Source organism: Dreissena polymorpha, chromosome 10 (genome assembly GCF_020536995.1).
Source record: "Dreissena polymorpha isolate Duluth1 chromosome 10, UMN_Dpol_1.0, whole genome shotgun sequence".
NCBI classification, from domain to species: domain Eukaryota; kingdom Metazoa; phylum Mollusca; class Bivalvia; order Myida; family Dreissenidae; genus Dreissena; species Dreissena polymorpha.
In genome coordinates this window covers 64599446-64671534 of record NC_068364.1, presented here as the reverse complement: position 1 = coordinate 64671534, position 72089 = coordinate 64599446, and the positions used below count along the sequence as shown (strand labels likewise).

Below are 72089 nucleotides of genomic sequence, written 5' to 3'. Positions count from 1 at the left end.
ACTTAATCTACCGAATGTTATTCGACCACCTGCCAGTTGAATAAACGAACGTCGGAAATTGTTAAACAATATAACTTCGGTATTACAATAGTTTGTTGTGCCATAAGTTCAAGCACTTACAATGTGTCAAGAAGGTAAACATCTCCAATTGTAACAGTACTACAATCGGTGTATAGTATATCCGACGTGAGTCAATTCATGTACATTGTTCAATCGGCAACTTTATTGTCGCTGGTCTTTATAATTATAATTGAACATTATTTTTTGGAATAATCAAATATCAGAGAAATACTTAACACCGATGTAACCGCAAAACACGGATTCAATCGCAAGATCAGATAGTCAGGTTCGCTCCGAGGCCAACACAACCACTCGATGAATATAATTAGCGTCAAGGATCGTTGTATAAAGCTCCGTAATATACCACAATAAAACATGATCTAATTACATCCATTTAAATGAAAATACATTGTGTTAAATGCTGAAAATTTCTTTACACTTTTGTTAGTCCATACACTTTTATCTACCTTTATTACATTCGTTTAATTCTTAAATGACGCTCACTTTCCAGCCATATCAGTAAGTGATAATCGTTTATTGCGTATTAAAATTCGCTTCATATCTAGACTTCACTCGCTGCGAATTTTGTTCGTGGAGCAGTAATAAGGTCACCACGCTGAGAAATTTATCTTGCATTTTTTTAAAGCCGAGTGGTCGCCATCTTGACTATTACGTCACTACGCCCTCTGCACTTAGCAGTGTCCACTGTTTAACTATTTTTCTCTGTTGACAATTTTAAGAAGCAAACCCCTACTTATCGTTTACCTTAAAAGTGACTTTTTATCGGATATGGGCATTTTACGTGTATCAGTAAATGCTTAAAATACTATATTTTAACCACAGAGCAGTAGATCTCATTTACTGTGCCAATAAATAATCAGAAAGAACAAGAAACAACCAAGTTCGTACCCAGCGGGCTCAAACCTATTTCCTTTTTATTAAAACGCGTGTGTATTGACCACTCGACTGTAAATAATGTAAAGTGGTAAATTTGAAAGTTATTTCACGCTTCATCTAAGTGATCCACGTGTTATAACGGCAACCTGTGAACAAGTCCCTTTAATATTGAAACATTAAGTGAAAAAACTGTTTATTTCCATTAACATTCCAACACAAATCATCTATGTAGGACGGTCGTACTTTTTCACTATCTCATACGACGAAACATGATTTATTTTTAATCCAAGAAGAAACTTCAACGGCATACGTGTTCCAAATCCTTCAGCAAACTTTTTTTCTTATTTATGAACAATGATAATAAATCGAATATGATAAACATGAACGAAAGCTCAAAGTAAACGTTAAAGGTCGAGAGGAAAACTCAAACTGTAATACAAAATAAACGTTAAGGATTGGGAAAGAAGATTCGGGTCTTTCAAGTTAGTGAAAACGAACAACTTTTTTACAACTAAGTATAGTGAATACAAATGTTTAAAAAATATTTACGACAGCAAGTACGTCGGGTTCGTCTCCACATAGACTCTTAATACGTTCCTACTACGACGGAAGCTGAAGGTAACGTATATTCAATCCTATATCATTAATATTTTATATTGTAAACATAATTTTGGAATGTTCTACCTTTACATTAGTGTGTGCAATTAGTTCTAGTTAACCAGCTATCACAGAACAAGTGTGATTTGTTGAACGGACCGCCGATAAATGACCGAAATATTATTGTAACTGCTTAATAGACGGAGCAGTGGTATAATGGTAGGACGCTTGCTTTGAGATCGAGAGGTCCCTGGTTCGAATCCCGCCCAGACCACTGGAAATTTCCTGAGCAAGATATTTATCCCACATTTGCTACTCTCCACCCAGGTGTATAAATGGGTACCTGTGAGGGAAATAGGCCAATGTGCCGTTGCTGCATACTGCGCCGAATGTTAACAGACGACTTATGACCCAGTGATCATTAGGTAAATGTGAAGTCGATTGCAGATGTGTAATCAGACTATAAACACACCTTTACTTTTTCTTCACTTTAATACGGTTATAAATCAAACTAAACAAACACAAATAGTCATTATCAGCATTTTTTAAATATAATAATACCAAAATGTATCATCCTTGTAAAAACCTAATTGTGTAAACAATTTACAAAACTCCGCAAAATGTGTTCATTAAATTCTCAAAATAAACATATAATTACCTGCATGTGTTCCTCTAGAGTTTAAGCCGATGCCTACTAATATTATAACTAACTGTGCATTATAGAACACTTTCCTCCGCATGTTGTTAGTTGGCCACATTAACTTCACACTGTACAATATATGTCTATCAATGATAATAATATTGTCATGTTAATCAAATGATAGAAGAACACTTAAATCCATTAAAGATTTTCGCATACTCAATTTTCCGAGAAATAAACAGATACATTTTCCGAAATATTTTGACATGTGTCAGAATTATTTGAATTTGTTTCAGACATTTATTTGTCAATGTCGATGTATGAGCACATACGTCAACGTATTTACCATGTATAGAAAGGAATAATTCAGTAATGAAACGTCATTTGAATAGATCAATAATCTCAAAAGTTTATCAGTCGATGTTTTGATCGCCTGGTAAACGTTGTTGTTAAACTACGACTATATTTGCAACTGATGTATTCGTTGATAATAGACTAATGAAATAGTTGTTTCCATGTATAATTTACAGTTATAACAATTATTAAGACTGCACTGATCATTCACTAATATTCAACGCGGATGTGCGACTATTCCTTCGTGTTGATGATTAACGACGTATGAAAATGTGATGCAAATAATGACCATGACATTTTCTTGTCAATAGTAGTAATCAAGGTATTGCAATTACTGATTTGCTGATGCATTGTGAATATATGATTGATCGAACGGTGTTATTGAAAAACAGCTAATGAGCTTTACGTTTGTCAATGTATAACAATTCCAACTGTGATATTCTGAAACAATATTATGCATGCATTGTAGTTGAAATACGGTAATCACCAAACCAATGCTAGACTTCAGAGTAGAGACTGACTAAGACCACAGAAAACATACTTCAGAGTAGAGACTGATTAGACCCAAGAAAACATACTTCAGAGTAGAGACTGACTAAGACCCAAGAAAACATACTTCAGAGTAGAGACTGACTAAGACCCAAGAAAACATACTTCAGAGTAGAGACTGACTAAGACCCAAGAAAACATACTTCAGAGTAGAGACTGATTAAGACCCAAGAAAACATACTTCAGAGTAGAGACTGACTAAGACCCAAGAAAACATACTTCAGAGTAGAGACTGACTAAGACCCAAGAAAACATACTTCAGAGTAGAGACTGACTAAGACCCAAGAAAACATACTTCAGAGTAGAGACTGATTAAGACCCAAGAAAACATACTTCAGAGTAGAGACTGATTAAGACCCAAGAAAACATACTTCAGATTAGAGACTGACTAAGACCCAAGAAAACATACTTCAGAGCAGAGACTGACTAAGACCCAAGAAAACATACTTCAGAGTAGAGACTGATTAAGACCCAAGAAAACATACTTCAGAGTAGAGACTGATTAAGACCCAAGAAAACATACTTCAGAGCAGAGACTGACTAAGACCCAAGAAAACATACTTCAGAGCAGAGACTGACTAAGACCCAAGAAAACATACTTCAGAGTAGAGACTGATTAAGACCCAAGAAAACATACGTCAGAGTAGAGACTTATTAAGACCCAAGAAAACATACTTTAGTGTAGAGACTGATTAAGACCCAAGAAAACATACTTCAGATTAGAGACTGATTAAGACCCAAGAAAACATACTTCAGAGCAGAGACTGACTAAGACCCAAGAAAACATACTTCAGAGTAGAGACTGATTAAGACCCAAGAAAACATACTTCAGAGTAGAGACTGATTAAGACCCAAGAAAACATACTTCAGTGTAGAGACTGATTAAGACCCAAGAAAACAGAATGTGCTTATATAAATGCTCTTCATATTGTGATTTTTGTCTAGATAATAAATTGTTAAAAATGAAGAATTATTTAATTAGATATGATAATTTGCAATTAAGCACAAAAATAAGGTATTGATCTGACTATAACTGATTCTTTATGTTCAAACTTTAGACTAAAATTCTGATGGTGAATATAGACCAATCAGACTTAGTGATCGATCATTTTTGCTACACTCGATAATTTCGCGAGAGCTTTGCTCTGGAAGAGTCCCCTCGTTGATTACCCGTTTTATATTTAAATGTGAAATAAGTAGCATATCGTAAACGAAACAACGTAAAACAAAGTTAATAAAAGCCAACATACATACCCGTCTTTAGAATATCAGTGGCAACAAAACAGCACTCGATCGCATATTGCCAAAGGCATTGACCTCACACTACTTTGAACTTTAATTGCAGTGTACTCAAGTTCTTCTGAATGGAACATTTAATGAAATAATCGCCACTTCAAATAATCTTTTGTAATACTTGCAACCAAAATTAGAATACTGACCGTTTAAAAACAGTGTAACAATAGTTTAAAATCAACAGGTTGTCGTCGTGTTCAAACTGTGTCCGGTTAACGCACGGTGAAAATATCACAACACAGCGAAAGTGTTGATGGGCAGGGCTATATGGTAAAATACAATTATTTAAACATATATTTTGTTAATGAAAAGGTATCATGTTTGAAGGGTGTGCTGTTTTACAGATTTATACCTGTGCACAAGAAGGTATAAACGAACACGATATCATTTTAATTTAAACACGTTTTTTTTGCAATTGTGTGAGGGTATTAATTAATCGAGTTTTATTCAATATAAATCATAGCACGACCAATGCAAATCTCAGTCGTTAGAAAGGAATAATAATTAGTTATTAATTATTATTATACATTTCGTTTAATGTACCCATTCTATAGCTTTGCAATTGTTTTGTCAGTGCAAAACCTAATCACGATCTCTACAACCGTATTTATTATTATTTGATAGAGGTTTAATTGCACACAATCCTTGGAGGGCTAAACTACAGTGCAAAATTAAAGGAGTTCTTTGTTAAATTAATGGCAAATGCATTTGCACTGAATTACTGATTCGTAAGGAAAAGGTAGACGCAAACATGTCATCGAAACGCAAAGCGCTTAGAGTAAAATGGTTAACTTAACAAAGTGCTATGATCTCCACGATAGTTGCATGGGGCCACGTTTATGTGAACTGATCACTCATTAAGACCTTATCCGACATGGATATGTTTTTTTTTTAAATATACAATTGCGAATGCTCGTATTGAGCTAGTGTGAAATCACACTTGAAACCTGTCACTTGGATTTTTTTTTCCGGTTTACAACGAGTCAACCATTGTTGTGCAGGACCAATCTCTTGCACGACGGTTACATTACATTCACCTCTGTGTTGGGCTCAGAACGGACTATTGTTATGAAAGCGTCTCATTTATGTCATGATCATTCCCAATCTGAACGCATCGGACAGTGGGCTACACCACACCGTCTCTCTGATGTACGTAGGCGGCCGGCATATTGGATTTGGAACTACTTTAGAAAACAAGATGGCGGCCTCCTCGTAAAGAGGAAAAATTAAAATGTGTCTTTTAGCTCGTCTTTTTCTAGATAACATTCTTTAAGTAATAATTTAATGTAGATCTGTGAATTCCCACAACGTACTTAAAAACTTGTTAAAATTTAAAGATGCCATTACTGACATACTGAAACGAGTACTTATAGTATTGACATCGATGATCGAGTAAATTTAAAATTAAATCGACTGTTATCGTTATATTTTGAATTTTTGTGAGATACGAGGATTGCTTACATAAACTTGATAAAGTATGAAACACATCACTCATTGTATGAGTATGGATGGCCGAGTGGTCTAAACGGTAGACTTTTACTCCATGGGGTCAATGGTTCAAGCCCATTTGAGGGTTACTTTTATATTTTTATTCAATTTTATTATTGTTTTTTTATTGCAGCTTTTTAGATCCAATGTTTGCATTTATAATTATAGTTCTAGCTTCCATAACTTTAAATGTCGCTTTTTTTATGATTTTTGACTGGCGCGACTTTATACAGGTCTGTCAATACTATGTAAACTGTATGCTGAAGTTTCTTTAGCTATTATCAATATAGCATAGAGTCTATAATGAAAAAAATAATTTGGGGAGTTCTTATGTTATAGTTAGATTTTGTGACTTATCAATTTAAAGTATTTAATAACAAACTTCAATACTTGTCTCATCTGTGAAAAAGTCCCTTTGAAATTGCTAGTTTTCCTCTTACATGCCCTTGTATTTTAAGACAGAATACTTTCCTCTCCAGAGGAAAGAGGTATGGGTTTGAATCCCATCGGGGGCTTCAGAGGATGATCCATTTTGAGACAAATGTTAATATTTGCTTTAGTGTATCCCAAAATTAACCTAATATTAAATATATAACTGTGAAAGATAATTCAAAATAATGTTTGTTTCTATATACATTGTGATCCATGGAAATGAACATTCAATTATGCAAGAAACATGTATGATTTAAGGAAAAATACGACAGCAAACTTAGAATGGACATTCATTTTAGATTGTTAAGTAACTAAAACTATAAATGTTGTAAAGCTTGTGTATGCCGTCCTTGCTTCTGGACAGCAGAACAGTTAAGGCATAAATGATTACTCTTTTTCTTTAGAATCAACATTGATGCATTATTACTTAAGCAAAGTTGAACTTTTTAAAAACTCTATGAATTGGGAACTGAATGTTTCATGTTCGTTGCTTGCAATTTACCGGTACTGAACATAATGTTACTGGTGAACAAATGCCATCTCTCTTTACACTTTACAAGGAGATGGTGTTTTTCATAAATATCCAGGTTAATTTGTATAAATACCGGGTAAGACCTCGTAACATATTTATATACATGTAAGCAATACATTTATGATGATGACATTGTGTTTCGCTGTAAATTTACAGAGAAAATATACTACAGCCGCATGTCACCAGAGTTGTTAAAAGGGCATTTAGACAGTATTGTCCCTGACTTTTGCCCATTTTGACATATTCTTATAAACAAGAGGGCCACGGTGGCCCTTTATCGCTCCACTGCTAAGAAAAGGCCGAAACAAATATTCTCAGCATGTGCAAATACTTAAATATAGGCCCTATTTAAGCAAATGAACAATTTTGTGACCCCCTGGGCTGGGTAAAATTTAACCAAAGGGGCATAATTTGAGCAAACTTTGTAGAGGACAACTATACCTCACTACTTACAAAATGTGGTAGCCCTTGGTCCTAGAGTTAAGGATAAGAATATGTTAACAGTTTTCACAAAATAAGCAAGATATAAGAGTATATAATGTTCAATTTTGTGACCCGCGGGTCAGGGTCAAAGTTGACCCAAAGGTCATATTTGAACAACCTTTGTAGAGGACTATAAGATGTTGCTGCATACCAAATTTGGAAGCTGTAGTCCGAATGGTTTCGACAAGAAGATTTTTAAAGATTTCACAAAATAGGCGCTTCATAAGCGTTTATTCAATTTTGTGACCCCCGGGGCAGGTTCAAAGTTCACCCCAGAGGCATTATTTGAACAAATTTGGTAGAGGTTTATTAGATGCCACTATATACCAAATTTGGTAGCCCTAGGCCCAATGGTTATGAACACAAAGATTTTTAAAGTTTTCACAAAATAGGCCCCATATAAGTGTATGTTCAGTTTTGTGACCCCCGGGCAGGGTCAAATTTGACCCAAGGGGCATTATTTGAACAAACTTGGTAGAAAACTATTAGATGTCACTACATAACAAATTTGGTAGCTGTATGCCTTATGGTTAAGGACAAGAAGATATTTAAAGTGTTCACAAAATAGGCACTATATAAGCATATAATTGATTTGTGGCCCCCAGGGCAGGGTCAAATTTGACCCCAGGGGCATAATTTGAAAATACTAAGTAGAGGACTATACAATATCACTACTGGGTACATACCAAATTGTGTAGCCTTAGGCCTAATGGTTATGGACAAGATTTTTTTTTAAAGTTTTCACAAAATAGGCATTATATGAGCATATGTTCAATTTTGTGACCCCCGGGGCAGGGTCAAATTTGACCCCAGGGGCATAATTTGAACAAACTTGGTAAAGGACTATAAGATGTCACTAAATACCAAATTTGGTAGCCCTAGGCCCAATGGTTATGGACAAGAAGGTTTTTAAGTTTTCACAAAAAATAGCCCTTTATAAGCATATATTCAATTTTGTGACCCCCGGAGCAGTTTCAAATTTGACCCCAGGGTCATAATTTGCACAAACTAAGAAGAGAACTATAACATGTCACTACATACCAAATTTGGTAGCCCTATGCCATACAGTTATGGACAAGAAGTTTTTAAAGTTTTCACAAAATAGGCCTTATATAAGCATATGTTCAATGTTGTGATCCTCAGCGCAGGGTCAAACTTGACTCAAGGGGCATAATTTGAACAAACTTGGTAGAGGACTATAAGATGTCATTACATACCAAATTTGGTAGCCCTAGGTCCAATGGCTATGGACAAGAATATATTTGAAGTTTTCACAAAATAAGCACTTTATAAGCATATATTCAATTTTGTGACCTCCGGGGCAGTTTCAAATTTGACCCCATGGGCATTATTTTAACAAACTAAGAAGAGAACTATTACATGTCACTTCATACTAAATTTGGTAGCCATATGCCATACAGTTATGGCCATGAAGTTTTTTAAAGTTTTTACAAAATAGGCCTTATATAAGCATATGTTCAATGTTGTGACCCTGGGGGCAGGGTCAAACTTGACCCCAGGGGCATAATTTGAACAAACATGGTAGAGGAATATAAGATGCCATTACATACCAAATTTAGTAGCCCTAGGCCCAATGGTTATGGACAAGATTTGTAAAGTTTTCACAAAAAAGACCCTATATACGCATATGTTCAATTTTGTGACCCCCGGGGCAGTGTCAAATTTGACCCCAGGGGCATAATTTGAACAAATTTGGTAGAGGACTTTTATATGTCTTTTCATACCAAATTTGATAGCCCTAGGCCCAATGGTTATCAACGAGATTTTGAAAGTTTTCACAAAATAGGCCTTAAAGAAGCAATTTTCAATTTTGTGACCCCCGGGGCAGGGTCATATTTGACCCCAGGGGCATAATTTGAACAAATTTGGTAGAGGACTATTAGATGTCTCTACATACCAAATTTGGTAGCCCTAGGCCCAATGGTTATCAACGAGGAGATTTTGAAAGTTTTCACAAAATAGGCCTTAAATAAGCAATTTTCAATTTTGTGACCCCCGGGGCAGGGTCAAATTTGACCCAGGGGCAAAATTTAAACAAATTTGGCCAGTGGAGCTAAAAACTGATTCTTTGTTTAGCGTGCAAAGGGGATGGAGGAACATTTGTTGGTGCCTTTTAAAAAAGTTTTTTCATTGTGTGGAAAATTGAGTTAAAAAATGTATACACAATGCCTAATATGTGGCAAATTCCAACAATGTCTGTGGTTTTTCATGTAAAAACAAGAGATGTGTTTGTCAGAAACATAATGCCCCTTATTGCGCCGCTTTGAAGCCGTATATTTGACCTTTAAGGATGACCTTGACCTTTCAGTACTCAAAATGTGCAGCTCCATGAGATACACATGTATGCCAAATATCAAGTTGCTATCTTCAATATTGCAAAGGTTATAGGAAATGTTTAGGTTTTCGGACAGACAGTTAGCACATATAAGTTGGTTTTACAAATTCACTGAGTGTAAACATTGGGCACTTATATAGCTCAAAGTGACCGGGAAACAAATTCTTGTGTTCTGATTTACATGCATGTATTTACACTTGCAAAATTCAAAGTAAAGAATGGTAATTGTTCTCTTATTGCCAACAACTGCATAAATCTTAACATTGTAAATTGGTTGTTTTGTCTTTATTACTACTTTTGTACATTCTTTTGTATTGCCCTCTTTATATTAACTTTCAACATTTATATTATATCCAGTAATTGTAGATATCAGATGTTTTGTGATGTAAATGTGTAGGGTTCTTGTTACTTGTCACACCCATTTCCATTTCATAATGCCTTAACACTGATATAGGATATTAATAGTGATTTTTGATTATTGTATTTATGTAAACTTATTCTTTATGCTGATGAAAGTGTCACCCTTTATTTTCAAAAAGATCCTAGTATCATCAGTAGTGTTTTTTGTAAAGAACTTGAAAATTGTATTAAATGGTTAGTGGATAACAAACTATCTGTACGCCTGTGAAAAACTGAATGTTTAGTGTTTGGTTCCAAAAGGAAATTATCTTAACTTCATTATTTTAATGTAATATGTAACGATCACACTATTGTTTCTCAATCATCTGTTGAACACCTTGGTTCAATATTCGAAACTGATATTCCTGCTACATCTATTGTTAATAATATTATTAAAAAGGTGAACTGAAGAAAAAGATTCTTCAGGGGCTTAGCTAGCATTTTTTGAGCCCGAATATGTTATATATATATATATATATATCCGGTATATATATTACTGTTGTTCAAATAAGTCATCAATAAAGTATTTGTACGTACATTTAAATGTGGTGACAAGATAGAAGTAAACATTGTGTAACTAATGCTCTCTAATAATATATGCTAATTACTATTTGATCTCAAGACTATAGTCTCAAGTTTAAATTAACAATATTTTTATGCATATTAATGCCACCATTTTTGTACATTTTCCACCCATCTATAGGGCTCTATTGGAAATAAGTTGCAAACCTTTCATGGGACATCCTGTGGTATATATATCATGTCTTGATTTCAACATCTTGTAACTACTTGTTATTTCAGATCTCTGCCAAATACACTGACTATTTACTTGTAACTGAATTTAAATGATTAACTTTGACTGTGATATTCAAAATGTGATATATCAATGCATTGTGATCCAAAACCTGTGATAATTGTTTTCCAATTGCTAAATGTTGTAAATTGACTGTATTTTATGATCTGTACTTGTATGACATATATATACATATGCATGAATAAATCAATATTAAGAAAAGTGTGACTGACACTGTTTCCAGACATATTACAGTTAAATTACTTCATGTCAGTAATGGCAGTCAGGGATGGAAAATATCTTTTTACAATTGTTGCCTGCACTGTCGACCATATTTAGTGCTTTTGTTTCCCATCTAAAGAGTAAAGACCCAAAACCATGGGCATGCCTGTGATATGTATCTTAAAGTTTCTTAAAGGATAAATAATATAAATTTTAGCAACACCACTGCTCAGTTTTAACATTTCCAATACAGTATGTCTTATTTTGAGAGGCCATTCTGAATTGAGTTCATTTCCAAGGGCAAATAATATTACCAAACTGAACATTGTTACACTGTCCCTAATTTTAATGGCACTGGATTGTTTAAGGCTTTGTAAAGCTAGTTGCCTGGTCGGGATAACAACATCTGGACTTAAAATGCCTAGGATAAAATATAAACAATATCTGCCAGAAGTACTGTATGGTTGCCATCATCAAATGTACAGAAAGAATCGTTTTTCAAATTCAATCAAGCCCCACTCATTCCATTCCATGAAACCTTTCAGGTGTCTCAATACTGATAATAGCCCCACTGAGGGCCTTATGGCTATGGTCCATATACAGTTTGTGACTGCCTGGCTGGTCACTATAATGCCATTGGGACCAACGTGGAGTTTACTATTTCATATATTACACCGAAGAGTTTTCTCTGTACCACTGTACAGTGTTGTACGATTGTTTATGGTATAGAACATAAACATATTGATTAAATCTCAAAGTTTGTCGCCTGCAGCCGAACATCAGCAATGTTGCAATGAATATAATTTAAGAAATACTGATTCTTTTAAGTTTGAATAATGTTGTTGTTTTCACTTCAATAAACAACTATTTGGCTTTCTTAACATTTTATTAAAATTTGAATATTTTGCATGCAATAATATCTAATTTTAAACAATAACATTAATGAATATTCTATTATATTACTCCTTAAAGATATTGGTCCTTATATATCTGTATTATCGGTTGATTTAGTGCAAATTTATTGGTGTGTAACCCGAACTATATTTTCGGTGTAATATCTTCCGCCTAGAGGCGTTAGACATATCCTTCCACCAAATACACCCGAGAGACGATCGCCGATATGGCGGAATTGTCCGAGGTGTCCCGATTGGATCATTCCAGGCGTTCATCATTGAGGTTACAGAATACTAAACAATCTCTTGCACGACGGTTACATTGCATTCACTGCATTAAAGAAAACCATCTCATACCATGATATCTTATCTTCAGTCTTAATTCATTATTATAAAATTGATATGGTTTTTTATGTTAAGAAACCAACAAACATACACACGTCGAAGCAATTCCTAACGTCGCTCAAAAAAAATATGTTCAATTGTTTACATTTGTGAAGTGCGTGGAATGATTCCATCTGCGTAAATGGGCAATAAATTAGTTCCAAAGAGTTGCATTAAAACTCGCAAGTTTTTGCACGATTTATCGTACATTTAAAAGTCATATTTCTTAATTTAATGCATGCGATCTTAAATATCCAATCAAATATACATTGAATGCGTTTGTTCGGTTTTACCTATAATATAGACAAAATGGCAAGCTGAGCATTTCGCAGAGTTGTATGTGAGAGCAAGGAACGACAACTCTGCGTGGAGATTGGTGCAGGACATGACTTCGGCAAAGTTTTGCAGTTGCGCATGTGAAGACTTGTTACCTGCGCATGCGTACATAAAAAACACGTATATTTCAGACGTCATATTCGTGCCATGTACGCAAACACATCAAACGACATATAAGTGTATGTGTATATGTAATCATGAAATAGATGAATGAAACTCGGTCACAGCGTCAAATAATCGTATTTACAAATATTCAAACTATTGAAACATTAAAAGTGCGTTTCATTGCGAACGTTGAATTGCGAAAATAATTCATTCTAAGCGTGAGTTATTCTGACAATCTCAGTTTACGAAGGCATTGTATAAAGGCACTCATATAAAATAAGAAATGATTCACACTTAGATTTAGCTCCCGTGTTTTATGTATAGGGTGAGGGTGAATGAAGCTTGACCATGTAAGTCCACAACGAAATGTTAAAAAGCCAAAGTCAAGAATTGGATTTATTTACATTATTTACATAGTATACAAACAAAATCGTGATATTTTAATGGTACAAATATTTTACATACAACACAAAACGCGATGGGCGGGGTTGAAATTCTGTTCTTTAGACATGAACGTTCCGCCATACAGAATAACGGAGCAATCACCCGGCGTCAATGGGCGGACCGAGCAAACACGTAGCGCTGAAAGGTAGGCGTGGTCGTACGTGCCAACGCGAAATAACACTTAATATACATCTTGCGTAATAAAAATGCTTTAATAATATACGCATACGTCTGATAAATAATTAAACTTTTCTTAATAAGCCGCGCATTAAGCTACATAATAAATATACAACGTGTTAGTATTTGTGAAAAGTTATTCAGTGTGTAGGTTTAAACAGAAAATAGGGAAATTAGAGTAGTATTTTACAAACGAGTACAAAATATTATCATCAAATTAGCTTTTTGAAAGGTTGTTCCAAAGAACAATTCAATCATTGTCAAACGCAGACTGACCCTGAAACACTTTCAAACGTAGACATGACAACCCAAACATTGTCCTACGTATAAATAATGTCACAAACACTATCCTGCATGGACAGAATCCATAGAACAGTGTCCTAAATATGTTACGTCTAAATTACTGTCCTATGTAGAAATCATATTTCAAACGCTATCTTAAGTGGAAATAACGACTAAATTATGTACTACATAATTAAAACAATCAGACACTGTCATTCTTGAAAAAAAATCAAAGTCTGTATGACTTGAAAAATCCAAAACTGTCGTACATAGAAAGAACGTATCGAATACATATGTACACCTTCTATCCAAAACACTGCCCTATACTGCCCTTATATATACATAGCGAATAAAACACAATCCTATATCGACGAAATGCCACATATATTTGTATACGTAGAAGAAACGTCTGAAACACTGGCCTTCTTAGACATATTGTTTAAAACATTTTTCTTTCATAACATTGCGTCTCAAACATGTCAAGGGAGATATGGCGTCTCTTTCACTTCCCGAAAAAGACATATATATATATTACACTTTCCTTTGTAGAAATGGCACACCTATCACTGCCTAAGTAGCAGCACTATTCTAGACATATCGTATACATGCGTAGACACACGTAGACGTACAAACATATGCATAGCGTCTCAGACACTGCCCCATGTAGACATGGCGTCTCATCAAACACTGTTCTTTGTAGACATATCGATAAATAAATATCCTACATAGACATAACGTCTTAAAACCTTTCCTGAGGACATAAAATAAAACATTGACCTACATAGAAATAGCTTTTCAGACACGGTGCTAGATATCGTCTCAATACTGCCCAACTAGACATAACGTCTCAAACAATGTCCTAGGAAGACTTCATGGGTCGAAATCTGTCTGACGAATCCAACTATATCTTACGTACACATAACGTCAACAACACTCTCATATGTAAACATGGCGTCTCATATATTGTTATTCTTAAACATAGCGTCAAGAACACAGTCCTACAAAGACATAGCAATGAAAACACTGTCCTCTATGAACATTACGTTTAAAACAGTGTTATGACTAAGGAAAAACCCTTTATATGCATGGCTTTAAAACACTTTCTTACGTAGAAATAACATTAACAGTGTCATTCATGGACACACCATTTCCTGCGTAGACGTGACGTGTAAATCGATGCCTTAATAGTTAATACATATACATCGCGTCTCAAACACCCTCCGATGTATACAGTTAGCCGCAAATGCTTGCGTGCGTTCACATGATGTTTCAAACAGTGTCCTAAATAGATGTAGCGACCTTAGCAACACTGAACTTGTTAGATATAACGACTCAAACACTGTCCTTCATAGACATATCGTCTCAAACCCCCTTCAGTCATTACACATAGACGTGACGACTCTAATAATACTGTCCTTTGTAGTCACAACGACTCGTAAACCGCCCTGCGTAGATCTAACAACTCAAACCATGTTCTTTAAAAACATTACTACTCAATCGATGTTTTAGGTATAAACAAGGCCTAAAAGAGAATCTCATGCAGAAATAACGTTTAAAACGATGTCCTGTCTAGAAGTAAAGTTCAGAGTTACTAGGATATAATGTAGCAATAACATCGGACGACATAAAGGCACTATTTTTTTCCGATATTTACGCCATGTCCTCCCAAAAAGGCCATTATATGTTATACTGTCAAGGACTTTATCTACGTAAATGCACTTCTTTCAGATCGCGTATACTGCATTGAACAATGTTTTCCATGTTATGCATCAAAACAAATTCTGATGTGATTAAGAAAACGTTTTATTACGCGCGGACAAATGTATCGAATGGTCCGAAACAGTTTGAAAAACTTATAGGTCCTTAATATGTCTAACGAATTATTTTCGACCACCTGGCGATTCAATAAACAAACTTCTGAAAATGTAAATAATGACTCCCATCTGACAATAGTTGCATTTGTTATACTGTACGTTTTAAGCACTTCCACTTTGCCAACATGTGTTCAAGAGGTAAACATCGCCATTTGTAACAGTACGACAGTCGGTGTATAGTGTCTCCGATGCGAAAGCCAATTCGTATAAGATGTTTAATCGGCAACATAATTGTCGTAGGTCTTTATGTTAATTATTGTCCATTATTTCGGCAATATAATAACTATAAGAAATACTTCATTGCACTGCATAGCACGACTTCAATCGCCAGATCAGATAGACCGGTCCGCTCCAAGGCATATAGCCGTACCAAAAAAAAAAACGTTCAATTAATATACATTAACAATAAACTTGATCTTTTGTAAGTGTCAAAACATCTCTCAACAAAAAACTTTCTAACTTGCTTCTATTTAAATGACAACAATGTTTTGTTTAGTGCAAAACGTTTCTTTACATTTTTGTTCACTTTAATCTTGGCTTCAATAGGCGAAGTTAATGAGGTCCTTCGGCGCCTAAGACTGTACTATGTGAGAACTCAGAGTGTGCGCCGGCACTCCCACCTAATAAACTATTTGATTCTTAATGGTTTGGGCGAATTTTGAATTACAACTTAGTGCGATTTACTGTAAGATATTTTTAATTTTGATGTGAACGTGTGGTGTGGTGGATGGCCGGAGTAGCCCTATCTGTCCGGCTAGGTCACCACCTACCAAGCTCAAATGTTTTAACGGGATTTAACCGTGGCGCCGTGGCGCCTAGGGGAGACAACCGTGGCGCCTAGGGGAGACGCAAGTGAACAAACCACTGAGCTAACCGGACAGCCAAGACAGGATAAACATACATTTTAAAATGTCCAATCATTGTATACATAATAAAAGTGATCCAGGAGATGTAACATAGTTTTACGAAAACAACAGAATAATTCCAAATAGTTCACTCGTTTCTTGCTTGTAACGCTCGAAAATTGTATCTATACCAAATGTCAAATTGTATTTTTTAACATTATACTACGTCATTAGTGGTTTTGTTCTATAGTGCTATTTTGTGTTTTTTTACCTGTGACAAAATATACAATTGTAACTTCAAAAATCTGTGAATAAAATACTCAAGAATTTAGCGAACTTACTTGGTTGAATATGACTAACATCCAACAAAAAATGACTTGGAAGTAGGCCAAACTTATTTTATTTGCTTGTTTGACGATACATGAGATGTTTCCTACTTCAATAAGTTTTTTCATAAATGTTCCAAAATCATCGAGCAACCTTCTTTCTTTTTATCAACAAATATATTTAAGCAAATATGATAATCATAGCAAACCTGAACGTAGACAGGAATGGTTAGAAGGAAATATTAGAGTTAGCCGATATTGTGAAAATAAACAACTTTTGACAGCTATCTATAGTGTATTAAAATGTCATCAACGATTTTAACGACGGCAAACATGGTATTCTCGTCCCTATCTATATCTCGTTTGAACATTAAGACAAATATATACGGAATATTACGCTAGTCAATTATTCCAAGAGTTTGTATCACTCGAGTGGCTTGTGTGATGACGCATCACACGAGGGGCGGAGCCTCGAGTGTGATGCGAAATAGCACAAGCCACGAGAGTGATACACACTCTTGGAACAATTGACTAGCGTAATATTCCTTTTATTATATACAACAACTAACGAAAACAGTTAACAATTGTATTTTTTACTTTAACAAAACTGACAAAACAATGACTCAAAACGGTACGCCATAGTTTATTTAAGACGCGTGTGAAAACAGTTTATGTAAATTTACGTGTAAACATTCGAACCGGAAAAACACAGATTTCCGACACACTAACCTTAATGCCATCGTTAATCCAATGTTTATAACAATTAAGTTGACAGTTTTAATCCGATGTTTATAACAAGAACGTTGAAACGATATGCACGTCCACTTCTATCTTCCATGTCTTTATCAAAACTTAGTTTATACCATACTATTTTATTGCGTTCCTATCGAAATATACATTTATGCATGATAAATACACACTCCAAAATACGTTTCGAATTCGTTCGATGTTTTTAACAAATAGTTTACTGTTTAAAAACACCACGTCCGACATGTCCTTAAATCCCAGAGTTTAGATAAAACTATTGTGTTTCGTCACAGAAATGACGTCACACGATGTACTACGTAATATATTTCGTAATATAAAATATTTATATTTTCGGTGCGCGTAATGTGACGTCATTAAATGGGTCGAAGTAGTCCGGCTAGTATGGTAATACGGAATTGGAAACAGCGAGTAGCGTAATACAGGATTTTTTATTTCAAAGATTGATACAACCTGTATTTTGTCAAAAGCATTAATCTGGTATATAATTAAAGTGTAAATGCACATATTAATATTTGCATTATCTTCATTAGTATGATGACCGGCTTTCTCAGTTTGACGAGTGCTGAATAAAAATCCGTGGACAACGAGTTCGATCCCCATCCGGGTCACATAACTCATGTGTAATTTCACGAATCTTGTTAACGGTAATTCTACCCCTACCTCTGATTTAAGTACGGCAGTTTTCATTTACTGGCATATGTGTGTCTACTAAGTTTTAGTAACCAAGTTACCCAAGGCAAACTGACCGCTGCGATATACAAGTTACCGGAGAACTGTTGAAAAAAGCAAACAAATTTAACTAATTTTTTTTTAATGATTATTAAGTGTTCGATAAGTTTTGCTATAAATTTGATCATCATCGCATTTATCTTTGAAGTTGAAGAGTCTTATCATTTATGACCCGTAGTATATTGTTTATTTAATAAGCACTTATCTTAAACAATGTAATGTTAAGTCAAGTTAAACTCATCTACATTACAATATTTGTAAGATGTGGATGAATAAACAACATTATTTGATCGCCTATTGCCAAGGCACTGGCCTTACAATACGTTATTCTTTAATTGCAGTGTGCTCGAGTTGCTTTAATTATTGAGAATTTACTCGAAATGATCGCCACTTCCAAAAATCTTTTGTAAATATTGCAATCAAAATACGAATACTGACCGTTCAAAACAGTGAAACAATGTTTACTGGCGTACGTGTTAAACACCGACCGGTTAATGTACGGTGAAGATATCTAAACGCAGCTGAAGTGTTTATGAATACAAATATAATAATTGAAAATAACATTTTGTTTGAATGCGAAAGTACTATGGTTGAAGCATGTATTGTTGCAGAGACCATCCTTGTGCTCATATTAGCAAAAAAGAGCACGAAATAAATCTTATTTCATAACGATTACTTTTGATGAAAATCTTTTTGGCGCATTAACTACACGATTTTTATACCACATAAATCATAAAGTAACAATTTTTGAATATTTTTAAGAACTTAATATTCAAACCAACTTCAAACATTAGTCGTTAGTAAGAAATTATTATTTAAGTAACGGTCATAAATGTTCGCGTTTTACACCTTCGTAATTGTTTTATGAAAAAAACAATCAAGAAATCTACAACCGTATTAACGATCACTAGATTGAGCTGTCATTGCACAAAATCCTTGTCAACTATACTACAGTTCAGAATTCTAACAGTAATACACCATTTATTGCAGACAAAACACGTGCACGAATTTACTGATCTGTAAGGAACAGATGGAAACCTGGCATCGAAAAAAATTTGGTAAAATGGTCACTCTTCACGAGCATTTTTGTTCCAGAGCTACACTAGTATTTTTCCAATGGAATCTGAAAATATGGAAACTGTGGTGGCAGGAAAAAAATATCGTTGCATTGTTTAATTTAAAAGCTAAGTGGGGATGCAAACAATGACAACGAGACACAAAGTACCTACATGTCGTATTAAATTTACACATTGCTAGTACTGTAATAGCAAGCTACGATAACCAACACGTATCAGTCATTAAGAAAATTATGCTATCAAGGAGTGAGCATCTCAGTCAACGACGGCATGTTAAAAACACCTTTGACACAAGAAACGATTTACAGTAAGATTAAGCTTTTGATTTTATAAATCGGGGCGGGGCTTCCTGAAGCTTGACACTTCCAGTTGCCATTGTGATGTTACAAAGCGCATTTTTGATTTATATTATACAAACCCTTGAGAATTGAAACACAGTTGTGGGTGTTAATGATACAAAACGCGATGGGCGGGGACGAAATTCTGTTCTGTAAACATGGGCTGAACGTTTCGCCATTATACAATAACGGAGTAATCACTCTTCGTCAATAGACGGGCCGAGTCAATAAATAGCGCTGAAAATTGGCCGATAGTGTGAGGCGTGGTTGCAAGTGTCAATAACAGTTGAAAGTATAATTTGGCGAAAAAGAAGCCTAAAACAGCTACATAATTAATAAAGAACATTGAAGTATTTTCACAGGTAATCTAGTGTGCGTGTTTAAATGGAAATCATGCCATTTACTGGAAAACAACATTACAAAAAATATCCGTAAATACGGCTGAAAAAAATCTTCGGACAAGGCAATGCACTTCTGTACGTTTTAATAATTATACATGAAAAGAAAATGAAAGCAGCCATCTATTGCCAGTTACATGTATATCTACGGGTTTAACTAAGAAATCGCACACGTGAGTTCGATCGGTGATTATCATAAAGGAAAGATAGGGTTGCCTCCGGGTATTGAATACAATACACTCTCCCCTTTAAAATGAATGTATAAATAAACAACGGAGACGTTACTTGTCAAACATGTAGCTACTAGCGTCCTACGAAAATAGAGTCTCGAACACTACACTTTCCTAGGTAAAAAGCGTTTCTAACACTTCCCTACGTAGACATAACGACTCAACCATTGTCTTACCTAGACATAGATTTTCACACTCTGTCTTTCAAAAGCTGAACGCCTCAAACACTGTCCGATGTAGACTTCAACACTTCTAAACGTAGACATTACGTCTGAAACACTGTTTTTCATAGAAAAGCGTCTCAAACACATCTTTTATCACATGCCATACCATGTTTCCCATGTAATATAAGCATTAATACGAATATTTTGATCTCACACATGTGTAATATACTTTTCAAGCGTTTTCATTGGCTTAGTTTTCGTTCGATTGACCAATCGCCTTTTGTTATATTGCTGAAATGACGTTGCAATGTCAAATGACGTCACGAAATGTAAACAACGGTCGGGATTTATCATTATGTTTTAGTAAATGTTTATTTAATTTGCTCATTTAAAAGCATTTGATAAAAAAGATCTGACACTCGTTGTCATTTCATACCATATTTGATTAAATTCGTCCAGGAACTTCGTTAATTAAGGCTCGCTATCTAACAAAATTCCTGAACTCGTTAAATAAAATATTGTATGTTATGACACGTCGTGCCAGATCCTATATATATATGGAAATTACGACAAATGCCATCTTATGCATAACAACTCTAACACTTGCCTACGTAGATATACTGTAACGCTGACCTTAAAAAAACATAATTTCTTAATCAATGCTTTATGTAGACTTAAAGACTAAAAGAGTATCCAGCGCAGAAATAGCTTTTCAAATAATGCTATGTATACATATAGATTACAGAGTTAGTAAGACATATAAGTGTTGCTATCAATTTTACGTAGATAAATTTACTTCAGACCGCGTATACTTCATAAATAATGTTTTGTATGACTTTAACATTTTAATATGACTAAAAATACGTAAAATTATGAACGTTAAAAATATATAAATTACCGAAAACATATTAAAAAAATTTGCCACGCAAAGTTTAAAAGTTTAAAGTAATATCTATACATGTGGGTCCTAAATGTCTCTAAAGACCCTTTTTCGACCACCTGCCAGTTGATTTTACAAACTTCCCAACATGTAAATAAAAACGCAGGTCTGACAATAGTTGCCTTGTTTGTATCTCGTACGTACAATGAGCCAAGAGGTATACGTCGCAAATTGTTACAGAACGCCAGTCCTGGTACAGTGTGTCCGACTCGAAAGTCGATCCTGATTTAATATCAGTCATAATTGCAGCGGGTCTTAACAATAGTTAGTGCCCATAATTTTGGAATCATCATATCTCGAGATATACTTCACACCCATTTAATAAGATAGCACCGCATTCAATCGCCGGATAAAATAGACAGGTCCACTGCGACGCCAAAAATACATGCGATGAATATAAATAAAATAATATGATCTTTTTAAGTGTCAAAAACGTATCGCGTCAACATGTTTTAATTGAATCTATGTAAATGTTGTTTGTTCAGTATTGATCATTTACTTGCATTGACGTAATTAAGGCGTCGGTGTGTTGCAGATTTTATCGAGTTAAGAGACCCACCCTTTGTGCACAGTGGACTGTTTTTCTACATTTCTCTGTCCGAAATAGTATTTGGGTAACTACTTCTGTTCTTTTGCTATTTAAGGGGCCTTTTCACAGATTTTGGCATGTTTTAAAGTTTGTCATTTAATGCTTTATATTGATAAATGTAAACATTAAATTTTAAAAGCTCCAGTAAAAAATAAAAAAAAATATTTAAAAAAGGAAAAAAAAAGTGGTCCGCATCAGGGCTCGAACCAGTGACCCCCTGAATCCTGAAGTAAAAGCGCATAAGCCATTTGAGCTATCCTGACAAGCATACATACGATGCGTATTTTATACGTTATATAAGCAATCTTCGTAGTTTCACAAATTTAAACGACAACAGAACTCTCCAAATTATTCAATCGTTTCGCGTTGCAACGCTTTATAATTTTAAGGTTTTTAAATCGTCAAAAGATTCACATAATGGCTATATTAGACCATGGCAAATGTTCAGTAATACTGTTTCCTCACACATATAATAACTAAACCGAAAATTGGCGAATATGAAACAACTTTTTTCAATTTTGTCAAATTACTAAATCGTGAAAAGATCCCTTTAAAGATACTTTTTCACAATTAAGAGACATTTTTAAAAGGTTCCAAAGCCCCGATGAACCTTTCTTTTTGTACAAAGATAATTCAGCAAATATGACCAAGCCTAACAAATATGATCAAGCTATACAAATATGATCAAGCCTTACAAATATGATCAAGCCTTACAAATATGATCGAAACCTCAACCTGGAATACAACGAATAGCTTGATGGTCGGGGTGGGGGGGAGAGATTTGTATTTGGTTTGTCGAGTTAGTGAAAACAAACAAATTAAAAAAACACTAACTTCAATGACAAAAATACCGTATACAATTCTCATGAAGGCAAACAGATCGGGCTCTTCTCTATTTACAATCTAAGTCGAACATACAGACCAGTATACATGTGAAGACAAACATTATCATCAATATTATTATTATCAACAGTATTATAACTTATGTATGCAAAATAATGACATTATTTCTAACAATAATGATTCAACAAATTGATTATCTGTTAAAAACTTGATTTGATACGTTTTATTGTATAATAAGTACGCAATGCGTAATTAAATCCTCCAAATAAACACATAATTACCTGCATGAATACCTCTGGTATGTAAGCCGATGCTTAATAATATAATGACCAACTGTGCGTTATAGTTCACGTTCCTCTGCATGTTGTAAGTTGGTCACTTAAACGTCACACTGTACAATTTAAAATGGTAACACTATTATCTTGTCTTCTTATACCTTGTTCAAATGATAAAATTAAACTTTACCATATAAATGTTTTTGCAAACTGCTAATTTCTGGCAAATAAAAATATATTGGAAGATTATTCACATGACAGAATTTGTAGAAAACTTCTTTTACAACTTTGATTTTCGAGTACATACGTCAACTTGTCTTAATAACCATGTGCGCAGAGGAAGACTGCGTTCATAAAACGCAACTTAAAGAGATCGATACTCACAAGAGGTCATCGTGTGATAGTATGCCCGCCTGGTAAAACCTTGATGTTAAACTACGTCTTTATTTGCAACTGATGTGTTCATTGATGATCGACAACTGAACAAGTTTCTATGATGACGATTTGCTATTGAAATATTCATATGTGACCAGCGCAGTGTTAAAGGGATCTTTTCACGCTTTGGTAAATTGACAAAATTGAAAAAAGTTGTTTCAGATTCGTAAGTTTTCGTTTTAGTTATGATATTTGTGAGGAAACAGTAATACTGAACATTAACCATGCTCTAATATAGCCCTTATATGCATCTTTTGACGATTTTAAAACCTAAAAACTATAAAGCGTTGCAACGCGAAACGATTGAATGATTTGGAGAGTTTTGTTTTTGTCGTTAAATTTAGTGAAACTACGAAGATTGCTTATATAAGGTATAAAATACGACAAGAATGTGTACTCGGCGGAATAGCTCAGTTGGCTAAAGCGTTTTTACTTCAGGACTCTGGCAGGACTCCAGGGGTCACTGGTTCGAAACCTGCTCCGGGCAAAGTTCTTTTCCTGTTTTTAATTTTTTTCTTGATTTTTTACTGGAGCTTTTATGATCCAATGTTTACATTTATCAATATAAAGCATTTAATGAATAAGTTAAAAAAATGCCAAAATCTGTGAAAAGGCCCCTTTAAAGGGGCCTTTTCACAGATTCTGGTATGTGTTTGTCATCAAATGCTTTATATTAAAAAATGTTAACATTGGATTTTAAAAGCTCCAGTAAAAAACAAAAATAAAATCAAAGATAGAAAAAAAGTAACCCTCAACTGGGCTTTTAGGTTTTTAAATCGTCAAAAGATGCATATAATGTATATATCAGAGCACGGTAAATGTTCAGTATTACTGTTTCCTCACAAATATCATACCTACAACGAAAATTTGTGAATCTGATTTTTTTTTAAATTTGTTGATTTACCAAAACGTGAAAAAGGTCCCTTTAATAAGTTTTATAATTTCAAATTGTTATCGTAGCAACTTGTTCAATTATCAATTATCTGGGGCGTAGCTGCTATAAGGCACAGCTGGCCCGCACATACAATATTTTTTTAAACATGAAAAAAATATTAATGGTTCAACTTCGAAAAACGCATTAAAATATTTACCCTGAGGGGGTTGAGGTGTTAGAAATCTGCATTTCATGTTGACATAATCCTCAGACAATGAATTTTGGTCGTGTTCAAAGGACATATCTTCCAATTATCAACTCTACTTCTTTCTATGTGCTCTATGTATTCTAGCTCGCTTCTTTTTACGTTACTTGCTGTTACAATTTACATAGATTTATATGTAGATCTATTTGTCTCCCTTTCAACACTACAGTAAGTTGTAATCGATTATCGTTGGATTTTTAAGAAACTGATGTTTATGACCGCGGAAATTTAAAATGGAGCACTTGCCCCCGTATCCCGATCCATTGACTGAATCCGGGTTGGTTCGGTCCCTTGATGCCGAATAAAACATTATTGAGTGATCTGACATTGAGATAAAACAGTAAAATATCAAAGAAAAACAGGCCAAAGTCTTATATTTTCTTATCTTACTATTTGTCTTGATATGCTTAAATCCCACCACAGGCGTTATAGGATTTTTAAAAAATCCGGGGGAGGACACCCGGACCCCCCGTTTTTATGTATCATATCCTGGCCTACAGCTAAAAAAATGCTAGCTACGCCCCTGATGAATATTCTAAGATTATTTGCGACTATTCCTTCGTGGGGATGATTGACGATGATTGAAACTGAGTTTAACATCATGATTATCGAACTTTTGTTGAAGATAGTAGTGTTATATTTATTCTGCCTTGTTGATACCCGACTGAAGAAAACTGTATGTATTGTGAATACATGATTGATCACACAGTGTAATTCAAATACAGCTAATTAACTCACTCTGTCGACGTACAGCTATTCCAACTGTGTTATTCTCCATTATATTATGCATGCATGAACCTAGATATCCTGATATATGATGTTCTTTATTTTATGGCTTAAGAATAAAACTGTGTTTGTGAATAGAAACCTGGCAATCTGAATGGTCGATCATTTTTCTTGAATTCAATCATATTCGCAAAATAAACTTTTGCATATTCAGAATGAATATCGGATTTAGATTTGCCGTGGAGGAATCGCGTCGTTGATTACCCGCATGCAAGTATGAAATAAGTCGCTTATCGCAAATAAAACAACATGAAACAAAGTTTAACCGACCTACAAACCAATTTTTGTTTTGAAAGTTAGTGGAAACAAGATAACATTTTATCACCTATTGCCAAAGGCATTGGCCTATCCATACTTTGAAGATGAATTTCAGTGAACTCAAGTTGTTTTCTGTGGAGAATATACTTGGAATAATCGACACATCAAATAATCTCTTAAAGTCATTGCAACCAAAATATGCGAGTACCAACCGCTACAAAACAGTTGACTGGTAAATGCACGGTAGAGATATCACAACACAGCACTACAAAACAGTTGACTGGTAAATGCACGCTAGATATATCACAACACAGCACTACAAAACAGTTGACTGGTAAATGCACGGTAGAGATATCACAACACAGCACTACAAAACAGTTGACTGGTAAATGCACGGTAGAGATATCACAACACAGCACACATGTTTTTGGACAAATATATATTGTTAAATACAAAAATAAAATCTAAAAATGTGTTTGATTGCAAAAATTAATGAATGGTTGAAATGCGTGTTGTTTCACAGACAAAGACTTCTGCTCCAGAGCTTAAAAGAGAACGAAATGAATATTATTTTTAAAACGATTTATCGAAATCGCGCTAACGCATAAATGAGTCGTGTTCTGAGAAAACTGGGCATACTGCATGTGCGTAAAGTGTCGTCCCAGATTAGCCTGTGCAGTCCGCACAGGCTAATAAGGGACAACACTTTCTGCCTAAATTGGATTTTTGCTATGAAGAGACTTCATTTAAACAAAAAATGTCATACAAGCGGAAAGTGTCGTCCCTGATTAGCCTGTGCGGACTGCACAGACTAATCTGGGAAGACACTTTACGCACATGCATAATGCCCAGTTTTCTCAGAGCGCGACTCAAATAAACAATTGTTATTCTACATTAATCATAGCGGAATAATTTTAGAATGTTTTCAAGAAAGTAATTTTTAAAACAATTTCAAACTTAAGTCTTCAGTAATTAATTATTATTTAATTTGTGTGGTTCCATGTACCCATTCTACAGCCTTGTAGTTGTTTTGTCATTGGATAACCAATCACGAACTGTACAACCGTATTAATGATCGTTAGATTGCATACAATCCACGGGGACTTAATTACATAGCATAAGTAAAAGGACTTTTCATAAATGTATCTCAATTGCAAGTGCACTGGATTACTGCTCTGTAAGGAAAATACAGATGCAATCATGACATTGAGACGCAGAGCGCTGAGTGTCAAATGGTTTACACAGTGATAGGATCTCCACTGCAGTTGAATGAGTCTCTAAAGTTTTACAATAAAACTGATTTAGCCCAAGCGTGACTTATTGTGACAATATCAGTACACAAGTACATGGTTGAAAAGCACCTTTGAAATGAGAAAGGGTTAACAATGAGATTTTGCTCTTGTATTTCAAATATGGACCGTGCTCTGTGAAAAAGGGGTTAAAAGCATGTGCGTAAAGTGTCGTCCAAGATCAGGGACGACACTTTACGCCTTAACTGGATTTTTGCGAAGAAGAGACCTTCTTTGAAAAAAAAGAATGCCATAAAAGCGGACAGTGTCTTCCATGATTAGCCTTTGCGGACGGCACAGGATAATCTGGGACGACACTTTACGTACATGCATTAAACCCGCTTTTCGCAGAGCACGGCACATATACAGGGTTAGGCTTAGTGAAGCTTTAAGATTTCAGTTGCCAACGGAATGTCACAATGGCAATCTTTGAAACGTGGATTTATTTACATTCAGATCATTTTCTACAGACCCTAGACAATTAATGAGTATTTAATGAAACGAAAACGAAATCATGAGGCTTTAATGAAACGACAATATTTGACATGCAACACAAAACCCGATGGGCGGGGATGAAATTCTGTGCTGTAAACAAGGAGTGAACGTTTCATCAGTACAATATAATGGAGTCATCACTGTGCGTCAATTGTTTGATTATGTCAATAAGTAGCGTTGAAAGATATTTTAGGCGTGGTCGCAAGTGTCCTCGCAATATAACAATTGAAAGTATATTTTGTGAAGAAAAATAAATAAAAGGAATTATGAATATGCACATTTGACCACAAAAGAATTATTGTTACATTTTAAACTGTTAAATTCGCGCATTTTAGCTACACAATTAATAAGATTGTTATATGTGTTAGAGGTTATTCAATGTGAACATTTAAATTTCAAAAATGTTATATAAAGCGGTTTTGTCAAAAAGATTATGAAAAGATCTGTAAAATACGGCTTACATCGATATTTTTACGAAGCAATATACTCATGTATGTTTTAAGAATAACATATTAAAATGCAGGCAGCAATTGCCTGTTACATTTAAATTGACATGTGAAAATACGACATCGCGCATAAAGACTCGGTTGTTTGTAAAGGTCGCATAACCCCAAACCGGAACTTCTGTTTGCAGTGTTACAGTTAACTTGATACTTAGCACACATTTTTCAGTGCATGCTGCCTAGTTTGTAAAATACATTGCAAATGGTATATTTTGGTATGAAATTGAAGGTATAAGAAAAAAAGCCTTTTTGTGCTCTACTTTTTCTGTTGATGATTCCCGGCTTTGAAAGTAGGTCATACTATTTGAGCTCAAAATGGCCGCCTCCACAGCAGTCAAAACGATGTGCCTATTCTAAGCTCAATATATTAAGTTACAACGTATATAATTTAATGACATGCATTTTTTTCAAAAGATTATGCATTTATCTTTCCAATGATGTATGATGATATAGTGGCTATACGCTTGATCATGGTAAAAATTGATATCAAACTTCAGCTATTTTATATGTAATATAGAAGGAAATTAATTGCGCATGCGTAACCTGTAACCATGCCGGACTCATGCGGTTTCCTCCGGGTACTCCGGTTTCCACCAACAGAACAATACCACGCCAACTATGAATACCTTTCAGTAAGAAACATATATAGCTAATTTAGGTAATTATTCTTTAAATAATGAACATTCATTTATACACTATTTTCTAAATGCAAAATAAAATGATACTACTTTTCATAATATAATACTTAATATAACAACAACAACAAAAATCAAACCAGGATTTTCTTGTGATGGCAGAGATTGTATGGGAGAGCACGGAGCTACAACTCAGCGTGGAGATTGACATTTGGCTGGTAAATGATGAGTTATACCCAATGTTATAATTCAGTGTAAAAATTTACTTAGACCAAAGAAAGCGTGCTTAATGTAATGCTTACATACATGCTTCTAGAATTGTTTTTCAAGTGAATAAATTGTTGAGTTGAAAATGGAGACTTATGCAATAAGATGTGATAAATGTCAATTCGGGCTCGATAATAAAGCACTATTTTGACTATTGCACCTTGACGAATGTTCTCGATTCTTTTACTTAATACTAAAATTCTGCAGGTGAATGAACCCCGACCGATCATTTTAGTTACATTCTATCATAATGCTCAATAGAGTTTAATTTTAATGCAATGAATATTGAATGTAACTTTTCTGTGGAACAGTCTTGTCATTAATAACCCGTATCATATTTACGTGTACAATTATTTGCTTATCGTAAACAACAACAACAACAACAACGTTAAACAAAGTTTAGCTGACCCACGTACCCATATTCTATGTAAGTGGAAACAAAACAACATTTGATCGCTTTCTGCCAAAGGCATTGACTTTACGATACTTTGAACTTTAATTGCAGTGAACTCAAGTTGTTTTCAATTTGCAATCTACTTGAAATAATCTCCATTAAAAATAATCTGTTGTCATCATTGCAACAACAAAAAAAACATGAATACGGACCGTTTATGAGCAGATCAATAGTCTTATGTCAACAGGCTGACGTGTTAAACGAGAGCGCCGATGGCGCTGAAAGCATAGTTGCAAGATACAGGGAAGATGCTGCTGAAGTAAATGTTAAGGTCAAAATATACTAAATAGTTTCCTTATATGTTTCGATATAAAAGCGACAACTTCGAGCGAAAATAAATACAACATTTTGCACATAGAGACCCCCATAACCATACCTTTTCTTGACGGGCATTCTTAGCTTAATCGATTTAAGCAATAAAACAGATATGTCATGTTCAAACCAAAAAAGAATTCGACTCAAATAAAAAAAAATCTAATGGATTGTAACCTTTTGCAGTGCCATTTTTTACTTTAATCATCAACTTTATCCTATTTCAGGGATTTAGTAGTGAACACCTATGCTTACCCTCTCAATATCTCCAAACGATAAAACCAGAACAACAGTATAAAGTGTATAACATGCCTTCGAGGAAAATATGATGATTTGTTTAGAGAGTACAGCCTTCATGACTCGATTATTGAGTATATTGTAACCTTAACGATTGCTGACATCAAGAGTCGCCCCCCTTGTTACCAATATGTTCTATTTTTAGAAACGGGAATTCCAAATAGTGACGAATGTGAATGGTTACAAAATGACATAACTATGAAAATAAATACGTAGAATTACATTATTTCACGCATACCATTATGCAACCATCCGTTTTCTTTTCCGACTTGATACATTTACAGATTTCCATTTAATATTTTACAGACACAACACTCGTCCAGAATTCGCGCGAATCCATTAAATCCGATGCCACATTTAAACCGTTAGCTCTACTCGTAACGTTAATTTCTGGCTAAAAGTAAGTCATTTTAACTTCAATTAACACATCTCTATTATTTTCAAACTCTACTTCATCAAATCCATAGAAAGGCAGGTCAGAATCCATGTCATAAATCAGAAAACATTTGACCTCTCACAGAACAGTAAACAAAGGAAATAGAAATTAGGTGTGAGGTCACTATCAACAAGAACAGAATTGTTTTACGAACGAAATTTGTTTTAGTTTCTTAGAAGGTTTTTTCACGTAAAACGGTCTTAGAAAAATTCACTAAAAACGGTGTCAGCAATATTCTTGGAAGAAAACGTAAGAAAAACGTTTCAAAAAAAAAAGTAAGAATTACCATAAACTAAATTAAAAAGATATTTCGTCTGATTTTTGATCAGGTAAGGCTTCATAATGGACAACCATTCGATGTGTGTTTTCAAAATGTCGTATATACCTTAAGCATAGGTGCGTTGCACCTATGCTAAAAATTGACCGGTTAATGCACGGTGAACATATCACTACCCAGCGGATAAGTTTATGGACAAAGCTATCTACTAAATAATATTTTTGAAATTATAATTTCGTTTGAATGCGAAATTAAAATGGTTGAAGCCTGTCCTGTTCCGTGACTGACCCCTGTTCTCAAGTGAACTATACACAGCACGATATAAATGAAATTATTCTCGGTTTGATAAATACGGTATCGTATTGGTATTGAACAGGCTATTTAGAAGAGAAAGTACGGTTATGTTTAAGTGCGAAAATGCACGGGTTTTTTGTTTATAATTATATGAGCTGCAAATATATTTATTCGCCATTCGAGGTGTGTATTTGGCCGGCATAAGGTATGGAAAAGGAGTAAGAAAGGGTGAGTAACCAGTTAGCCCGCCCCTTAATATATGTATTAAAATACTCGTTTGAAATATATTTACGTGTACTATGGCAATGATAAAAGTCGGTAGTTAGTCTTTTTTCAGTCCAGATTTTAGGACATGCCAAACGGATCCGTTTACTGTGAAGGTCAATGGATGAATTTTGATTTAATTTTGAAGCACCTAAGTTGTCTTGATTATTGTGTTCAATCATTTGCTTCATATTGTGCTCTTAATGCGAATTTTTATTTTAAGTTAATATATATCGTTTTTAGAGTCTCACTTCCTAGAGATAGTTTTATTTATTTAGTCCACATTTATTAAAATTTCGGTATGTTTACATTTCCGCCACATTTAAATTGTTAGTGTTTTTTTGTTGTGTTATGTACCGAATGTAAGAAGTTATCATAAGTTTCTATATTAGTCGCGTTCTGAGAAAACTGGTCTTAATGCATGTGCGCTTGTATGGTATTTTAAGTTTCAAGGAAGTCCCTGCTTACCGAAAATCAAGTTTAGGCGGAAAGTGTCCTCCTTGATTAGCCTGTTCGGACTGCACAGGCTAATCAGGGACGACACTTTACGCACATGCATTATGACCTGTTTTCTCAGAACGCGACTCATATTAAGACGATAACTTGAAGCTTTCCGTTTTTGTGTGATAAGATATAAAAATCGGTTAAATGCAGCTTTTGCAAAATTTCGTCGTATACATATTCATCATATTCGAATACTTATGATTTAACTACGCTGTTTGGAGGCCTGGGTTTGTGGATGTTGTGGTTTGGATGGTTTGTTTTTTTTTCGTTGGTGTCCGGTGTGCGTTCGGGGTGCTTTGTAGTGTTTTTATTGCGTTAATTTGCGAAATAAGTCTGACCATGTGATAATGTACATTGTTTGCTAAAATAATACTTAATGTTTACGATAAAGTAATAGCATCTTATTTGAAGATTTTTCTCAAATAAGAGGTTACAGGAGGTGATGGCGGCACCTTTACAACGGTCATGAGCCATTGGTTCTCATACGCCCCCCTGACATTAAAAGAAAAAAGAAAACATGAACAGTTAGGGTTGCGCATCCCGCTCGCGGTTAAACCTGAATTTTTCATTACTACCGATTACTGTTTGGGTTGTACGTGAAGCCATGTGCACTTTTTGACGATGCTGGAACAGCATCGTCTAAGGTATGATAACCATAAAAAAATTCTTTACAATGGCGACCTATGTAAAAGACCGAGCCCGTCCGATTAAGATAGCTCGATTTTTCTAATCGGCATACCTCGCTGATTATCATTGATAAAGGTAACGGAAGCTCAGCTATAAATAGGACAGCATATTCGGGGAAAAAGATTTAATAATAGTTTGAAAACATTAACTTTAAATCAGTTATATTCAATCCATTAAATTTTTATAGATCAATGAAACAACTATGCATTTTATGTGTTGTATTTGACATGTGTCATGATTTTGTAAATACATTGCGAATGAAAACGTGTATAATGAACGTTAAACGCGATCATGAGTGTAAAGAAAACGAATTATTTCGAACCTGCCATTTGTAAACGTTATAGCGAATATGGTATATAAACAACATAATAGCCGTATGATATCTATGAAACTCGCTGTTATGCATGCTTTCTCATTTTGCATATTCAATAAACTTTTCAAACAGAAATTACAGAGCCACATCAGTGCACATACTATGTTTGATAATGTTGGATATTGTTTGCTGTTTTAAACACATATTATGTCATATCGCGGAGATTTAGTTAACCTTACCATTTGTTCATGGCCGAACTCACGTATTCAAGTGCTCTTACGACTATAAGCTCATACCTACTTTCGGGAATCATCATGAAAGTATTGTCAAACAAACATGCCTAAGCTTATTGAATTAGAGAAAAAACAATAATCAAAAGAGAAAAAAGTATATGTTCATACACATGGGCATGAGAAATCACATCCGTACACAATTATCATTAAATTAGGAAAGGAAACGAAATATAAAGTTTGGTATGATATACTTGTGAAATTAAAGAGCATGGTGAAATTAAAGAGCATGTCAAGTTTTGAATATATCTGCTGAAACGTAATGTTATAACCAACAAATGTTTTACTGTAACAGAACGTTTTTTAAGATATTAAAATACACGTCGAATATTTTTTTAAAGATATTTCTTGTTATATTTGATCAAGAATGTAACCCGCCTCCCAGATTCGCTGAATGGGTCAAGGTCCCCACGGGTACTACTTCCCCGTACCCGCAAATGTTTTTTTGTACCCAAATTTATTTTCCTTCCCAAATGTATTTTCCTACCCAATTTTGTTTTCTACCCAATTTTTTTCGTAACCAAATTTTTTTTTCGTATCCAATTTTTTTTGGGGGGCATAATTTTTGTACCCAAAATGTTCGTACAAATTTTTTTCCTTACCCAAAATGTTCGTACCCACATACACAATTGTGGTGATGTAGATAAACTTAAATTGATGCTTTTATATGCATCCTTTTCAAAAGCATCGTCACACCAGTACTGTCAGTACTTTGAGTTTGATTGGTGGTGGTGGATGAATCTTTCAAATATCGAAGCTGCTTTAAATAAAACTAACGCTTCGCTTTGTGCACTTTTCGCAAATTGGCCCGGTGGATGGGCATTGGAGGCGTCCTGTGTGCGCTTTAGGCATCGGCGGAGGCGAGCAGATTGTTCGGGTCCTTGCGCTATGGGTTTTTGCTTTGGATGGTTTAGTTAAATTATGCACTTGCACGGTTTTGAGTTAAGGCTTACCGTCTGATAATTGATAATATTGCACTATTCGCATGCCACGCATGTGCATTTTTAATGATACGTACAACGACAAAATGGAGTTTTAGTAATTTATATATATTAGAAATGAGGTAGCAACGTTTACGAACTTCTCGAGTCTTCAACTCTTTTTGAAAACCAGATTTTTTTCTAATTTATTATTGTAAGTCAACCGTATGTCAAGATACTGCCCTACGATTATCTACACATAGCATTCATGAAGAGCGGTGTCTAATTTAGAGCGTGAGGGATGAAACATTATGTCACTGAACTGGCTGTCAATAAAATGTTGTTAACGGTTCCTGCAATCATAAGAAAATGCGATGCGGACACAAACAATTTTACAAGCACACCGACGAAACGGTCAATGTCTACAAAAAATCACTTCATGCCGTGTAACTTCAGGGCTCCAACGCTTCAGTCATATTTAACGCTGTCTCTTTTTATGCGATATGGATATTTGTGGAAGTTAAATCCACACTTGTAGATGCCATATGAGATTATTGTGAAATTGTGCTTGAAATATAAGGTGTGAAAACAATGTTGGTGAACAGCAAATTAAACATTTTTGTGCAAGACACAATCGCGATATAGATCTATATACACTCGAACAAATCATAGAGTGTACATACAAACCACCGTATTTGAAAATAATCAACATAATGATAAATTCATTATTCGTTCTTAAAGTTGAATTTCGAAATTCATTCATTTAAACAGGGACCTATATCTGTTTGTATATGTCCCGGAGTCAAAGCGTGATTTTCCTTATAATCTAAATTAACGATGCAATGGCAAATATCACCTTTGAAATAAGAAATGATTTAGAATTATATTAAGCTCTTGTGTTTTATGTTAAGGGTTGTGGTAACTGAAGCTTGACAAATTCAGTACTAATGGAATGTTACAAATACAATCTTTGAAACATGAATTTCTTGACATTTATATCATATTCTACAAACCATAGAGAATTGAAACAAAATCGAGAGCTTTTAATGATAAGAAAATATTTGACATGCAACACAAAACGCGATGGGCGGGTATGAACTATTGTTCTGTAAACATCATCTGTGAAGATGGGCTGAACGTTTTGCCATTACAGAATAAGGGGTAATCACTCTGCGTTAATGGACTTTCCGAGCCAAAAAGTAGCGCTGAAAGATTGCCGATATTGTGAGGGGTGGTGGCAAGTGTCTGTGCAATATAACAATTGAAAGTATATTTTCAGAAGAAAAAAATATAAATGCATTTTGAATATGCACATTTCTCCAATAAAGAATCATATAATTTAAACCGTTGTAAAACAGCCGCGCATTTATTCTTCAAATTTGATAGAGAACAAGTTTGTATTTGTTCAATGTTATTCAGTGTGTACGTTCTAATGGAAAACACGTAATTTAGAGCGGCATTGAACAAACAATTATCATTTAAAAAGTATAAACGGACTTATATAGCTTTTCGGATGATGATTGATCGCACGGTGTTATTGGAATAAAGATAATTAGCTAACTCTGTCCATGTGCAGCTTTTCCAACTGTGTTGTTCGCAAACAATATTATTCATGCATCATTATTGATACAGGGCCCGTATTCGTCAAGCCATTGTTAGACTTCAGACTAAAGATCGACTTGCACCCAAGAACTTAAGATTTTGTTTATATACCTGATACTAATATCGTTTTTAAAGTGAAACAATTGTTGAAAAAATGGAGACTTAGGTAAGATGTTATACATGACAATTGGGGCGCAACAAAGAAGCATTTATTTGACTTAAATAGTTTAAAGTTTCTTTATATTTAGACTTATGACTAAAATTATGTTGGTAAATAGGAACCCGGCAGATTTTGCTATATATTATACACTTGGAGACTTTTCTAACGCAACACGTTTTAAACTTGAATATCAATGTAATGAGTTAAGATTTTGATTTAATATTGCACATATGATCATTTTACTATATTCTAAAGATTACAATAAAATCATTCATCCGTGACCATCGTACGCTTTTGCACGTGTGATAGGTTTGGTTTCTTAATTTTTCACGTGGAAATGGTGAAGCGCGATATTATTATAATTTTATTTCAATGTCTTCATTTTAGGTGGGTTAATACACAAGAAAAACACAAAATTGATTTAAAAATGAACATGTCTGGTATAAAACTTCAGGAGCGCAATCTGCATGTTGCAGGCTCCCTTCCGCACTTCCGATCGTCACGGATAAATGATTTTGTAGTGAAATTATCACATAATTATAAAAATTTAAATCAATATATTTTCTCAGAACTGATATATTTAAGTTCAAAATATGTTGCTTTAGAAAAGTCGCCATGTGTAGTACAACGCTATAAAATTCAAATTTAATTTCAATTTCATCATTCTAAGCGGATTTTTACAACAGCAAAACATTACATTAAATAAAAAAACAGTATGGCTCGTATGAATATTCAGGAGCGAATTTCTTGCAAGCCGATCGGTCATTAAGACGTGTAAGTTAATGCGTTTTACTTTTCGCATTATTAATTTACGTTGTACGATTTGATAATTTTACTTTTGCTGTGATTTTGTTAATGTGTTATGTTTGATATTTTAATGCTGATCAATATCAATTAATTTTACATTAAAGGGGCCTTTTCACGTTTAAGTAAATTGACAAAATTTAAAAAGTTGTTTCAGATTCGCAAATTTTCGTTTTAGTTATGCTTTTTGTGAGGAAATTGTCATGCTGAACATTTACCATGCTCTAAAATATCCATTATATGCATCTTTTGACGATTTGAAAACCTGAAAATGATAAAGCGTTGCAACGCGAAACGATTGAATAATTTGGAAAGTTCTGCTGTTGTCGTTATATTTTGGGAAACTACAAGGATTGCTGATATAAGTAAAAAATACATACGCTCATAATATTAGCACGGATGGTTGAGTGGTCTAAGCGGGAGATTTTTTTTACGCCAGGACTCCAGGGGTCAGTGGTTCGAGTTCATTTGAGCGTTACATTTTTTTTACTTTTTTTAATTTTATCATTGCTTTTTTGCTCCACCAATGATTTTTATGTCCAATGTTTAAATTCATCAATATAAAGCATTTAATGACAAGCTTCAATACATGCCAACATCTTTGGAAAGGCCCCTTTAAGTATTAAATATGTGTTGAATTAGTCTGAGTCCAAATTTGAACAAAATCCGTTCTAAAATAAGGGTGCTGTTTTAATTTGAATACGTGTTGTCTCCAAGTTCGCCAAATACAGATTCACATATAAAGAATGTATAGAACAGAGAGCCTTTCAGCGGAAGAGTCTTCTTGTTGCTACCCCGTATTATACATAAGTGTGCGATAATTCGCTTATCGCAAACAAAACGACGTACAACAAAGTTTAGCCGATTTACAATCACTTTGATTTTGATGTTAGAGGAAACATTACATTCTTTGATCGCCCATTACAACATTGACCGGTTAATGCACGTTGAAGAAATTTTATTGACAAGGTTTTATGGAAAATTACAATGTTTGAAAATATAATTGTGTTTGAATGCCAAATCATATTGGTTAAAGCGTTTGCTGTTTCCATGACTATAACATGTGCTCAAGTGAGCTAAAAAGAACATGATATATTATAAATATTATTTTTAAAAGTTTTATTGAGATAATGTGAACGCAAATGATTGTTTTCAATCATAAATCTTAGCAAAACTATATAAGAATATTCTAAAATGAGACATTTTAAAACCAACTTCAAACCTAAGTCGTTGGTAAGGATTATTATTTAATTCACGTCGTTTTCTGAAACTGTTCTACAGCTTTGTAATTGTTATGTCAGTGCAAAAACCAATCACGATCTCTACAACCGTATTAATTATCACTAGATTGAAATTTCGCAAAATCCTTGGGGGCTATACTAGAGTGCAGAATTATAAGAATGATTAATAACCTTTACTGTAGAGAATGCACGTGCACTAATTTATATATATGTAAGGAACAGAAAGATGGGAACGTGACATCGAGATGTTTATAAACCAATTTTACTCATCAAGAGCGTTTTTTCCAGTGCAGGCGGAAATATTGGAAACTAGAATGTCTGTGAACAAAATGTTGTTCAATTGTTTAAAGGCAAAGAGGAGATGCAAACATCGAGACGAAAGGCGGTATTAAAATTACACAGTGCTAATACAGCAATAGCGTTCTAAGATTATCGACACATATCACTCATGAAGAGCGGTTTCTCATTTAGAGCCCAAAGGGTGGAAAATTATGTTACTGAAATGGCTGTCAATACAATATTGTTGAGTTTCCAAAATAAGAGTAACATCGAGTATAACATGTGAGATAGCTATACAAACACACACAATTTTACACACACACCGAAGGCGTGGTTGACAATTACAATTAAATGCGTAACCTCGTCTTACTTCAGGGCTGCGCAGCTTTCGCAATATTTAAATTTATTTCACCCCTTCTTATCCTACTGGAAAATGAGTGTACTTTAAATATACACTCGGTGATGCTCACATGGGACTAGTGTAAAATCACACTTGAAACTTTTCACGATGAAACTTTTTTTAGTGAACAACGTGTTAACCATTTGTATGCAAGGCATGATTGTGGCGAAGACTTGTGCGTGCGCTCTTGAAGACTCGCTACCTTCACGCGCGAACGCGAAGAAAAATATGTGTTTTGATGCCACCTCCGTGCCCTGTACTTAACTCATCAAACGACAGATTATTTTATGCGGTTGATGAAATCGTGATAAAGATTTTTATGCACTCGAACAATGCGCAAAATAAATCATTGTAGTTATAAAATATGCAACCTCTTTAAATATTGAAAATGCGTTCCGAAAGTTTAATGTTGACACTAATTCACTAAGTGTTACTTATCATGACAATCTGTACACAACGGCATAGTAAAACCACATTTAAAATAAGAAATGATTTACAATTAGATTTTGCTCTGCGTTTTTATGTATAGGGTTAGGGTTTACTGAAGCTTAACAATTTCAGAAATGTTTCAAAGCCAATCTTTGAAACATGAATTTCTCTACGTTTAGGTAATATTCTACAAACTCTAGAAAATTAAAACAAGATTATGCGGTTTCAATGATAAGAACATAGTTGTCATGCAGCACAAATCGCGAGTGGCGGGGTTGAAATACTGTTTTGTAAACATGGACTGAACGTAATGCAGCTATGACTCGGCTTCAATGGATGTATTGAGCCAATAAGAAGAGTTGAAAATGGTCGCACGTGTCTATGCAATTTAACAGTCAAAAGAATATTTAACGAAAAAAGTAAATGGTCTAGAAATATGCACGTTTGTACAAAAAAATTCGTCGAAACCGTTCTTCATCAGCCGCGTATTTGAGCTACAAAATTTAAAAATAACATTATTGAATAGTATAAAGGTAATTCAGTTTTAATGTTGTAATGAAAAACGCGTAATTTTGAGCAGTATTGTACAAAAGATTCTCATGAAATAAGCGTCTAAACTGTCATACCAAGACAAGATCTGTAAATATGGCTTGTATCGCTTTTCACTTTCCAGTAAGTTTTGAGAATAACATATGACAATGAAAGCAGATACACACATATAATATATATATATATATATATGTATATATATAAATAAAAAAAATAAAAAATAAATATATATATATATATAATATATATATCCCTAATATCGTCTGTAAAAACATACAGTACATTTAATGCCAATAACTTTAAACACAAATAATTATAAAGCAATGTCAATAGCAGGTTATTTCTGAAAGGAATACAAATATATCTTAGCGTGTTATATTACAACGATTACAAGCAATTACAATTTAAGCAAATTGCGTATCGCCTCTTTATCAACACGTGTCTTACTTAGAATTGTATATGTCTATAACTTAGAAAATGTATCTGTTCGTCACTTTAGCAATTGAACTTGTTAATTAGATCCAGATCTGTTTATCATTTACATGTTGTATCTGTTTAAAAGAACGTTGTATATGTTTTTCAATTAAAAAACTTATATGTGTATATCACATAGAGGGTGTATATGTTTATCACTTAATGTTATATATGTTTAGCACATAGAAGATGTATATGTTTGTCACTTAGAAATTATATCTGTTCATGAAAGTGTCTTTGGCTGGCTCCATTTTCTCAGTTTTGACAGGCAGGTTGTACAGAGGAAATGGCTGCAAACTGACCTCACTTTGTCGTATCCTGCGTACGCTAAAATAGATCAAAAGTTCTGGCTAAAATAATGCCTAAATGATATTAAAGTATCAATAAAATAATAAAAGTGTAAATCTAATTATTATAAACATCGATCACTGAATGTAAACAGGACCTTGTTCGAATTCTTAGAATTCTACTAAGTCAAATAGCATAAAAATTAGTTATGGGCTTCACCATTAGCTTTTTTACTGCTCATGTCAATACATTCCATTTCTTATCATACTTTTAATTGCTATTGTAATCAGTGTCACCTGAAAGAGATTTCTTCCCAGATTTTCGTATAGAACACATGAAATAACATAAATATACAAACAACACTTTAATATTTGGAATAATTTAAAAGATTATAATAACAAAATAAAGAGTGCATGCACTGGAGCTCGAACCCAGTACCTCTAGAGGCTAAAGCTCATGCGCTAGCACAATATCCTGAAGCTTTTTACCTTGTTGGATGGTACATGACACGCTATGTCGGCAATACAGATTTTTGCTAGATTATTTTTGTTAAAGGGGTCTTTTCACGTTTTGGTAAATTGACAAAATTAAAAACAAAACTGTTTCAGATTCGCAAATTTTCGTTTTAGTTATGATATTTTCAGGAAACAGTAATACTGAACATTTAGACGATTTAAAAACCTGAAAACTATAAAGCGTTGCAACGCGAAACGATTGAATAATTTGGAGAGTTCTGTTGTTGTCGTTATATTTTGTGAAACTACGAGGATTGCTAATTTAGTATAAAATACATCATTCATTGTATGAGCACGTATGGCCGAGTGTACTAAATGGTAGACTTTTTTACTCCAAGACTCCAGGGGTGAGTGGTTCGAGCCCTGTTGAGGGTTACTTTTTTTCTTTTTTTAAAAGTTTATTCTGAATTTTTATTGGAGCTTTTTATATCCAATGTTAACATTCATCAATATAAAGCATTTAATGAAAAACTTCAATACATGCCAAAATCTGTGAAAAAGCCGCTTTAAACGTTTCAAACGCTTTATTATTTTTCCAATTTGTGTTTATGATTAGAAAACGAAGATATATTTTGTAACATAAGTCTGAAGTGTTGTTTTGCTTGTTTGAATACAATACATACATTCTTTTTGCATCTATGCATTTTTTTTAGAATTGTAATTTTGTCAAACTGTCTCATTATCAAAACAGGATTTACGACTTACTTATTTTGGCTCTTGTATTTATACACCAGCATAACGGTCACCAATACAGCCGCAAACACAACAATGGCCGCCGTCACGATTCCCACAATAACAGCAACATTGGCGTTTACTGCAAGAGAAATAATTTTACGCTATATACGCAGTATACTAACATTCAATTTTTTATCCTGACTGTGACATTTTCCATAAGGCCGATGGTTTCAAGCTGAAAAGATTAGCTTAAGGCATTACATTTTGTTTATTTAAAAAAATAAATCATTGAGACTGAGATAAACGTTTAATAAAAACTAATTTGGCAAAAACATGTGTAAACACCACGCAGGTATGAAACACATGTTAGGCTCCGGGCAAAGAAGTGAAATTAAGCTGTAGTTTTATAACTCCGCCGTTCTATTTTGTTAGGAAATAAGTGTACACTAAACTTATAAAATATAGTCAAACCAATCGTGGTGTGTTTTTTTGCTTTTATTTTAAATCAAGTTAAGTGCGTGTTTTTTTACACTTCAAATTGTACTATTTTCGTAAAGCATGCATTGAAATGGGTCAACGGTACACATTTATACGCAAATTTACTTGCAAAACAACGCATACTGTTGTAAATGGATACATGGGGTGTAATAAAAGTATTTAGCATATTGGTTCCGTTATGAACAAACAAGTACAAACAGTCAAAATAATCAAAGTCATGTAAACGTATGTCAATACCATTGTCAGTGGTGTTTTGCTGCGTAGATGCCATGTTTACAGGCGTACTTTTCGATGTTACAGCGATATTTGCCGTTATTTCTTCAGGCGTACTTACTGATGTTACAGCGTAAATGTCCGTTACTGAAATAAATATTATTTTTAACTTGATAAGAAACTATGTAGTATATTAAAACGCATATTCAACACAGATCTAATTAATCCATTATGCCTAGTGGATTCTTCCATCCTTCTAAATTGGATAAATTTATTTAATAAATTAGGGATGTCTAGTATATTTATTTCTTTATTTAGAATATTTCTAACTGAAATTCCATTAAGCAAACAGCGAAGATCCTGATGAGACGCCGCATCATGCGGCGTATCATCTGGGTCTACGCTGTTTGCCAAGGCCTTTTTTCTAGACACTAGGCATACATGGGTTAAAAGGTTTTAAGTTCAACATCCGCTGTTCAGACCGTTAATTCTACAGGCAATGACGTTTGTTTTTCTCTTTAACGATCCTATGCTTATGTTTGAATAAACAAAGTAAGTGAAACTATTGATTTGATTCGAAATAAAACCATTCGAACACGTTGTCATTATGGTTTTAGATTTAGCCGAATTGTTGCATAAATACGAATTTCTGTTGTTGTTTTTATAAAATAAAACCAACAACTCTGACATACTATATAATTAAAGTCATTTATAACTATATGAGCCGCGCTCTGTGAAAAGGGTTTTTATGCATTGCGTAAAATAACGTCCCAGATTAGCCTGTGCAGTCAGCACAGGCTTATCAGGGACGGCAATTTCCGATTTTATGATATATTTCGTTTAAAGAAAGTCTAGTTTAGGCGGAAAGTGTCGTCCCTGAATAGTTTGTACTGACTGCACAGGCGAATCTTGTACGACACTTTAAGCACATGCATTAAACCCCCTTTTCACAAAGCATGGCCCATATGCATATATTACATATTTATTCGTATTTATAAAACGTTTGTATTCTATACTTGAGCAGTCGGTTGCATTATCCGAGCCAATGCCATCAGTGGTGGTACCAGTAGGACAAGGTGTACAACTCATTTGGCCCGGCCTTTCTTGGAAGGTCCCTTTAGGACAGAACACGGCGTCCACAGTGTTGGAGTATGAGCCGGTAGGGACGGTCACTTAAAAACAAAACTTAGCATGGTAAATATACATTATATGAAATATTATGCTCAAACCCAGTAAAATGCACATGCGAGAGGTGTCGTCAAAGCTTAAAATATGCGAGTTATATATGGACGACATTTCATTAAAGCTAGAAATACTATTGCAACGCAAAGTGTCGTCTCGAGTTCCATTTAATACACAGCACCGCCTGATCCGGATAACACGGCATTAAGTTTTCACAAATAGGCTATTAAAAGTTAATGCCCCTGTCATTTATAGTCGTTGTCAAACAACATCCAAGTACATTAGAATGGTGTAAAATGTTTTTTCCCCTTGAAACACATGAACCTTGACACGAATTAGTTCAGCGATTCCCACACAAAATAAAAATAAAATTATAAAGTATGCTTAAGTATCGTGTTTTGATATATTTTATAGGATTCAAACCAAACTGTTTGTTTTTCAGACGGAAATAATGATCGTTGAATCATTCTTACCACATAAATACTGTAGGGGCACTTTTCCACTTGGACACTGTACAGATGGAGTTACAGCGACGCTTGTGTTGTAAGTAACATAGGTGATACCGCCAATTGTAAACGTGAATATTGATTCTGACTCGTTGAACAGGGTTTGTGTGGTATTTTCTAAATAGGCAACGGCAAATAGCAGACCTATAAAATCTGAAGATGGCTCTGAAATTAAGACCATATATTAGTCCGGCAGAAAATGACATATACCCGACATTGAGGTGTATAGTAAATGTTAGAGTGTTTTCGTTAGTGGACGTGTTACTGATGAAGAATCCAAATGATGCCGGGCTGGTATCATTGGGGTTCTAAGAAATCCAAGATGGCGTCCAAGATGGCCGCCGTTTTCAGCATTTTAACGTATGTGAATATATAATCATGACTTTGTCCAATATTTTGGATCGTTTAAGCCTAAAATAGAATAATTTTATAATGGCTTAATGTTTTGGAAGTGAATAAATCAAAATCAAATTCCAGATTGTACGCAAAATGGCTGCGAAATGGACGCTTATGCAAATATTTGCAGTACAAATGCCATTCGACTACATTCACTAGGACTTCATGCGATACAAACTGAACAAACTGTATTTATGAATGGCATTTTGTAAGTGAAATGTATTTACAAATTAGTTACTTCCCTTGCTTTCACAGTTATTATTTCAGTCGCATTATGTTTCAGTCAAAGAAACATATGGCTGAATGTTTCTTCAGCTCATTTAGCAAATGTAGTTTCAAAGGTAAGTAGGCATTGAGCGTTTTAAAGGACTGAACAAAGCACAGATTTCAGTAGAAATGGCACAGCACAGGTTTTGTCACTGAAACTTCTGGCCAAAATGGTTGTGTCCGTGAATCATGCGAAGCAAACTAGATTTCTTCAAGATACACTTAGCACTTAGTCATGTCATGAATACAATTTCTATAATTCGCGATTTTTTCGAGAGAAGTGGAATACAGTCAACCCAAGACAACGGTAGATTATTTGCCACTTACATATATGAAAGCTGCAGACCGAGACACGATAATGACATCTCTAAAAAAGTATTATCATCACAGTATTGTCAGAACTTCACTGTCTGTTCAGGTGATCTACAACTATATAGAATTGCAGTCAATATTATCCGGACATTCCCAAAGCAGTTTCAGGATGTCATACTACGTCTCGATGGTATGCACTTCCTGATGAGTTTTGTGGGGTCAGGGGTACGCTTATGACACATAGTAGGTTGGAAGAGCTGTCAACATTTGCTGGAGTTTCTTAAATGTGCCGGCATTACGAATAGTGACAGATGAATTGTTGCGCAAGGTATTCACTGACAATAATTTTCAGACATTTGATGATCTAGAAATGTATCTTAACAACAAAGCATCTGCCGGTCGTACATCTAAATAGTGGGTTGATTGTTTGAATAAGGCAGTATTTCTTTTGATGATGTATGTTCGAGCAGAAAGAGAATGTGATTGGCCGCTGCACTTGTCATCAGTTAAGCTCATGTAACCATACTGCTTTCCGCTTCATACCCAAACTACGCGAGATACGGTCTATATTATCTTCGGTCAATGGACAAAATGCCTGAAAGCGCACAATACAAGTTTTTAAAGGCTAAACATGTTAAGAGACATGTTCCGGGGGTATAGAATGCCATATGGAGCGAAATGCTCAAAGAAACGACTTATATGAGATATGACTATGGCAAGAAGGGAATTATAGGTTCAACACTAAAACCTGAAACTCTCAAAGTTTTGAGTTTGAGCCTGCATATTTGCAGCAGAATTGAAAAAGATCTGAGAGAAATGAGCAGTACCAATTTAGTGGACACTGATTAACAAAACAAACAAGAAAAGCGGGGGAGGATTCATGCAGATGCTAAGGATAAAACAAGTATTCAAAGAAAATGACAGAATGCACTGATCCGTTGGATCCAAGCAAGTATTCAACAGTATAGTGAACATTATTACTGGAACAATAGCACCAGCGTCTGCTAATGTTGGTCAAGCAATATATTTTGGTAAAAGCCAAATTATTGAATTTGAAAACTCATTGCCGGACAGTTGTTATAGGTCAATACCTAATAGATTGAACAAAGGTTGTGTCTAGAAAGCACATTAATGTTCAGACACCTAAGTGTATGACATCAATCTTATTTATTCAAGAGTGACTGGCTTACACGCAAGTTCTAGGGAAATTAACATTAACCATATACTAAACCATGAATATACTCCACAACATACTTCTATGTTTACTGAAACAGGGGAACACAAAATAGGAAAACCCAAATCGGTGCTGAAGAATCAATTTAAAGTAGACGTGTCTGAGCGGGACATTGAAAGCCAGATCACACGTTCGGTAAGAGATTGATCTGCTATCCTGTATGTCATTCACTGGTCTTTGGAAAGATACATGACTCTATTGACAACTTTAAGTCTTATATCAGACATCAACAAATCTGGATATATGTGATGTCTACTTAATGTTTTGACCGATACCTGGAGTTCTGCACCAAGAGCGTGGCAAAGTCAGGTAGACAATCCTATGTCTCAATGGTATACATACTTGCGGCTGACATGGCATCACACCACAGAATTTAATACAAGTTGTCACTGGGAATAAACAACAGCTGATCTCTCTTTTGTAATGCTTTATGCGCGGATAAAGAATGTCACTTCTTGTGAACTCAAACGCAATGAAATATATAAAGGTGTCATAATCAAATCGAGCTGATTAAAACACACACAAAGAAGCTGACGTTATTATGATAAGGCAAATTGTTGATGCTGTAGAAGTAGAACACATTGGCATTTATGTTGAAGCTGATGGTACAGACTTGTTTTTTGTTGTTGATACATTACTATGTTATCCTGAAACTTGCATTATTTATCACCATAGAACCACCCGTGAGAGCAAGAGGAGTTATAGGCATTCGCAAAACTGCCTAAAATCATAGAAATATCGCGACCGACTTGCTGTCTACTCACGCTTTCTCTGGATGCGACAATGTGGCTGGATATTTTGGTATCGGTAAGGGTACAGTTATTAAGATACTGAAGGCATTATCAGACTGTTAGGCGATATAACAGCTTGTATGGAAGAAGTTGTAAATGAAGAGACCAGATTTGTCTCAGTATGTTACAGAAAGCCTGATACAAAGGAAATGTCTATTACAAAACAAACTCTTTGGGCATCCAGGGTAGGCAAGTCGGGTAAGGCTGTGCCATCGCTAACAAGCTTGCCGCCAACCACGGAAGCATGTTATAATTATGTGAAACGTATTCACATACAGGCCTTTATATGCAAACACGCATTAGATACAGACCCTCCCCCTTAGCTCGGAATACATGCAAAATCCTTTTACCGATAACAGTAGCTTTAAATGTTGCTTTAGCTATATCCAATGCGCTTAAATCGATACAATGGGGCTGTACAAGTGATAACCCATGTTAAACACTTTGGTGCCCATGAAATCAAGTGCGACTACCATGTACTATCTTTTGTGCTTGTTAAAAGGTTCAGGTTGACAATGAACAATAATCAGACAAAACATACCCGTTAGATAACTTACTTTTTCGATGAGAAAGAAAAGATGGATACTTATAGCTTATTGCGTTATGTAAGTGTAAATATCAAAGACAATAAAGTAAACTGAACTAGTATTTACAATAGACAATCACCATATGCTAGACAACAACTCACAACATGAGCTAAACTAGTATACATACAAGTTTATACAATGATGTTTGAAAAATGTGACCTGATTCTGATCTTGATGAACAAAGGTTGAGTAATACATAGTATTGTGTTTAAATTTATATTTTATGTGCTTTTTGACATATATTACACCGGTGTATTTTCATAATACACATCATACCTTTGCATACTGTACACAAAGAAAATATAACTTTACTCCAATGGTCAGGATTAGGTCGATATGTTCTTGTTATACTATTCTCTGCATAAGGAATTATTGAAAGTCATTTTATCGAACACTTATTTAACACTTAATTGCTACTCAATTGTAATCTTCTTCCATATTCATTATTCTTTTGATAAAATTTGGAAACGATCTTGGTTTTAGGCGCAATCTTTGAGCAGCCATCTTGATTTCGGCAGACATTTTGGACGCCATCTTCATTTTTTTAACACACTTTTGCACTTTTTTATTTATATTGAACATGTATAACAATCTTGAAATGACATTATGAAACATAAAATAATGCATATCTATATGTTTTTATCTAATAAGACTGAAAACGGCCGCCATCTTTGACGCCATCTTGAATTTCTCAAAACCCCCAAAGATACCAGCCCGGCATCATTTGGATTTTTCATCAGTAACATGTCCCCTAATAAAAAACACTTAAACATTTACTATTCACCTCAATGTCGGGTTTAGTGAAAAATTGCCACGTTTCTGTCGGACTATATGTACATTATACTGTAACGGCAGAGTGCGAACAAAATGTTGTAATTGGATCAGTATTTAAGCTAAAACATTGTCTTCGTCTGTTCCAGGAATACTTCTAAGGTTCTCAAAACATTCAGCCTGATTTCTAAAATTGATTAAATTCGAGCGAAATCGCTGGCCTCTGGCTTTTGTTGCTCTTTTTGCACTTTTGGTCACAGATTGTGTATGAGACATGTTCGTAAACAACACGTGGATGAACGAAGTGCTTAGTTTATTCTTGTATACGACCTGGGATTCCATACACACCTCCGTGGTTATAAATAAATTGTTTCACGTTTGTAACGCTTTATAATTGTTATGTTTTCATATCATCAAACAATGCATATAATGGATATTTTAGAGCATGGTTAATTTGCAGTTTAACTGTTTCCTCGCAAATATCATACATACAACGAACATTTGCAAAAACAAATTTATTTTTTCCACTTTCGTCAATTTACCAAAACTTGAACAGGTTCCATAAAAAAATCAAACACAAGTTTGAATGCAAAAGAAAACCTGTCGTGTATGCATTATACATACAGCTAATTCGGATTAGCCCACGTCCAGCATATTCGCAGACTTTCACATATGAGTGAATATAAATGTGTGACCAACCAAAATTAAATATATCATCACATCTCATACTTCTTAATTACGTATATAATACCTAACTTAAACAGGAAACCATGTTGGGATTTGCAGATATTTACATATTGCGCGGTGCCAAACACACCGTGCGTGGTATACTTAACCAGGGTGACTTTATGGGGTTCCCCCTTTTAACTTTAATGGATGTAAACACGACAGTTGGTGATGCTTTATTTCAAACATCTTTTTAGAACAATTTTTCTGAAGAAATTCAACTAGTGCATAAAAGATAGATTTTTATTCCGCTTATGTTAATGTGAAATACATCCGACTACATCAGAATTACTTTATTTAATAAGCCTTTGTTCTTGTTCGAAATTCGATTTGTACTACACGGTTATGCTTCAGACAACGTGGAATTTTGTCACCGATTTCAAACGTATTCAAAGATTTATTCTTATACCTAAAGATATCGGCACAAACTGCAAGAAAAACTGCCTTGTATGCGCTTAAGAATTGTGCAAATGTATTTCAAAAACTTGAGCTATTTACAAAAATAAAGTTCTTAACGGTGTGATTACATTCTGTCCAGCCCGTGTGTAAACCCTTGAAAACCCCGTTGATTATGTACCCTGTTAACAAGATGCTCACCTATCGAATGACAGAAAAACTGACATGTATAATGATTGAATTGCGACAAAAGTACTTTTGATCACAAATCAACACTATTCTAAGTGGATGCAGAAATGAATTGCCAAGACTTTAGCAGAGCATACCGATGACTGGTCATCGAAAAGGAAATTAAAAACTAAAATTCAGATTTTATTAAGGGCATACCATAACAATTACAAATATACTATGTATAAACCTTTACAAAATTAACCATAGAACTCACCCTCTCCATTGATCATTCCATCAAAATTGAGACCCGATCCATCAAACAACAGGTTGGCCTGAAGTTCTATCGTTATGCCAATCGTCTGTGTGGCTCTTCGCTTCCTTGACGACTGCTCGCAGGTGGCCTGTACTTCCTGTGTACAATTACCGTTTTCCACACATTGTGCGGACTGGAGCCGTTTGTCCATTGCCTCCTTAACTATTGCCAGGTTAGCGTTGGAACACGGAACATCCGTTGAAATCGCAAATCGTCCCTTCATACTTTCTGGTGGAGTTGCCCCTTTAATGTTTTGTAAAAATTATAGAATATTTCCAAAAATAGTTTTCTTTTTTTTTAGCCCGTACGGATTATCTGTAATTTCAATTAATAAATGATGTAGATTTTTCCGTCTTAATGCCATTTTTTATGATAGAAGTAATATCAACAAATTGATTTTGAAATAATTACACACAATAACTTTTAATCATGGTTATCCGCCATTGTCCTGAGTACATTTTAAAGGAGTTTTTCGATAGCACTAAACACTATTTAAAGCTTATACTACGACATACCTCATGAAGTATAAGTCGACATATGCTAACACGTATTGTGATTAGTATACATTTCACTTACTCTCGCATTTCGGGAGTCTTGCGTGCGGATTTTCTTCCGTTTCATGGGTCCATACATAATTCGTCGCTGCACCGCACTCGTACGATTTCAGTGGAGAAGTAGCAAAGAAATGTCCTTTAAACAACAAAACACTCATTTACACAATTTCTTTCTCTTTTCTTTCTGTTGTGATGGTAATATTCATTTGTTTTGGAAAAACGATTTAATTGATTCTAGTTTCAGTTCAGTTACCACGGAAATCAGTTTTTCCACGCCTCATAAGTACATAAATGTGAAGCATTTATTGCCGTCTTAAATTCGAATGCATATCCAGCCTTTGCATGTTTATGATACACGTAGGAATGCAAATGCATGTGTTATTATCTTTACTTTTACACACAAATAGCGTGCTCAAAAGGTTTAAGCCTTTCTCTATTAATATGATAATCAGATCATAAAAGGAAGCTTGAATTCTAAAGTAACTATATTATTTATGTTATTATCATATACATGCACATATAAACTACCTGGTTGACATAGGAAAACACACGTGTGAAGTCCGTCCTTTTCAGTACAGTTTAAAGATGACCCGATAGTCTGGTATAATGATCTGCATTCTGAAAAAAATCAATAACGATATTCAACCTTCGACGTATTTGCATCTTATTATTTTAACACTTCAACGCAATGGTAGATTATTGATAACCTGTTAAATACAGGCAAAAAGCTCATGCAGAGACACCATATACTACAATATATTCAGAAAGTGACGTCACTGTAGTGCCGAAGACCTCCGAAATATTGGTTTGTCCCAAACGTGTAACTTTAATTTGTTTACAGTTGTCTAAAGTTCTATTTATTAATTGAAAGTCAGAAACATCCATTTCATCTACTGCATGCCGATTTTCTACGCTTTGCAAAAGAAAATCAAACAAAAGTCAATTTCTCCAAAAATACCAAAGAATGAGTTATGGTTCTTGTTCTCCTCTTCAAGTCTTCTATCATAATATGTATATGAAGTCCTATGTGAATACTTAAAATCGTTCAAATAATTTTTGAGATCAGATCGGCACACTATAATTACACTTTGTAAGTGAGCTCTGAGACCTGCACAAGAAGATTACAAAGAGCAATAAACCAAGAATCACAGAAAAACGAGACTCTTCACTTACATACAATGTATTCTAAAGTTCTAAGTCATTTTAACTTTAATTTGTCATGAAGTTATAGAGTGCATTATACAATTTACAACGAGCAATAACTGTAAATATTAAAGAAAAAAGTATGGTACTTTTACTCTGCACTTTCTCCCAAAGACATTTATTACTACTGTATATAGATACCTTCACTACTTGAAGATTTATGCTCCACACAAGAACCGGACAATACAAACAATTTAATACAGGGCAATAGCTTCAAAAACACTTAAAATAAAAAGACTTTCTGTTCTTGCCATGGACTTTCTATTCGTGCAATCCCCCTCCATTATTGGTCACATTTTCATTTTAATGCCATCATTTTTAGGGAGCTATTTTCCGCACAAAAAAATTGAATGAAGAGCAATAACTCTTTGAATAATGTACTCTGCACTCCCTATTCAAGGTCAATGTCATTATATGAGCTCCGCACAAGAAGCGGGACGGACTGACGGCCGGCAGGACGAAATGAGAAAAGGACGTGTAGTCGGTGGCACGGAAAGACGGATGATTCAATAACTTTATTCCTGCCGTCACGGGCATAAACATGAATGTGATTAAATATTCAACCGCAACGAAAGGCATCACTTCGCATGATCCATAATATGAGATTTAAGGTACACTCGGTTATACTGAACGCCACTTATATTTTACGTTTAACAAATTCCGATAAAAACGTTATAATAATTGTATTTTGTATTTAGTTGCATTAATATTACAACGGCTGAGACGGCAGGTGAATTTGAAAGATTTTTTAAGTTGTCAGCTTTATTTATACCAGAACATAAGTGGGGTTTCTTCCCCAAAATCTTTCACACAATCAAGTAAGTCTTTTAAATTAAATACCCCCACGACCTTTATCTTACGGGGTGTTTATTCTCAGGTGATTGGAAAAAATAAGTATGAATATAGGACGAAAATATACTTGCAAGAATCAGGTCAAAGTCAGCGAAATAGAAATGTAGTACACATTCAATATTCACGCCTACTTGGGCAAACATTGTTGGCGCATTTCTCGGACTCAGTGTCATTTCCGGAGCAAGCGTTCCCCTCCAGGTCAGGAGGGGGGTTCGTGCAGGAACGCCGGCGTGTTTTGCTACCGCCACCGCACGTCTTCGAACACTCGCTCCAAACACCCCAGTCCGACCACTGTCCATTAACTGCAATGGAAAACAAATATATATGTAGTCCGAGTGTGTTTGTATTAAATAAGAACATACAGTCGTAACAGTTATTGAAACAGCTAGCGTACATATATTTAAAGAGAAATAACTAAAATATCTAACTTGTAAAAGCTCCCTTTATATTTGTATAAATACACTCATTGTTTGAGGGTGAAAGTAACGTTTCTTACTTGCTTTGATGTTACACAATTCTCCAGAAAATCCATAAGTACATTGGCACGTGTATTTGCCTTGACCGTTCGTGCACGTTGCTCCATTTTGACATTCATTTGAGGCACAGTAATCTGGAGCAACCTCACATTGCGTCCCACTGTATCCTTGGCTGTGGTATATGGTTTGCAATTGAAAAACATTTATAAAAAAACAATCACCCATAAACAAAGAGTGTCCATAAATTATATGTATTGCTCCAGTATAAAAAGAGATGAATAGATTGCATATTGTATATTATTAATTAAAACAAAACTGGAGTATTATTTTTGAATTTTACTTACAATAAACTGGTTGCTAAACGATGCTTAATGTTAAAAGATGTACATGTATATACAAATTTTCGTGAATCATACATATGGTAATACAAATTAAGGATCTGCAAATTTATTGGTTAGATTTGTAATTTTAACTTTATTTTCTAAAGTATGCATTAAAATCATGAAACCCAAACGGTTGGACATAAACTGCACTAATAAGTATGATAGACACAAACAGCGGTTAATGATGCAAAATTATTTGAAAACTTACTGAACTTATACTTTATTCCATTACCTGCATTTGCATTCAAAGGCGTGCAGTTTATTCACACACGTATGGTTGCCACATGGGTTGTTGGAACATTCGTCGTGTGCTGGAAGTCCAAACAACGTCTTTTAACAACCAGATCAACTATCTGAATAGGACTGAATTAATGTCTGGGTTTTGGGTTCAAATGTAAACTATTCTTTTAGCTGTAGTTAAATGAAAATTGAGATGTGTTGTATTAAACACGTGTATGAATCTGTCATATAAACTCTTTACATGCTGTGACTTCTTTAAAAAAACAACAGACAATGACTATAAATTGAATGTAATTATGTCTTTCAATTAGGCGTCTATCCGAGCGGATCTTGAGATGCAAACCACTGACAAGTACAAGCAAAAACAACAGCTTTTGTATTTGTTGCGTGTTTGGCATCAGGAGATGGATTTACTTTAAGTTTGCTGATTTCAGAAAAAACAGGCTGTATATCATATATTTGCAGTTGTTGCTGCGGTTTGTGCTGTGTTTTTTTTTCAAGAAAGTTATGGCTTACAGTCGCATTTTGACGAAATCAACATCGTGTGGTTTGTGCCTTTGGAGAAGAAATCTGGGTCGTAGAGAAAGGACGTGAAAAGCAATAAACATGCGCTGGTTTCTTTCATGTCGGATATATCAGCTGCTGTCTTTATGCCCGAAAGAAGGTATGGTGAGGAAATCAGGCCGTCTGCAACATAATACTTAACGTAGATATTTGTTTAATTAAATTATCTTAAATATTAGATTATATATAAACATACATATCATATCATTATTCTGATTTCGCAAAAAAATAAATATATAATTAATAATACATATATTTGTCTTATAATTTAATTGATATGTTTTAATTGTCTAATCACATTCTTAACACTACTATTATTCACCACTTTTAAATGTAATGCCACCTGTTATAACCACGTATATCTATACCAACGAAATGTACTACTACTGTCATTCGCAATTATGTATTTTACATAATGCAATAAATTATTAGCACTCATTTGTTAATGAGCTTTGAAATTATCATTTACACACATTAAGTTATTAAGTCAACGTACCTCCGGTTACGGTAATATAATCGTTTGTTTTGATCGCGTTTGCTCTTGCCTTTGGAAAAGCTTTAGTGGACAAATGTTCTCCATTAAAATATACTGTCAGTTGTGCGCTATTGAAGGCCAAGGCAACAAAACTCCATGAATGGCTTGTCATTTTTTCTGATGAGTTTAAAATTGTCTCTCTAAAAGTAAGATATAATACACCACATTTATTAAGATGTTAACCTTTTCACGAGTTAAACTGAATATTGTTACAATTTTATTTATACCACATACGCCAAGTGTACACTAGTTTTACGTTTTACTAGCTTGAAACGATGTGCACATGCCCCCTTCATTAGAAAGCCAGCAAAAAATTCCTTAGCCACACATGTTCTATAAATAATGACGAAAACGAGCATTTGTAAAATATATACAATGTCACGACGGAGCATCAAAAGGATCATGCAAATATATACCCTGAGAATGACACGGCAATGGATGTTGAGGTATTTACAAGAATACCAAATGATTTGTCCGCGCTAGCAATGCTTAGAGCCAGCGAAGACTTTGTATACACCCAGTACACTAATGTTGCTTCGGTCACATCACTGTCAAACGTAATCCCCAAATGGCTTTCTTCTGTTATTTTGATGTCGTATGCTTTAAATGAGAAATAATCAAATGTAGATTGTATTTCAATACAAAATCTTAACAAGATTTGCTTTACTTCATGCATTGGATATAATTTACAAATTGATAACGTACGCAACTGATTCAAACACAATTATCATGACATTAAACTTATGTGGTACCTCCACAATCTGAAATACTTGTTGCTCCTTCTTTAAACGTTCTTAAACCGGACGGGCATCTGGCGCAGTGTGTGCTGTGATAGTCGAACTGGTACCTGGAGATCGGGCACTTGGCACATGGCTGCAGACCCGTTGATGAAAACGTGCCTGGCGTGCACCTTTCTAATGTATGTCACAAAAAAATCGCATAACGCGTTAAGTACATGTAAAGCGAGTATTGTCTCCCATCTCCGCCCTTTCAAAACGTGTTCGTTGTTGTACCATTCGAAATTCCAAAGTACAGGGGACGCTCCTACCTATATGTCGTTTAAGCTTCCAGTGTACACTGCACATCGGTTTAAGATTATATTCAAATGATGAGTTATGGCTATGTGTATCGAAGGATTGAATCAGCGAACCAATTATTGTCAAACCAAATAAGGTACCACTACGGCAAGAAACCACTACAAAATGGTCGATGTAAGGCGCAGAAGATAAAACAAAATATCAAACATTTCAAGTTTTTGCAAAGAAACATTACCTTTACAGTCGCCTAATGACTTCGATCCCTGTGATGTAGTATTTGTATACTGTGGACATGAGATGCACGCTATCGAGTTAGATTCAGTTTGGTAAGTGCCATAAGGACATAATTGACATGTCCTGCTATCATCCATAAAGTGACCCGATGAACAGCCAACTGAAAGAAAAGAAAATGACATTGAAATGTTAAGTTGTAATACGGAAACCTTACATACAATTTATAAAATAAAATGTTATCTTCCAAAACATCGCAGTATATTCAACTAAGAAACAATAAGACTAAAATCCATTTAACATATAGATTTACCGCAACTTGGAGTGGTTGATTTGGATCTGCTGCCTTTTGGACAACCAAATTCGACAAAGCCGACGTAGAGCGATCTTGAATCTACTGCAAGTCCTTGAATATCAAAGAGACCATTTTCAACGTCCGAGGACAACTGTTCGACCATGTTATAAAGCATGGCTTCCAATTCCTGATAACGCGACACGTCGGTCTGGCCTTCTTTCACCTCAAATAGAGTGTCAAGTACAAATTCCACTTTGTACGCTAGGTCCGAAGATGCACGAACGGCACGCTTGCTCTTACGTTTTGTACGTTGTGTAGAGACTGGCCCGCACGTGAGCTGAACAAATCTGGCATCGCAGTTCGTGCCATCTGAACAAAAGTCACGGTATGCAGACGAGTTCAGTGCTTTGATGAAGTTGTTTCGGATCTGAAGGAGGTTCTCTTCTGAACTATTACACGCGTTTGTGTAATAAAAAAATTCCGACGGAAGATTAAGCCGCATCCTGTCGTTTCCTTGAATGTCAAAGTATAATTTAAAAATAGGTTATGAATTTGACATGTTTTTAAAAAGTGTGTTTTTATAAACTTTTAAAGATCATGTATACGTTGTTTTGCATTAGAAAAAAGAGTCTACGCCAATATGTAAATACATAATGAAGCCGAATAATTTGTCAAATATAATTTGACAATCTGCATATTTGATATACCGGTACCAACAGCATTGCAAATGGACGTTTCATTTTGCAGATATGGACGTGGGCAGTTATCATTTTAGTTATCCTTACTTATTTCCCTTGAACAGTCGGGCACTAATTCTTGTCCAAGACTGGGCTGTGGGAGCCATATTCCATTCGATGTGCTACACGTAAACACCCCGGTCGATTGGTACGGAATGTCCCACCCTTTTTGACACTGCATTTGACACGTCTGACCAAGCGTCCATTGAGCACAAGAAATGGCACCATTCCCTGGCGGAGAAAGGTCCGTGCAATTCGTTTCTGTAACACAAACGTTTACACATAATGAGTAATAGATGTGAAATGCATATAGTATTGAAAAAATAATTATTAAAGTATAAAATATTATATTTTTAGGTTAACATATTCATTGAAACAAATCGCACAGAAATGATTGCGTGTTAAATTTACGTTCAAAACAAACATCACAATAACCTAAAAAATCAGAGCTTGTTCACATGTAATAGACTTAGAGATTAGTGCAATTTAATCAAATATTATTTTGTTGCAAAGTCACCCTGGCAAAATGGTTTGAATCCTGCCCACTTCCAGTTTGGGTCGCCGTTTAAGTCAAAGTCGCACTGAATTGTGTCGGTTCCCGCTCTTGGATATCCGTTCTTGCATGAAAGAGCACACGTTGATCCAACAGTGTAGAGGGAGGGGCATGTGTACACCATACGGTCTTCTCGAGTAGTTCCTGGGTTCAGAAGTGGTGGCTCACAACTTATGGCTGAAACGAAGTAAGGTGTTTCTTTTTTACAGTATGTTTTGTCCTATATAGAACAGGCATTTGGTAAGGATGATATTTATTAAAATCTAAACACATATTTAATAACATTTTTATATGATGTATCTGACATAAAACACACATTTTAAAAGAAGAAAAATTCTTTCATTACAATACTTACATTCAATTGTTACGTGAAAAATACAGCTCGAACCAATATTTCCGGTTTTGTCTTTGATCGTATATTTCACGTGGTGAAAGCCAGCACCAAACCGCATAGGCGGGACATATCCACTCTCCTCGGTTATCACTGGAGCCTCTCCCGAATTATCAGTCCCCTTCGGTACGGCCCAGTCAACCATGGCTGTGTTGTTGCCAGCATCAATCGGTAGCACAATATCGTCGGGGCATTCAGAGTCGAGAAATGATGGTCCTTCAACATCTACAAATTAAACAAAAATGCTTCGTGTTTGTCCTTTCAATTGAGTCTAATGCATGGCTGGATGGATATATGGGCTACGTTGTTGATGGATGGAAACGGCTTGATTTAAGGACTGATGCATAATTGGATATCTATATATAGAGAGAGATAACATGGATACATGTGTATATATGGATGTTGGACGGATAAAACAGGCATTATTAACGACAATCTCTGTTCCTTGACAATCCATCTAATCCACGTATACCCTTTCAGATCATCCAGGACTCAGCTCATAACATGAAAGCATCATTATTTCATTAATGCATAACTAGATCCATCGATGTCTCCATCTTTCGTTCCAAATACTTCCTACAACAACAACAACAACAACAACTACTACTACTACTACTACTACTACTACTACTACTACTACTACTACTACTACTACTACTACTACTACTACTACTACTACTACTACTACTACTACTATTACTACTACTTCTACTACTACTACTACTACTACTACTACTACTTCTACTACTACTACTACTACTACAACAACAACAACAACAACAACTACTACTACTACTACTTCTACTACCACTGCTACTACTAATACTACTACTATTACTACTGCTACTTCTGCTACTACTACTACTTCTACTACTACTACTACTACTACTACTACTACTACTACTACTACTACTACTACTACTACTACTACTACTACTACTACTATTACTACTACTACTACTATTACAACAACAACTACTACTACTACTACTAGTAGTAGTACTACTACTACTAACACTACTACTACAACAACAACTACTACTACTACTACTACTACTACTACTTGTATTACTACTACTACTACTACTACTACTACTACTACTACTACTACTACTACTACTACTACTACTACTACTACTACTACTACTACTACTACTACTACTACCACTACTACTACTACAACTACTACTTCTACTACTACTACTACTACTACCTACTACTACTACTTCTACTACTGCTACTACTGCTACTACTCTACTACCAGCACTACTCATACTACTGCAACAACTTGACAAAAGTTAATCATTAAAGTAAAAAATGCGTAAATGTACGTTAATGAGCTTTGACCTTGAATTTTGACGTTCATCTTTCACCTAAGAACACCAGACTTGTACGTGACACATTCGCTGGTCATAAGAAGTAATAATCCAAAATGATATTAAAATCCTTCAAGAAAGAAAAAGTTATAGAAATGTTAATCAAGTTCATAACCTTTGACATTGAATTGTTACCATGGAATTGGACCGATGAGCGAACCTAATTATAAGCGACACACCATCGGGTCATTGAAAACAATAATACGAAGTAATATAACCATCCTCCGAGATATTAAAAGCAACAACCATCAGTCATGAATTTGGCCGCTAATTGTGACGTTGCACTCCAACCCAAGAGCATGGCATATGTACCCGACCGATCTTCTGGTCAAGGGTAATAATAATCTGTGGTGATATTAACATCCTCACAGGTATTAAAAAATTACAGAGCACACAGAAGAAATCATGACCTTTGAACTTGAATTGTCACTGATTATCATACTACTACTACTACTACTACTACTACTACTACTACTACTACTACTACTACTACTACTACTACTACTACTACTACTAATACAAATACTAATATTACTACTAATAATTCTTCTACTACTACGACTACTAATTATTATTATTATTATTATTATTATTATTATTATTATTATTATTATTATTATTGTTATCATATAAAATATAATAATTAATATTAAACTAATCATCATACCGTGACATTCTGGAACCTTTGTCCACTCTCCATGTTCGTTGCAAGTTGCGCTGCCCGATGTTTTGGCATAATAACCCTGGTCACACACGGCGTCGTACACTCCTGTGAAAATCCGCTGGCCGTCAGCGCCACTCAGTTTTCCGTGCGATACTGTTGGTGCATCGCTGCATTTAATGGCTTTAAACATAACAAAAACTGATATATTGCAACGAGAACATAAAATGAATCAATACATTCTAAAGGTAAATTTCCTTCAATAAAATTCAGAAGAATTGAAATAAATCTTATAGATATATATATTCATATATATAACATTCACATTAATATATAATTGTTCGCATGTCATTTTTAAGTTAATCGTAATATAATATAACTCGTTTTTAGCTTTACATTCAAAATCACATTAATAAGCGATTAATTCACTAATCAATCAGCAAGTCCAGCAAGCTGTCAAACAATCAATCAATGAAATAAACTTACGTTTACAATCCGTTGTTGTCTTTGACGGTTGCCCGTTCGCACCCTGGCGAACGCATTCTATTTCGCGTTCCTCGCTACGAATGTCGTAACCCTCATAGCAGTTCACTTCACAAATTGTTCCTTCTACGATATCTACGTTGTTGCATTTCAACACGCCATTCTCAGGTTGTGAAAACGGCACACAACGAATTGCTGCAACAAGTCAAATACTGTTATTTAAATCATAATTGGACATATATTCTATAATATTTTACTTAAATATGTTATGTTTTAGAGAAGCTGTATATTATTACTAATTTCTTGGATTTTGCAATGCTTTACAATGAAATCTAACTGTATAAGTAACCGTTACTTGGTTTTTAAAAACCAATTAAAAACCATGATGTTCACATAACTGAGATGTTTTACCAGGCGAGATATTGATACAGAAAAAACACCTTGACTTAATAAGACATTCTTTTACATATTTCAAATTATCCGATTTCAGAACTTACTCTGACAATAAATATTAATACTGTAGCATGCTTTTGCGAATATTGTTGATGTCCTTTATCATACTAACTTATCGCAACTATCCTCAGTTTTTAAAACGTCACCTGCTTTACGTATGCGTCGCTTCCAATTTAACATCTGGCTCGAGATCTTATTCGAATGCGCATGTTTTCTTTGCCTTTTTTTGGTGGCAAGCGTTTGAATTTAAACTAAACCCGAGTTTGCTTTTTGTTAGGCATTTTAGGCTCCGCTTATATTTACCGTTCTTATATCACAGCTATTGAATAACGCACAGAGAAAACTTCCGGGTAAAATATTTAAATATTGCATCCTATTTTGCAACAAACTTACCTTGGACTTTGAACGTTATGCTCGTATAAGCACTGTATCCTTTTGTGTCATATCCCACGAAATGCACAGTGTGGGTCCCTTCGGTGTATCGCCCACCGTTTGTATAGGTCGGTGGATGCACCTGCACGCTAGACCAAAAGATCCCCAAAAATGTTACCAAAACCCATGCATGGTATACTGGTACAAATAGGTTCTAATTGGTGGATCTCTACGTCTATTTTGGTAAATCTGCGGCAAAATCTAGTAACTTAATACACGAATTTGGATTTTCTAAATTACCCTACCATCATTCAATAAAATATTACCGAACATTGCCACCGTCTTCCTTGTCATGGAATGTGGGCGGAGTCCAACTTACAGACGCGTTTGTGCTGCCTTTAGGGATGTAAATCAGGGAATTAACTATTCCAGGCGTTACGACCCATGGAGGTGTGTTTGGAGGCTCTTGCTCTGAAAATATTTACATAATTTATAGTCGTATGATTAACTGTTCAAGTGCTGTGACCCGTTGTTAATTGTTTGGAAAAGGATGGGATCAAATGATGAATATGATACATAGTGGTGTAATTGCATCTTAATTGATATGGTGGACCAGTAAGTGTACTTATATTTAAAATAACTTGCACTAGTGAGAAACGCATTGGGTTACTATTAATACAACAGAGAAACATCTTACGCTTTTAACGCATATCATCACAGTTTTTAGATAAATTGTGTTCTTTCATAATCAAGCACGCGACATGTGTTTTGTGTCGGATTAATGCCCCAATATATAAATTATTGCACACTGAGTAAAAATAAAAATACTTCACGGGGAAAATGATGTCGTCTGCGTTTACGATAGCTCACCAAAATGAACAAACAAAGCAATGCGATTTAGGTTGTAAGGAAGGATGTTGCGCGTACCTTTATGTCATATAAACAATATTTCGTTTCGCTAAATGTGACTTGCTTATGTTAAACGACAGTTGCTGAATTATAACTTATGATAACTTTTGAGTAACAGATTCACTCTTTTTTTAAACCGTGAGATGTTTTTTTGTGAATACGTAATATGCATATTTTTTTTAATTTATTAATTCTAATTCGTAATAATCAAGAATACAGAATAAGATGAATGAAGAAACAATTTACCTTCTCAGAAAATGATGCAGACGATATAAGCAATAGCACCACCAGTATCTCCCATAAACCATCTGACAGCAGCGCCTGCTAAAGCGCCTGCATCGCGTCCAACAGCGTCTTCTACCTTGTCTCCAACATAATCTCCCACCAAACCTCCAACATAATCTCCCACCAAACCTCCAACATAATCTCCCAACAAACCACCAACAAAGCGTTTGTGACGATCTGAAATACACTGTTATTTTTGTTTGTGAAGTTTATTTACCTCGTATATAAGTGAAGGTCGGGGCCATACTGCATCATACCGTACACATAAAGAACAATCCTTATGTCGGGCAAGTAGTCGAACGATTGCGTAAACTACAGAATTATCGAATATAGTCGTAAGTCCAAGTGGGCTAACCAACTTAATATATAAACTGTAATAAAACAATAAAAAGCAAAGCTAAATATAAAAATCACAAACAGTTTATTGCCGAAAGACAGCGAACTATCCAACTAAATAAAGTATCTGTAAATTTTTATGAAAAAAAACAACACACTTTTGTTTAAATACAAAAGATCATTATCAAGTCATAAGGAGTAAATATTCAATGTGACGAAACGCACCTAATTTTTCACTACATGTGAATCGGAAAGTTTGATTTCCATGCTTTAACATACACGTCACTCCAACAGGTATTTCGTCTAGGATCTGTTTATCTCCATCACAATCAATCACCGCTACACCTTTCCCGATTTTGCAATTGCGCGGTCCTTCCACGGGATAACTGGGGGCCATCTACAAATGCAACATAAAAATCCAATACACTTTATATAAATCGCTAGATTAAATCGATAATCGGAAATCTTTATTTTTTATCCTCATTCTCGTTTAATATCATAGTACCTGCGTTTATCAACGTTTACTATACCACGTGCATTTTTTGTTTTTATGTGATTTTTTCGAATTAAATACCCGAACCGACATTCTTAATCGATGTGTATTTATTATTTCGCTAAGAACTTAAACACTGCATACCCCATTTTGTGAGCAGGCCCCTACAATAAAACCACAATACAATAAAGCTTTAAGCATTGCCAACATAAAGCCGAAGTCTTAAAACCTCAAATGAATGTCGGATGCGGTTGAAACCTTTTAATACATATTTTAGGTGTCAATCTCATGTCAATGTGAGAGAGTGGCAGATCGCGTCGAACATGTTGGAAACATAAACGTGATGAGCTTTGATTGGCCTCGTGTTTAACCATTCAGATTGCGGCTTCTTTTTAATTCTGACGTGTTTGAAAATTTGTTCAATCCCAGCCGTATTCGTGGAAGTAGGTGTTGTAATTAAGCCCATATCGTACCTTCAATGTCTAAATACTTCCTAGTTAGCCTTCTACTTCACGATATCCTCTCTCTGCATATCATTCTACAAATTGAACAGAAACTATGCAACTCGCGGCCCTGTTAACATTACTGCTCATTCGCGCCGCATCGCTCGGTTTTATTTTTGCCACAGGTGCGGAGGGGTGGCTGTGTAAAGGTTCCAGTTGCCACTGGGGCGAGTGGAGTCCATGGTCATCATGTACAGCAACCTGTGGTGGTGGCTACAGACAGAGGGAACGGGTTAATGAGGCACGAGGATGTTTCACCTCGGGACGTTGTCTTTGTAACTCTAACGACTGTTTGGACTCCGAATCTTGTGGCAAAACGTGTTTCAACAGCGGAACGTATGTTGAATACAGTACAAATGAGACCTTCTGCAATTGCAGGGATGGGACCACTGGAACGTGTTGCGAAACAAGTAAGTTTATTATAAAGTCAACATTTGATTGTCTGGAGTGTTTACATAGTCAACGATGTTATGTGTTTATTTAACAAATCGTACATTTACTCTCTAAAATAGAGTCTCTATATTTGAATAAAATAAAGTAAAAATGTATTAAATGATTTTCAAATTGTGCAGGAATAATTTGAATGTATTGATATCCCGTGAAGCATATTGTTTGTTTGTGGTTTAATGTTGTTAAGAAAATTAATTCCGTCGTTTTAATTGCGACTCATTTCGCAGTTGATGCGTTTGCACTTGATATAATTTTAGGACCATTGCCTATTGATCTCATTTTAGTTGTTACATGTGGACGGCCTAGTGAGATTTCCTACGGGAGTTTTACCGGGAGCAACTTCGAGTACGGAAGCCATGTTGAGTACAGGTGTTACCAAGGATACAACATGACCGAACAGACCTCGGCAAAACGCACATGCACGAACTATGGAGTTTGGTCAGGAGAACTGCCACAGTGTTTGTGTAAGGAAATTATATCGTTTTATGGTATTTTTAAGGATTTATGTTTTTTAAGTAAATGTGTTTTATTTTCAAACCATATGTGCTGATCGATTAACGTTAAAGACCAAACAATCCAAAAAATCTTTCAATCAAATGACCTGGTGGGCTATACTTAGAACATATTAAATCTAAAACCGTGGTATATACAAAAGATATACGCACATATTTTGATGTGTATTTAACATATAGAGTGCGGTGACCGCATCTTAAATTATTGTTCATGCTTAGAGTTGTAGTGTTGTATGTATTATTGAGTATAGCCAAATAGTCGCTTATGTTTAATAAAAACAAGCTATGTTAACAAAAACATTTCTCCTGATCATGTGTCTGGAGTTTTATCATAACCATAATTTACCAGTCTGGTCAACAATTTGTAAACGCTTAGAACACTGACATGTCAACATTTATGGTCATATTTGTATAAATCATGCACTTAGTACTCTGCGTTTATCAATGTTTACTATACCACGTGCATTTTTTTGTTTTTAGATGGGCGCTTTAGCGACCGTCTAATGTGCTTGATGTAAAATTCAGGTCGATACGGCCTGGGTATGATTAGCCCAATTCCCGCTTACACTACGCGCGAAGAAAGAGTTGTATAATTTATGCAAGAGGTTTGAGTTCTCCAATTATGTTTATTCACAATGGAAACATTATATTAATATCGTGTTAAATGCAATAGTTTCGAATGGTGTTTTATAGAAAAGAATAAAAAAAACAATGATCGTATTGCACGTGTCGCGGAGGAGATTGTTTATGAATGATTAAAATAGTCCACTTTCTGCTGCGTCTGCGTGACGTAGTATTTTCGCTCATCTCATTCATAAATCTGAGGCTGGCGATAAACAAAGGGGAGTCCGGGTGAGAATTACGCACTAGTATAAGGTTACGCTTGTTTATATTCACGGGTCTCAATTAATAACACGTTGACCACGAGTTCAACAATTATTACCGGGATACGATAGACAACATAAAAATGATTCATTATCGCTGAAACTGTTAAAAAACATTTAAATATAACAAGAATATTCTCTAAAAAATGTAGTCTTGCTGTTTTGAAATAAGGTTTGGAATTTTGGTTTCTAAATAACCTAATTAAAAACAAAAGTTTAATTATAGTGTTTTTTACTTTTAGTCGCATATTTACCGCATTATAATGTGTGTTATAATAGGCAAACCATACATTAGTAAAATTCAATCTGCCTTCGCACATAGAAGGAATGGGTCAATTAGGTGCTGCGTTTCCTTTGCTTACTTCAGTTAGAGGTCAATTCTTTACGTAAAAGCAATCACAAGGCCCCGGCTTCAGAGGAATTGCGGAGCGTTCTTACATAATTAAAAGTCGTAGTCGCATGGTATTTGCGTTTAGCGTCCTATTTGGTCACGTGGTTCTTTTTCGCGGGTGTTTTGGCATTCATGATATGAGGCTATTAATAGATGCGCCTGTCGATAAACAAAGGAAAGTTTACGGGCGATAACAACGCAATAGGTTACGCTCTCACATACAACTCAATGACGTAGTACAGGTCGTAAATTGAGAGATTTGGGAAAAAGTTGACGCTTATTTATATTCTCAATTTATAAAACGTTGAACATAAGTTCAACAATAACTTCAGCGATACGATAGACTAAAAAAAAATCATAATCGCTTAACCCGAATATAACAAACAATTTATAATAATAATACGAATGACCTGTTTCATAACCTCGTTGAAGCTACTACATCGGGTATTTCTGGAAAGCGTTCTTGGTTCTCAACACATAGCGGCGATCTTTTGTATTTACGGGTGCTAGCAACGCAATAGTAGAAGCTTAGTAGAAGGGTTAGCTTGTTTATATTCACAGTTCTCAATACATTGACAGTTGGATATGAGTTCATCAATTACTCAGGCATACTATAGGCAACCTCGAAAATGCTTTATAATCGCTAAAACCGAAAACAACTAAATATATTATATAAAATATATTTATAACAATACATGTCTTTTAAAAATGTAGTCGGCGTATACGCCGACTTTGAAATAAAGTTAGCAATTTACTTTTCTAAATAATTGAATACAATTAAACAAAAGTTAAACTATTGTGTTGTGTTTTTCACTTGTAAGCTGCATATTCACCGCATGAAATGTGTGTTAGCATTGTCAAACCACACATTAGTGTGAGTAAATAAAAAATATACTACGGGAGAGCACTTCATATGTGTCCTCATATGCCTTGTTATGAGTATCTTTCTTCATTATCGAAATATATCGTATATTTATATTTGATTTAAACGCAGTTTTCTTTCGTCACATTTAAATCACACGTCAATAGCGCCGTCATGCGAAAATGGGTCTTATGCGTTTCGGCAAGCGTTTGTTTAACCCAACAAGTGCTCTTGCGCAGTCAGGCCATAGGCGACGCTGTTCGCTTTAAAATCACTCAATATGTTATGTTTCTCCTTACCAGAAGGAGGGATAGCTGAGTGGGCTATTTATATGAAGGGCGCATATGGAATAAGACCCATTTTCGCATGACAAGGGTCATTACAAATCTCATTGCGAATTGAAAATCCCACATTTAAAAACAATGCTTTTTGATACAAAATTGAATTCAAAATAGCAAACTTGTTAATAATGGCAGCCTATCGACGCATTAAGGAATGATTTCCAGACGTGCTGACCAAGTACGGCAAACATTGTGGTATGATAATTAAACGATTTTCTCTTATCGTGACACTATACTATTTCGCTAATGATTGTTTTCTCATCTTGGAGGCGAAATTGAAATTCTGCGAGATGGATTGTAACGCGTAATTGTAACAGGGCCACAATTTGTGTCGTTTGAGCATACAGAGAGTAGTCCGGAATTTCTTACACTGAACAGTGCTACATCCTTTGAATTGAGCACATACGCAGTGATGTAGCAAAAATTCAGAGGTTGTATCTCGAATCAGCTTATTAAATATTAGAAAATATTCATGCGTGTCTGTTGGCGTTATGTTAAAGTCACTAAGATGAAAACTGAAACAGCTTCGCCTAAAAGCGCATTAGTGCTCTATACCTATGTTTATGGTAGCGTTGTTGACACCGTGTGAACTGCTCGGGTAACAAGTAAAGCATAAACAGCAATGTTTATATACTTTTATTCCTCCATATACAAGATACGAAGATTATTGTATATTTTGAATTTGTATATGGTGTCAAAAATAAAAAGTTTTGTACACGGAACTTTCATTATGAATTTATATTCTTGGTGAGATAGTCATTTGATATTAGAAAAAATATTCCTTTAATATGATGGTGACTGCAAATTTTCTTTATATTAAGTTCTCATTACCATTTTCATCATACTTTCTTTGCTTTCAGAACTTCCAAAAAAGCATGCTGTTTTTATTTTGTCTTAGTTATTTCTATGAAATAATAAGGATGATAAAAAGTGCACACAAAACTCGACCCGTGCGCTATGACACACACTTTTTTAAGTTGAATGGCGTGTGTTCATTTCAAACTTGCGATTGATTTTGAAAAATGAATTGCGTGTTAAATTATGCAATAGCGAACATCTTCAGTGCCTTCAGCGCTTTGATTATGATTGTCTGGAGTGTTTACATAGTCAACGATGTTATGTGTTGATTTAACAAATCGTACATTTACTCTCTAAAAAAGAGTCTCTATATTTGAATAAAATAAAGTAAAAATGTATTAAATGATTTTCAAATTGTGCAGGAATAATTTGAATGTATTGATATCCCGTGAAGCATATTGTTTGTTTGTGGTTTAATGTTGTTAAGAAAATTAATTCCGTCGTTTTAATTGCGACTCATTTCGCAGTTGATGCGTTTGCACTTGATATAATTTTAGGACCATTGCCTATTGATCTCATTTTAGTTGTTACATGTGGACGGCCTAGTGAGATTTCCTACGGGAATTTTACCGGGAGCAACTTCGAGTACGGAAGCCATGTTGAGTACAGGTGTTACCAAGGATACAACATGACCGAACAGACCTCGGCAAAACGCACATGCACGAACTATGGAGTTTGGTCAGGAGAACTGCCACAGTGTTTGTGTAAGGAAATTATATCGTTTTATGATATTTTTAAGGATTTATGTTTTTTAAGTAAATGTGTTTTATTTTCAAACCATATGTGCTGATCTTTTAACGTGAAAGACCAAACAATCCAAAAAAATCTTTCAATCAAATGACCTGGTGGGCTATACTTAGAACATATTAAATCTTAAACCGTGGTATACACAAAAGATATACGCACATATCTTGATGTGTATTTAACATATAGAGTGCGGTGACCCCATCTTAAATTATTGTTCATGCTTAGAGTTGTAGTGTTGTATGTATTATTGAGTATAGCCAAATGGTCGCTTATGTTTAATAAAAACAAGCTATGTTAACAAAAACATTTCTCCTGATCATGTGTCAGGAGTTTTATCATTACCATAATTTACCAGTCTGGTCAACAATATAGAACACCGACATGTCAACATTTATGGTCATATTTGTATAAATCATGCACTTAGTACTGATCATAACCAGAACAATACTTTTGAACTATCTTCAAATTTAAATAAGTCATCTGTGTAGAATAACTCGTGAATAAAAACGGTCATCACAGCGGTTCTAATAATGGAGTCGATTTGATAATCTGTTTTCAATTTAGGTTTGTATGAAGGACTGTGATATTTCAGATGCAGAGTCATGTAGTAGGACCCCCTGTCAAAACAACAGCACCTGTGTAAACATGCTTGGTGACTATGAATGCATTTGTGAAACCGGGTGGACTGGAAAGAACTGCGAAATAGGTAAAATGCTTAATCTTTATAACATATGCGTATGACGGAGATCTCACTGTACTATGCTGGTTCAAGTAATTGTTTGGTAGTTTAAAAGAGGTCAATTACCAAAGATTAACACTCTTCTTCACAAATAGACAGGTTGATTTAAGATGTTTCAGAAGGTGGTAATTTTTATTTAAGAATGACTATTTGGAATTTCAAAACATGAAATTGTAAACCACACAACACAAACTAACATTTGTTTAAACTGCAAATTTAACTGATAATAAACATGCTTAAGCTACAAAATGTACATTTATTTAACTGTTTATGCATATGATGTGTCATTAATTGCACAGATATACAACCCCCTGTAATGCAGGGTTGCGAAGCCGATCGAGAAGTGTTCGTGTCAAATATGACAAGCGTTCAAACATGGGGAGTCCCAGTCTTTCTTGATCCGCATGGATTTGAAGTTGTTGTCACCAGCAACTACCGGAGCAACTCCTTCGAGTTTCCATGGGGTGTGCACACAGTGCAGTATGCGGCTGTGAAATCTTCGAATGGTTTGACGGCTGAATGCACTTTCAATATCCGCATCAAACGTGCGTTGTTTTTATCAATTGCAAAACGGTCATACTTTGCATTTCATCCTATGAATTAATATTGGCTGTCATTTGAATATATCTTTAATTTGTTTTATACTTATTTGTTCTCTCACCGAAATATCTTTTAATAAGTCTCTTTTGTCAATGTATCGACATCCAATCCTTTTTACATTTAATATAACTTAAAACAAAATGAAGCAGCGTTTATAGATTTGATGCAACAAGTTCTGACTGCTGTAATCTTGAAAAAACAAACATGTGCTTATGTGCCTTTATAGTTCAGCGTAAAAATATCAATAGCAATTAAGTGTGTGATAATTCTAACTAATATAATTGACATATTTATTGTATATGCAGCTCACCCTTGCAAACAACTGCCCTCGATTTCCAACGGTGTCTTAGTATGCAATGGCTGGGAAACAGAATACACGAACATCTGCAAGTATTATTGCCTCACTAACTACACTTACCCAGTCGGACTATCGAAAGACACAGCGTTTGTTTGCGGGGCCAGTGGAAACTGGCTTCCTTTTGCGACAGTTGGCAGTTGCATTCTTTCAGGTTTACTTTATTATATTAATGATAAGTTTTTTTATTCATATAATTAAGTGTCGACAAATGTTAGATTTCGTTCTAGTTTGTTATTAGAAACGTTTACATCGCGTTTGTTTTTATTAATTTGTTCTAATTATTTAAACAATTTAAAACAAGATATTATTTGGTATATATATATATATATATATATATATATATATATATATATATATATATATATATATATATATATATATATATATATATATATATATATATATATATATATATATATATATATATATGTGTGTGTGTGTGTTTTAAAGACATTTCCAAATAGATTATTACCGTTTATTTGTCGTTCTAGATATTGCCTTTGAAAACAACGGGCATACCTTTGAGGGCTGCCACAACGAGACGGACACATATAATATAGGGACCACCTATATAACCGAACTGAATAACACGGCATTCTATTCTCTTTGTCAGAACTATCCGGAAAAGTGTTTGCCAAAAAACGTGAATATTGTATGTTGAACACTATGCGGAGTTTGTCACAATCGGAAATGTGTCAGAATATTGTATTATGTCGCATAAAAGATCATATCTCACCTCCTACAAAAATGACCTAATCCTATTGGCTCAGAACGGTAACGTGTCTATGGTGTATATCCATATACCCCGAGTAATTTCCATACTTCCCGAGTAATCGAGTAGTCGGTTGAGATATAATCGTTACACAGTAATTAACTGATGGTGTATGGGATATACATCCTCAGTACTTTGTATATCCCATACACCATCAGTTACTAACAGTGTATCAAATAATATCTGACAAATTATCTTTATGAGTAATCAATTGATGCTTTGAACATTTGTTTTAATGAATACTTTGTTTGCTGTGTTTGCTGTAAATAAAGCAAATTTATTTTATGCATGAGTTGTATGACTTAATATGCTTAAACGTTAAACGCAGCATACGTTATTAAAAATGACCGCTGTGCTTAATTGATTGTATTTAGGAATAATTAGACATACACGAGTATAGATTGAGAAGTTCAAAAGACATAAACCAAGCTCGCACCAAAAGAGTACATCTTGAAAGGGAATGAGCAATTACACGACAAAACCTGTATAAGTGACCAAATCGTAAAGATGTGTATATGTTATTATTATATGTTTCTTTCTTAATATATTATTGTAAATAAAAGTGTTCCTTTTTTCTACAAAATATGTTGTTATTACAATTACTTCTACGCCCACAATTGACAAAGCCATGACATGGTCGTTGAACGGTCAACACTGATGTCACTAATTCAGGTTGTATTTTGGAACGGCTTAAATAAATCACGCCACATGAACCTGAGCACGCCTACAAATGCTCGACGCCCCACTTTTTCTCATATTTGATAGTCTTTTGACTGTGATGAATTATGTTACTTTTCTTGTTTATACATTTTAAAGATATTAAGACAGTTACATACATGTCGTGAACTAAGCCATAGCGCGGCTTGATATTTGAAAACCGAATTTAATAAACAAGAAAAATATATATT

The 72089-nt window shown here is 34.8% G+C and overlaps 3 protein-coding genes across 4 annotated transcripts in view; 1 reads left to right on the top strand and 2 right to left on the bottom strand.

Annotated features, from left to right (window-relative positions):
• Nucleotides 1–2476, bottom strand: part of LOC127848943 (uncharacterized) — an 8944-nt gene extending 6468 nt beyond the window's left edge. The window contains exon 1 of one of the 2 annotated variants that reach the window (XM_052381668.1): nt 2213–2476. In XM_052381668.1, coding sequence (XP_052237628.1) covers nt 2213–2312 — 100 coding nt within the window. In that variant the 5' untranslated portion in view covers nt 2313–2476. Of the gene's footprint in view, nt 1–120; nt 527–2212 lie in introns of those variants that run through there. The other variant, XM_052381669.1, reaches the window with a different exon arrangement.
• A 40668-nt stretch (nt 2477–43144) lies between these two features.
• Nucleotides 43145–55423, bottom strand: LOC127849176 (fibropellin-1-like). The gene is made up of 9 exons (XM_052381896.1): nt 55400–55423; nt 53446–53543; nt 52851–53002; nt 52486–52656; nt 50828–50917; nt 50322–50435; nt 49707–49988; nt 43760–43946; nt 43145–43208 (listed from the first exon to the last, which is right to left on the bottom strand). Exons 1-9 carry the CDS (start codon nt 55421–55423, stop codon nt 43145–43147), a joined length of 1182 nt encoding a protein of 393 aa, XP_052237856.1.
• Nucleotides 55424–63722: 8299 nt separating this feature from the next.
• On the top strand, nt 63723–71680 carry LOC127848233 (sushi, von Willebrand factor type A, EGF and pentraxin domain-containing protein 1-like). The gene is made up of 7 exons (XM_052380568.1): nt 63723–64077; nt 64402–64581; nt 68490–68669; nt 69305–69418; nt 69751–69996; nt 70357–70560; nt 70901–71680. The coding sequence occupies exons 1-7, from the start codon at nt 63723–63725 to the stop codon at nt 71068–71070; spliced, it is 1449 nt and encodes a 482-aa protein (XP_052236528.1). The 3' UTR covers nt 71071–71680.
• The last annotated feature ends 409 nt before the right edge of the window (nt 71681–72089 follow it).

Bases quoted from the DNA above. Each gene is read 5' to 3' on its own strand.
- LOC127849176 (XM_052381896.1), bottom strand. From the start codon at position 55,423: ATGTGCCAAGTGCCCGATCTCCAG. The intron at 53,544-55,399 runs GTACCAGTTCGA...GGTTGTTAAAAG, and splicing joins GCCAAGTGCCCGATCTCCAG to ACGTTGTTTGGACTTCCAGC. The intron at 43,947-49,706 runs GTGAGTTCTATG...TCTTAATTTCAG, and splicing joins TGGAATGATCAATGGAGAGG to AGCCATCTTCAGATTTTATA.
- LOC127848233 (XM_052380568.1), top strand. From the start codon at position 63,723: ATGCAACTCGCGGCCCTGTTAACATTACTGCTCATTCGCGCCGCATCG. The intron at 64,078-64,401 runs GTAAGTTTATTA...ATCTCATTTTAG, and splicing joins TGGAACGTGTTGCGAAACAA to TTGTTACATGTGGACGGCCT. The intron at 69,419-69,750 runs GTAAAATGCTTA...TTAATTGCACAG, and splicing joins TGGAAAGAACTGCGAAATAG to ATATACAACCCCCTGTAATG.